This window comes from Nerophis lumbriciformis, linkage group LG14, assembly GCF_033978685.3.
Source record: "Nerophis lumbriciformis linkage group LG14, RoL_Nlum_v2.1, whole genome shotgun sequence".
Taxonomy (NCBI): domain Eukaryota; kingdom Metazoa; phylum Chordata; class Actinopteri; order Syngnathiformes; family Syngnathidae; genus Nerophis; species Nerophis lumbriciformis.
In genome coordinates, this window is record NC_084561.2 from 24,230,416 (window position 1) to 24,302,504 (window position 72,089).

At 38.8% G+C, this 72,089-nt stretch overlaps 2 protein-coding genes across 3 annotated transcripts; both read left to right on the top strand.

Annotated features, from left to right (window-relative positions):
• The first annotated feature begins 6,990 nt into the window (after positions 1-6,990).
• pars2 (prolyl-tRNA synthetase 2, mitochondrial) lies at positions 6,991-25,670 on the top strand. 2 transcript variants are annotated; one of them, XM_061975755.2, is made up of 4 exons: positions 6,991-7,134; positions 14,065-14,392; positions 19,403-19,648; positions 23,362-25,670. In XM_061975755.2, exons 1-4 carry the CDS (start codon positions 7,061-7,063, stop codon positions 24,241-24,243), a joined length of 1,530 nt encoding a protein of 509 aa, XP_061831739.1. In that variant the 5' UTR covers positions 6,991-7,060; the 3' UTR covers positions 24,244-25,670. The 2 variants fall into 2 exon arrangements, with proteins under 2 accessions (XP_061831739.1, XP_061831740.1); XM_061975756.2 differs by lacking the exon at positions 6,991-7,134 and adding an exon at positions 8,442-8,567.
• A 4,399-nt stretch (positions 25,671-30,069) lies between these two features.
• ttc4 (tetratricopeptide repeat domain 4) lies at positions 30,070-47,475 on the top strand. Its single transcript, XM_061975754.2, has 10 exons — positions 30,070-30,392; positions 32,926-33,043; positions 33,270-33,431; positions 33,580-33,657; positions 34,995-35,119; positions 36,952-37,038; positions 37,147-37,379; positions 38,306-38,390; positions 44,612-44,694; positions 45,045-47,475. Exons 1-10 carry the CDS (start codon positions 30,288-30,290, stop codon positions 45,142-45,144), a joined length of 1,176 nt encoding a protein of 391 aa, XP_061831738.2. The 5' UTR covers positions 30,070-30,287; the 3' UTR covers positions 45,145-47,475.
• Positions 47,476-72,089: the final 24,614 nt, after the last annotated feature.

Consider the following 72,089-nt stretch of genomic DNA (forward strand, 5'->3'; position numbering starts at 1 on the left):
GGTTTCCCATTGACCTCTGTGTTTTTGTGCTCTGCCATTGTTAATTAGTGTTATTGTTTTTTTGTTGTATTTCATTCATTTAAGGTAAAAAAAAAAAACACACAAAAAACAACAGACAAAACATGTAAAATAAATAATGAACGAAAAGGAGCAGAAAGAAGTAAAACTTATAATATCTGCCGCCTGTTCATACAGTTACAACATTGAGACTAGTTTATTCTAATGTTGTCCCGATACCAATATTTTGGTACCGATACCGCTACCAAAATGTATTTCGATAGTTTTCGTTACTTTTTGAAACCTTTCTAAATAAAGGGGACCTCAAAAAATGGCATTATTGACTTTATTTTAACAAAAAATCTTAGGGTACATTAAACATATGTTTCTTATTGCAAGTTTGTCCTTAAATAAAATAGTGAACATGCAAGACAACTTGTCTTTTAGTAGTAAGTAAGCAAACAAAGACTCCTAATTTAGTCTGCTGACATATACAGTAACATATCGTGTCATTTATCATTCTATTATTTTGTCAACATTATGAGGGACAAGCTGTAAAAATTGATTATTAATCCACTTGTTTATCTACTGTTAATATCTGCTTACTTTCTCTTTTAACATGTTCTATCTACACTTCTGTTTGTCAGGACTTGGTCTTTGGGTTTTGTTTTTCCGGAAGGCAACGGAAAGTTGGCTCGGGCAAGACGGGAATGTGAGTACATGATTTATTAAACACTATCAAAAAAGAACAAACAAAAGGCGCACACAAGGGCGGAGGTAAAAAACTTGGCTAATGAAAACAAAAGACTATGAACAGGAAACAAAAACTTCCTTGGCATTGAACTGTGAACATGGCATGAAGAAGAGTGATCATAAAGTGTGATGTCACCAGGCAGACTAACTGAAAACAATGGACTTAAATACTACAGACATGATTGACAACAGGTGTGTGAGACCGAACATGAAAACAGGTGCAACTAATCGGTCGTCATGGTGACAAAACAAGAGTGCACAAATAGTCCAAAAACAAAACCGAACATAACTAAAACAAAACATGATTACACAGACATGACACTGTTAAAATGGAAAAATCACGTATTCTTCTGTTGTTTGATACTTTACATTAGTTTTGGATGATACCACACATTTGGGTATCGATCCGATACCAAGTATTTACAGGATCATACATTGGTCATATTCAAAGTCCTCATGTGTCCAGGGACATATTTCCTGAGTTTATAAACATAATATAATTTTTTTTTAAACAAAAGAAGATGTTGTGATGCTAAAAAATATTGATGTAATCATAGTAGTATCGACTAGATACGCTCCTGTACTTGGTATCAGTACAGTGGATTTTAGGGGTAGATCCACCAATGGCGTTTGTTTACATTCAGGAACGGCGTCATTAGCGGTGACTTTTTAGAGGCGGTATAGTACCGAATATGATTCATCAGTATCGCGGTACTATACTGATACCGGTATACCGTACAACCCTAGTTTATTCATAACATACGTATTTCATAACATACAACAAAATAACTAAACATGGAAACAATAATTTATTTAGTTCCACCTGGTTCCGTCAGTCCGTGCTGGTTATTTTCCCCCTGCCTGGTTCCTAATCAAACAACCATCTGCCTGCATGACGCTTTCTTTTTCTGCATCTTGGGATCACGACAACAGCTGACATGCAGCATCGTCACATCATCCTTGCAATTGCAGTACTTAATGCTTGAAATTATAGTTTGTTTGTTTTTTAGAAATTATTAGAAATTATTGTTATGCTAAAGGTGTTACAAAAATGATCAATTAGAATAATACATAATGTTGGATATAGAGAACATGCAAAGCCTTTATTTACTAAATCACAATTATTGAGATTCAATGATTTGGTGCATTTGCAAACAGCTAAAATGATGTATAAAGCAAACTATAACCTGCTACCCAAGAATGTACAACAATTCTTCTCAACAAAAGAAGAGAAATATAACCTTAGAGGAAAATCTAATTTAAAACAGTGTATGCTCATACAACACTTAAAGCCTTTAGTATATCAGTATTTGGAATTAAATTATGGAATGGATTAAGCAAAGAAATCAAACAAAGCACCAATATGATTCAGTTAAAGAGACTGTTCAAACTACAAGTGTTCACAAAGTACACAGAACAAGAATCATGATGAACATCCTGAAACCTTTTTTATTTCTTTTTTTTTTTTTAATTGAGACAAATATTATTTATGTATTTAATATTTGTTAACTTACTATGGTATATTTGTTTATTTGTTTGTTCCCTGTTATTTTACAGAGAACAAGGAAATAGGATAAAATTGCTATGGTGTGAAAAGGGGTAGGATTAAATAAGCTCTGCTTCTTCCTACTCCTTTTCGGGTGTGCTGTAATGAAAAAACTGGAAATATGTGATGAATTACATTGTATCGTATGCATGTTCCAAATAAACTGAAACTGAACTGAAGTTGTTTTTTCATTGCTGTCTGTTTTTGTTTGACGTATTTATGATGCATTTTGGGGAAATATGTTACTCAATTTAACGGAAGTGAGTTGCAGATTGAATTCATGCTTAAGGGATGGTTTATTTTTATTTCATTTTATTTATCCCCTGAGACAATTGGTCGCCTGTTTCTCTGAGAACTAAGAATGGAACAAGTCATAAGTCACGACTCAGCCATTAATATATGTTTGTGTTTTATCTATATCTGGAGCCTGAAGATGCCATCTGCAATGTCTGGCTGAGAGAAAGGAGCATGGGAAACCTTCGCCATCAGGTGCCATCAGGCATAAGTGCAATAAAGCCAGAGATGGTGCGTTACAGATGGAGTGCAGCTTTACGGCAACATAACGCAAAGATCTTTTCGTGTTGTACGTTGTTGCGTTTGGACCAGATGTTCCTCCCAGGGAATTTAAGTTGCTGGTCACTCCCAAGTTCTTTTTATGACACATAAGCTGAGTTCAATTTGACCACCAGACAGAATGGGTATTTTGTGATTTATTTTCAAAGCTTTGAAAATAAACGTGAGACCAATCCAGTACAGAAAGCGTTCACTAGCGCAGCTAAAATGGTCTAATCTAAAATACGGAAACCTTCTCATCTATAAAGTGTCTCTCACTCCCACCCTCCTTGTCTCTTCCTCCAGCCCGAACACATACCCATTCCTCCTCAGCTGGGAACAGGAACAGATAAAAGAAAGGAGTTATGTCTACTCCCTTCATACCACAAAATTAAGGTTGACACATACAGTACTTGCAGACAACCAAAAGAGAACATCAGGAAGAACACTAGGTGTCTTGTAATATGACTATGAAAGTAAAGAAGTAACACTTAAATATGGATATATGTAAATATCTGCCTCCGACAACGTTCAATAAAACGCATCATATACTTTCTTTAAAGTACTTTCTTCTTGTGTGTCTGTGTTGTGATAATATTATTAAACTTTCAAAAACATTTTAAAATTTACATGTGACCATATATATATATATATATATATATATATATATATTAAGTCATCACCTATTACAGTCGGACTGGATGTGTCATGATCCGTGGCCCGGATCATGTTTTTGTTATGTTCTGTTATTTTTGGACTCCCTTAGTTCCTGTTTTGTGCACCTCTGGGTTTGTTTTGGTTTCTATGGGGATTAATTTGGTTCACCTGCCTCTGGTTAGTGGTCGGTACGCTCACCTGCAGTCAACCACTAATCAGAGAGCTATTTATTCACCTCTCTCGCCACACTCGTCCTGGCTTCTTTGTTCGCTTCATGCTCTCGTCACGTAAGTTTTGCTTGTCTCCTAGCCTATGCTAAATTAGATTTGAGGGGGAACGAAACTCGCAGCAAGCTGCAACTCCGCCGTGACAGGATGTGACACACAGCAGTATTAGGAAGGTTGGACGTGTGTGTGACTGGTGGGAAAAAGAGAGCTAATGATGGTGGGCATGTTGGACTGTTGACAATAAAGTTATTCTCAAGTTCCTGCCTTCCTACGATTCTGTCGAGCTTCAAGCGCTTAAATACTCACATATTTATAAACCGTCTACTTCACCTATACATTATGACAGGCAGCAATTTAGTTTTAATAATGCAGCTAGTTTTTGTCATTTTGAGCACAGAATTTTAGACGACAAATAATTGAGAAAAAATGAAAAATATAACTTTTTGAATACTTTTTATGAACCGTTTGGCGGGCTTCAGGCAAGTGCCCGTGTTTGCCATACGGTAAGTACTTCCCTGATCCCACCTACAGTCCACATAATTGTATTCAATGAAGGGGAAAAGATTGGAAAGCACCGTTGTTTACACCAGGCTGAAGGAAGCATGTGTACATTGTGTGATGGACGGGACGTCTCATTGGACAAATCAGACGTAAGAGCTAAGTAAATACAGCTCTGAAAGGTCATGTTTTCGTCGTTAAATGACTCATTTAAAGTGATTTCAGTGCCCTCTCCTATTCTAATGTTAATGTTTTTATGTTCATGTTCAGACTGAGACAGGAGAAATTAATTAAATTGCATGTTTGGTTATATGTCATTTTTGCCACTTTCTTTAATAATACGCAACACAGTGGTATCTCGATTTTGGTTAGTAGGGTGTTTGAAAAGGTCAGACCAAAATGGAATACATTTTTCAGATCAAAAATATTGTAAATGCAATTAATGCGTTAAAGACGCCCAAAAATATGAACCAATTTTATAGGGGCTGAAAACACATATAAATGACCATTTAAATGGATAAATAAACATTTTTGTAGGAAGAAACACATGTAGTATGTCAATTAATGAAAGACAGGGCGCTTCATATAAAATATTACCATAAACATATTCCAAACCCCATGCTGCAATAAAAAAAAAAAAAAACTTAAGTAATTATTATAAAACATTCATCAAATTAATTCAAGTTTGATTAAAAAGTGTTACAAAAGTTTCACATAAAAAAACAACAACTGTATAATTGTGTGTGCGCGTGTGTGTGGAGGGGGCTCCAAATAAAATCCTGCTGAGAGCCACAGTTTAGCCTGGGGCAGATCAATAAGGACCATTAGTGTTTCTCACCTTCTTTGTCAAAGTATGTTACTCGCAACTTTCTTTAGCACCACTCTGAGTTATTTAGCAGTCACACTCGACATAAATAACCCAACACTTGATTGATTGATTGAAACTTTTATTAGTGGATTACACAGTGCAGTACATATTTCGTACAATTGACCACTAAATGGTAACACCCGAATAAGTTTTTCAACTTGTTTAAAGGGGAACATTATCACCAGACCTATGTAAGCGTCAATATATACCTTGATGTTGCAGAAAAAAGACCATATATTTTTTTAACCGATTTCCGAACTCTAAATGGGTGAATTTTGGCGAATTAAACGCCTTTCTATTATTCGCTCTCGGAGCGATGACGTCACGTTGTGACGTCACACCGGGAAGCAATCTGCCATTTTCTCAAACACATTACAAACACCGAGTCAAATCAGCTCTGTTATTTTCCGTTTTTTCGACTGTTTTCCGTACTTTGGAGACATCATGCCTTGTCGGTGTGTTGTCGGAGGGTGTAACAACACGAACAGGGACGGATTCAAGTTGCACCAGTGGCCCAAAGATGCGAAAGTGGCAAAAAATTGGACGTTTGTTCCGCACACTTTACCGACGAAAGCTATGCTACGACAGAGATGGCAAGAATGTGTGGATATCCTGCGACACTCAAAGCAGATGCATTTCCAACTGGACTGGACAGATCAGCTTTCAGGAAAAGAGAGCGGATGAGGGTATGTCTACAGAATATATTAATTAATGAAAACTGGGCTGTCTGCACTCTCAAAGTGCATGTTGTTGCCAAATGTATTTCATATGCTGTAAACCTAGTTCATAGTTGTTAGTTTCCTTTAATGCCAAACAAAAACATACCAATCGTTGCTTAGAAAGCGATCGCCGAATTCGTCCTCGCTTTCTCCCGTGTCGCTGGCTGTCGTGTCGTTTTCGTCGGTTTCGCTTGCATACGGTTCAAACCGACATGGCTCAATAGCTTCAGTTTCTTCTTCAATTTCGTTTTCGCTACCTGCCTCCACACTACAACCATCCGTTTCAATACATGCGTAATCTGTTGAATCGCTTAAACCGCTGAAATCCGAGTCTGAATCCGAGCTAATGTCGCTATAGTTTGCTGTTCTATGCGCCATGTTTGTTTGTATTGGCATCACTATGTGACGTCACAGGAAAATGGACGGGTGTATATAACGATGGTTAAAATCAGGCACTTTGAAGCTTTTTTTAGGGATATTGCGTGATGGGTAAAATTTTGAAAAAAAACTTCAAAAAATAAAATAAGCCACTGGGAACTGATTTTTAATGGTTTTAACCCTTCTGAAATTGTGATAATGTTCTCCTTTCATTCATCAATTCAATAGGAGATTCTTGTTTTGTTTTGTTAAGGTACTCATTTTCGCGGAATTATACTGTCATCCAATCCACTTTATTTATATAGCACATTTAAACAACAAAAATGTTTCCAAAGTGCTGCACAACAATATTAAAAACAATATTCAAATATTATCCTTAGCTCCACCAATGACTGAATAAAAACAAAAAATAAATAAATATGAAACCAATATAAAAAGAAATTTGATTAAAAACTATTTTAAAGGGTAAAACCAATTAAAACAGTAAATAGAAATCTAAATTTATTAAAAAAATAAAAAAAACATCATCATCATCGTCATGTGCAATTATTGGTCGTATAATAATCGAAAATCCATCCATCCATCCATTTCCTACCGCTTTTTCACTTAGGGGTTGCGGGGGGCGCTGGAGCCTATCTCAGCTACAATCGGGCGGAAGGCGGGGTACACCCTGGACAAGTCGCCACCTCATCGCAGATAATCGAAAATGACAAGGGAAAATAATTGACAAGGGGCTTAACAATTTCCATTCATTACTCCTCCAGGCGGGTAGGCGGCACTATGGAGCGACTAACCGGAAGTCCCAAAAAAGGAAAACCGGTTGTCTGCCTAACTTGACACATGCCTACCACTGCTGAGACCTTCAATGTTCGCAAGGATTATTCCACAAAGTAACACTCTTTTTTTCCGTGTAACAACAAACTTGCACATACACTCAGGGTGAGTTTTGCTCGAATTATCTTTGCTTAATGTTGTCGTGCGCTCATTTCGAATGCTTTTTACGGCTAACCCATGCTAAGTGAGCCAGCATAGGAAACGATGTCAGTTACTGCTATCATTGATAAAAAATTATATTTAACGTCACACTGTTGGACTTGCCCAGGGTGTACCCCGCCTTCCGCCCGAATGCAGCTGAGATAGGCTCCAGCACCTCCCGCGACCCCAAAAAGGGACAAGCGGTAAAAAAATGGATGGATGGACGTCACACTGTTTTAAACCTGGGAGTTTGACCACACCATCGATTCAGTACTCCATGCCGCTGTTGCATGATAGGAAGAGACACATTATTAAAATGACAAATGTATACAATAAAACATTAACCGCAGCACATGCTGTGTATTGTATATTCAGTTTTACCTTTTACATCGCGGTATGTGGGAAAAGCTACTATGGCTAAACAGCGCCACCACCTGGCTGTAAAGAGGCACGTGAGTCAAAGCCAGTGTTTTTCAACCTTTTTTGAGCCAAGGCACATTTTTTTTCATTGAAAAAATCCCGAGGCACACCACTGGCAGAAAACATAAAACAATTTGACCCCAGCACCTCCAAAACCCTCAAATCTAGACTCCAAACATCCCAGAACAAGCTAGTCAGGTTACTTCTAAACCTCCACCCCAGATCACACCTCACTCCTACCCACTTCTCCAAAGTGGGCTGGCTCAGGGTGGAGGACAGAGTAAAACAACTTGCACTGAGGCTAGTCTATAAAATTTGCTACACCTCCCTGATACCGAAGTACATGTCAAACTACTTCCAGAACGTAAATGACCGCCATAACCACAACACCAGGGGGAGCTCCACTAACCACGTTAAACCCAGATTCCGTTAACTCATTCTCTTTCTATGCCACATCAATATGGAATGCACTCCCAACAGGTGTAAAAGAAAGTGCATCTCTATCCTCCTTCAAAACCTCACTAAAAAAACACCTCCAGGCAACTACAACCCTAAACTAACACCCTCCCCCCACCACATCCCACCTCCCCGTATTGTAAATAATCAAATGTAAATAATCAAATGTATATACTTGTTCTTATGCTTTCTGAGCTCACTATGTTCACTGCTCGCTGTACATATCCTACCAAGTCAGACCTACACTGTTCCAATGTCCATTTCTCAGATGATATAATTGTTGATGACTGAAGTGCTGATAGCAACCAAACCTAACCCCCCCGCCCCGACCCCCTCCGCAACCCCCCCCCCCCGGATTGTAAATAATGTAAATAATTCAATGTATATACTCTGATGATTGTCTGTCTATCTGTGTTGGCCCTGCGATGAGGTGGCGACTTGTCCAGGGTGTACCCCGCCTTCCGCCCGATTGTAGCTGAGATAGGCTCCAGCGCCCCCCGCGACCCCAAAGGGAATAAGCGGTAGGAAATGGATGGATGGATTAACTTGTGTGATGACTGTATTATGCTGATAGTATATATTTGTACCATGAATTGATTAACGTGGACCCCGACTTAAACAAGTTGAAAAACTTATTCGGGTGTTACCATTTAGTGGTCAATTGTACGGAATATGTACTGTACTGTGCAATCTACAAACCCTGTTTCCATATGAGTTTGGAAATTGTGTTAGATGTAAATACAAACGGAATACAATGATTTGCAAATCATTTTCAACCCATATTCAGTTGAATATGCTACAAAGACAACATATTTGATGTTCAAACTGATAAACATTTTTTTTTTTGCAAATAATCATTAACTTTAGAATTTGATGCCAGCAACACGTGACAAAGAAGTTGGTAAAGGTGGCAATAAATACTGATAAAGTTGAGGAATGCTCATCAAACACTTATTTGGAACATCCCACAGGTTAACAGGCAAATTGGGAACAGGTGGGTGCTATGATTGGGTATAAAAGTAGATTCCATGAAATGCTCAGTCATTCACAAACACGGATGGGGTGAGGGTCACCACTTTGTCAACAAATGTGTGAGCAAATTGTTGAACAGTTTAAGAAAAACCTTTCTCAGCCAGCTATTGCAAAGAATTTAGGGATTTCACCATCTACGGTCCGTAATATCATCAAAGGGTTCAGAGAATCTGGAGAAATCACTGCATGTAAGCAGCTAAGCCCGTGACCTTCGATCCCTCAGGCTGTACTGCATCAACAAGCGACATCAGTGTGTAAAGGATATCACCACATGGGCTCAGGAACACTTCAGAAACCCACTGTCAGTAACTACAGTTGGTCGCTACATCTGTAAGTGCAAGTTAAAACTCTCCTAAGCAAGGCGAAAACCGTTTATCAACAACACCCAGAAACGCCGTCTGCTTCGCTGGGCCTAAGCTCATGTAAGATGGACTGATACAAAGTGGAAAAGTGTTCTGTGGTCTGACGAGTGCGCATTTCAAATTGTTTTTGGAAACTGTGGACGTTGTGTCCTCAGGACCAAAGAGGAAAAGAACCATCCGGATTGTTATAGGCGCAAAGTTGAAAAGCCAGCATCTGTGATGGTATGGGGGAGTATTAGTGCCGAAGACATAGGTAACTTACACATCTGTGAAGGCACCATTAATGCTGAAAGGTACATACAGGTTTTGGAGCAACATATGTTGCCATCCAAGCAACGTTACCATGGACGCCCCTGCTTATTTCAGCAAGACAATGCCAAGCCACGTGTTACATCAACGTGGCTTCATAGTAAAAGAGTGCGGGTACTAGACTGGCCTGCCTGTAGTCCAGACCTGTCTCCTATTGAAAATGTGTGGCGCATTATGAAACCTAAAATACCACAACGGAGACCCCCAGACTGTTGAACAACTTAAGCTGTACATCAAGCAAGAATGGGAAAGAATTCCACCTGAGAAGCTTAAAAAATGTGTCTCCTCAGTTCCCAAACGTTTACTGAGTGTTGTTAAAAGGAAAGGCCATGTAACACAGTGGTGAACATGCCCTTTCCCAACTACTTTGGCACGTGTTGCAGCCATGAAATTCTAAGTTAATTATTATTTGCAAAAAAAAATAAAGTTTATGAGTTTGAACATCAAATATCTTGTCTTTGTAGTGCATTCAACTGAATATGGGTTGAAAAGGATTTGCAAATCATTGTATTCCGTTTATATTTACATTTAACACAATTTCCCAACTCATATGGGGTTTGTACTAATAAAAGTTTCAATCAATATTGACAGTAAAAAAGTTGTTCTCGCAATTGTTGTATATAAATTCAAACCATAATGCATCACTATAGCTCTTGTCTCAAAGTAGGTGTACTGTCACGACCTGTCACATCACGCCGTGAGTTTTTTGGTGTTTTCCTGTGTGTAATGTTTTGGTTCTTGTGTTGTGCGTCTATTTTGGTGTTGATTGTCATGTCGTGTACGGATGTACTTTGTGGACGCCGTCTGCTGCTCCACACCCTGTAAGTCTTTGCTGTCGTCCAGCATTCTGTTTTTGTTTACTTTACAGCCAGTTCAGTTTTAGTTTCGTTTTGAATAGCCATCCCTAAGCTTCAATGCCTTTTCTTAGCGGCACTCGCCTTTTGTTTATTTTTGGTTCAAGCATTAGATATCTTTTTTACCTGCACCCTGCCTCTCGCTGTCGTCTGCATATTGTGATCACGACAAACCATGTTTCCGACATCCACAAAGCAATTAGCTACCTGCTGCCACCTACTGATAGGGAAGAGTATTACACGGTTACTCTGCCGCGCTCAAGACAGCACAGACACTCAACAACGGCACATTTTTTGCGGATTGTAATTACTGGTTTGCAAAAATATATTTTTAACCCAATTAGGTGAAATGACATCATCTCCCACGGCGCACCAGACTGTATCTCACGGCACACGAGTGTGCCGCGGCACAGTGTTTGAAAAACACTGTTCCACGGAACTTACATTATGGTATTATGGTATTTTTTTTAAATGATTGATCATACAGAGAACAAAATACAATATTGATAGATAATTATCATATGTCTTGCAACACTGATCCAGTCAGTAACTTTACAATAAAAAAGCAAACTTGTAGCTTAAGCAGTAATGTCATCGTTCCAGTCTTCAAAATGCAGCACTACCTCAACTTGCCAGCTTAATGGATTATTTACACGTAGATCTTAACTCAAAACATTTGTGTCTCAAAAAAATGTTGATCATTAAAAATGATCCATCCATCCATTTTCTACCGCTTGTCCCTTGTCGCGGGGGTGCTGGAGCCTATCTCAACTGCATTTGGCTGGAAGGCGGCGTACACCTCATCGCAGGGCCAACACATATAGACAGACAACATTCACACTCACATTCACACACTAGGGCCAATTTAGTGTTGCCAATCAACCTATCCCCAGGTGCATGTTTTTGGAGGTGGGTGGAAGCCGGAGTACCCGGAGGGAACCCACGCAGTCACGGGGAGAACATGCAAACTCCACACAGAAAGATCCCGAGCCCGGGATTGAACTTAATTAAAATCAATTTAGTCTTTCTTTGCCCCCCAAAAACAGCACAATAGTACCACGTAACATGCCTTTTAAAAAAAGAAAGAAAAACCTTTATAAAATAACTATTGTGACGCATTCACTTCAGGTGCCGCTGCTGCACATAAACAACTAAACAATAGAATGTATTACAGACCACAGTAGTTTTATGAAGTAATGAAATAATAATGTACAGCATTTACCTTGGAGAGCGAACTTCTACGGCATCTTCTTCCAGTGGCTTTTCCGTCAAACACACCATCAGCAGCTTTTCCATATTTTCATGGTTAATGTCAGTCGCTTAGATATTATATCAACGTTCTTAGGCTCCTCCTGCAACAGTATGGTGCAGGCTAGCAGTGCTATACTTGTACTACTTTGTAAAGTTGACGACACACAGTCATGCTTTTGATGATTTCTTCTTTTAATTCAATGAATATTGTCCGCTTCGTCTTCTCAGTATGATCCTTCGCATTCAATTTCTTTGTTCCCATGCTGGGGAAATTAAGTTATGTCCATCTTAGGGATGTCCCGATCCAGGTTTTTGCACTTCCGATCCGATACCGATATTGTTTTTGCACTTCCGATCCGATACCGATACTGACTGATAATGGCCTATCCGAGCATGTATTAAAGTTTAAAGTTATTTAGCCTACTTAGTTGTCAGAATCATGTTGAAAAGGGTTTTAGTACTCTTGATAACAACTCGCCAGCTGAATTAGGTGAGTTTGAATAATACACAATGGTTGGTAACAAGAAACTGACCTGTTTATTCAAGGATAAACACAAAATAGACAAAATTATACATGACAAACAGAAATGGCATCATTGAAACTAGGGCTGGGCAATATGGCCTTTTTTTAATATTGCGATATTTTAAGGCCATATTGCGATACACGATATATATCTCGATATTTTGCCTCAGCCTTGAATGAACACTTGATGCATATAATCACAGCAGTATGATGATTCTATGTGTTTTGATTGATTGATTGAGACTTTTATTAGTAGGTTGCACAGTGAAGTACATATTCCGTACAATTGACCACTAAATGGTAACACCCGAATAAGTTTTTCAACTTGTTTAAGTCGGGGTCCACTTAAATTGATTCATGATACAGATATATATTATCAGATATATACTATCATCATAATACAGTCATCACACAAGATAATCACATTGAATTATTTACATTATTTATAATCCAGGGTGTGGAGGGGAGCGCCGGATGTAAGTGTCAAAAAGACAGCTAAAAGAGTTTGATATGAGAATAAATCTAAAGTTAAAATATAGGGTAGAAATGCACCCATTTGCAGGAAATGTCTTGATTTTCAAAATGTTCTTTCAAGGCTTGCATGTCTACATTAAAACATTCTTCTTCATACTGCATTAATATATGCTCCTTTTAAGCTTTCATGCAGAGAAGGAAATCACAACTAAAAAAATCACTATTTTTTTCATACGGTGTTGATGTGGAAATTTTTGCCTCTGCATTTTGATGGTGTGGGGGTGTGGCACCGAATGGAGATAAGCGTCTCGACAGACGTTACAATATTTGAACAATGATGACGAAAACTGTTTTCTCTGTCGTGTCCGTGTGTCGAAAATTGTTATGCGCTTATTTTTTTATTTGATTTTGTGCGTGGCATATAATTGCTATGCGCAGAGGACGTTTGAGCAGTGCGCAATTGCACAAGCGCGCACCTTAGAGAGAACGTTGGTCACACGGCTGCGCTAGCATCACAGCTAACGTTAGCCATGCTGCTACCTCTCTGCTGGGAGAGGGCATATACGTATGTGACGTATGACGTGACAGTATGTGACGTATGTCGTGACAGAATGTGACGTGTGTAAGAAGGTGCGCTTGCTGTCTGTGAGAGGGAGACACAGAAAAGAGTGAGAAGAGCCTGTCGTGTAATGCCAGCAGCTAAAAGCAACTGCGTGAGAATCCACAGACCCGTGGATGTGTTGAAGGTGTGCTGGAAAATGCGGAACGGAAATTAGGGAGCAGCAGAAAAGTGGAATGTATTATTTAAATAGGTGCGTTGGAAAACACGGAGCGGAGTTTTTTTTAACTGGATCTGGATCGGCATTTTCCCATGCCTTGCCGATACGCATTTTTTTTGCAAATATCGGCGGCCGATCCGATCCAAATATCGGATCGGGACATCCCTAGTCCATCTCCAGCTGTTAGCTAATGCTAACGAGTAAGACAAGATATTTTGGGCGGATTTTACAAAGTTTACTGTGACGCTTGCAACTTAAAAGCACAACAATTAGCCGAGAGACAGCTTTCATCTCAACACACTCTTAAGTTGAGGTACCACCATGCATTGTTGTCTCGTTCGTTGTATTGTTCAATTTGTGAATTCAAATTAGGTCCCTAAACTACTGGAGAATTTGAAAGCCACTGATGACGTCTCTTTTCATGTGTGAATCAGATCCACAATGGAGCCTGTAGTGCACCAGGTCCGGCATAAAGTCTTCCAGGGCCTCCACGGAATTTCTCTGCTTTCCCGAAGGAACCACTCTGTCTGTGCCGAGCGTTTGCATACACCTGCCTCCTCGCAGCCTAGGCAGATAAAACCGCTCCTGGTGTCTCGTCTTTACCAGCCTTCAAACCTGCGCGACGTGGGTCCTGACAGCCGAATGCAAGGAGAAGTGACTTGTAAGAGCCAGAGACTCATGCAGCAAGCTGGACTTATTTATCCTTCCAATCCAGGCTGCTACCACTACCTTCCTGCGACTGTGCGAGCGATGGAGAAACTGGTGAGATTTCCTTTTGTTGAAGGGACTGCAGCATAACTATTGTAAAGCAAACATTTTGAAAGAATGATCTGTGACCCTGCATCACTGGAGGAGATTCTGTCAAAAAGAAAAAGGTTCAGTTATAGTTTATAACCTTTATTTTATGCGGTTTTTGTTGATATTCAGTCCCTCTTAAAATAAACCCACCTGCAAAATTGTGGGCTTGACAAGTCTTTTGTAAAATTTAAAAAATCCGGTCAAATAATTATTTCCCCAATTTATAAAGAATCTATATAATTGTATAGGGTTGTGCGATCTCGACCAGGGGTTCTTAACCTTCTTGACCTCAGGGCCAAACTTTTCCACTTCAGAGGGCCACGATGCCCACTCAAATATTAACACCAAATTAGTAATCTTACTCTTTATTTTAATCATATACATAATCTAACCTACACACAGTTAAAAACATTGTCAAATGATATGAAACAATGTGTTAATAAAAAAGATTATTATTCATTTAACACATAAACTTTAGTCTTAGGTCAGGCTGACAGAAAAATAAGTACTAACCAAATATACTGCATAAGAAAGGACTCATAAATACCTGAAGAAAAACAAATCTACCGGTACATACAATTACTAAAATACATTAACTAAATTGATAATGGATAAGTTCCTTAACTAAAATGACAATACAATTAAAGTGCATTTAAAAATGCAGCTTCAGAACTTAAGTAATCATTTTTACGCTTAAGAAACTTCTCCAGGACTTTAGCTCCAGATTTCTTTTGTTTGATGTTGTCATTACTGCCACAAGTAGTGGAAAAGTGTATTACAACTGAGTACCACTGCGGCCCATACGGACCACAGCTGAGAAACAGATATTTTTTGGCGGACCAAAAATGGGACCTGGCCCTATGGTATGTGTGTGTGTATATGTATATATATGTGTGTATATATATATATATATATATATATATATATATATATATAAAAGTGTGATGGGTCAAATGTAGAGAATGATTTCGCCACACCTAGTGTGTGTGTGACAATCATTGGTACTTTAAATATATACAGTATATATATATATATATATATATATATATATATTAGGGCTGCAACTAACGATTAATTTGATAATCGATTAATCTGTCGATTATTACTTAGATTAATCGATCAATAATCGGATAAAAGAGACAAACTACATTTCTATCCTTTCCAGTATTTTATTGAAAAAAAACAGCATACTTGCGCCATGTTCTTTCAACTTGCCAAATAAAACAAGGAAAATGTTACAAAAATGCACACTTTTGACACCCCTGCTATAGATAATAAAAAATTAAATCTGATAAATGTATCGATAAAAAGCAGAGCCTGGCAACGCATGCGCATTTATCATAACTCTCTCGCTCTCTCTGTCTCTCCCCCTCCCTCACGAATGCTGCTGCGCGCACAATTTGTTGTGTTTTTAACCTTCTTAACCCTGAACGTACATTGAAAATACACGCAACCCTAACTCAAAATGCCGGACATTTGAGGCATTTAAGAAACACCGCCCGACAGCCCCGCAAAAGAGGTCATGTCCGGTGAAAAGAGGACGTATGGTCAGGACCTAGCCCGGCCGCTGCTATAGCCTGACCATACGTCCTCTTTTCACCGGACATGTCCTCTATTGCGGAGCTGTCAGGGCGAAGTTTCATAAATGCCTCAAATGTCCGGCATTTCGAGTATTGTTTACACAACGTGCAGTACACTACTTAATATGTCCGTGTGGAAACTCGTTCGGTACACTTCCGCACCGAAACGAAACCCCCGTACCGAAACGGTTCGATACAAATACACGTACCGTTACACCCCTATTATTTTGATTATTGTTTCTCAGCTGTTTGTAAATGTTGCAGTTTATAAATAAAGGTTAAAAAACAAAACAAAACAAAAAACACGTAGCCTCTGCGCATGCGCATAGCATGGATCCAACGAATCAATGACTAAATTAATCGCCAAGTATTTTTATAATAGATTTTAATCGATTTAATCGATTAGTTGTTGCAGCCCTAATATATATATATATATATATATATATATATATATATATATATATATATATATATATATATATGTATATATATATATATATATATATGTTTTTTGTTAACATGTTGAAGGCGTTTGATCAAATTTAACACATAGATTCCCTTCTTATATAAGTTGGTTAATTACTTTATTCTGATGAGTTGTATTGATTGGAATCCGACAGGATTTACTGTAGTGCTGATTAGTTCCACAACTTCAAATTTACATTGTGGAGGGGAAATAAAGTCCGCCTCTCTTTCCAATAACACATGAAAATTATTTTTTCAAGCTTTCATACTAATTTACACCCTTTACAAGAAATACATTGGAGGCAAAATCCGTAGCTTGCCAGCTTGTGTGCGCTAGTTTTCTGAGACCCTTATTTTGTTAGCGCAGGCAGGATGGAACAACACTTTTATTGCGAAGACAGAAACTGTCTTTTGACAGCAGGTACAGCGAGAGAGACTGTTAAAATAAAAAGTGCTTGTTTTGTTCCTGACAGTCGTTTTTTACTTCATACTGAGCTCGCAGCAGCCAGCGTCATCGCACAAGATCCTCGAGTGATGAGTATATCAATCACGTGACGAAAGTGACGTAACAGTGAAGATTGATGATCGCTAATTTTTAGGTCTATTTTTAATGCCTGTCTGGCGATCGACTAACTCCTCTGCAATGGACCGGGAGCTTGTGATTGACCTAATGGGCACCCTGATCTAGACTATATAAATACATTATATAAATGTGGCCAACGTTAGAGCTTTTATCCATTCATCCATCCATGCAATTTTTACCGATTGTCGCTCTCAGGGTCGCGGGAGTAAGTGGAGCCTATCTTATTACTATTGTTATATTGTGATGATGCATGTTGATGTCACATTCAATCTGTGTTCCACAAATTTGACAGCAACACGCTAACAAACGCATCTTTATTGCACTAAAGCATTCTCGTGAGCAGCTAAAGTCCTTCCACAGTGCAAAGTCACTTTTAAAGGCTGGAATATACTCTCGTATCACGTAGCTTGCGTCCCCTCTGACGGCGTCTTGATTCGTTTATAGCTCTTCCACATGGCCTGCTGCGTGACGTGAAATTCTCTTCCAAAACACTTAGGAGCAGTGTCTCCTGAAGGAGCAACCGCAGCTGTCGTTGACTAGATATTTACTTTCTTGTGAAGAGAGAGCAATGTCAACTGTCCTTGTTGGCACTGGAATTTATTATTTAGAAACATCAGTTTACTTTTGATGGACATTTTACTCAAAAACCAGAGGAAAATACGTTTGTGAAGATTGACTGAGCATCCCCTGAACGAGTCATGGCTGAGGACGGGCACATTTGCAACACTATTTGGTCGTTCGGGACATGGTACAAAAGAGAACTTTTCTTCTGGAATATAAACAAAACTGTTAAATAACTATAGTAACGACATGCTGGTGTTTATTGTTTATGTTTATGTGTTATTGAGTTATATTGAGAGTTCACATGCTCGTAAACATACTGTGCCTGAAAGATGATTGACGGAGAATGAGGAAGTGCTGTGTGTGAGGGAAATGACTGTGACAGACATGTGTGCACCAGCGAGAATATGTGTCGAAATCGAACTGATTGTTAGCACAAGATTGGCAATTAAAGTTAAAAAGAGTACTTTTGTATTTTGTGTGACTTCTTCTGGACGAAGCAACACCAAGCAGAAAAACGACACGTTTAGTAATTTAGAGTGCGCCGATATATTAGGTACACATAGTCAGTTCGCATGCAAATGTTCAATTACTGTCGCTTTATCTCAAACAATAATTTGTGCATTTCAAGGACAACGTTTGCTCTCCTGTGCTCAGGGACGCTCCTCGGCAAAATCAAAATCACAGCTCTGTGGTCTGCGTCGCAGCTGATCCGAAGCTAGATTTTTTTTGTCTGTAGGGGGAGAAGCAATTAGGCTATGTGACGATGGAGTATGTTTTGGCCTAAAGTAAGCAATCCTCACCTCCCTGGCAGTAAATAAACTACGTTATCATCTCTGTAGGATGAGGACTAGCTAAACATGCTTCACAACACATCTTTGGAGGAAATGCTAACCGATAAGCTAGAGCTTTTGAATGTAAACAGCGGTGGACGTTTCGATTCAAATATTGGCAGTAGAAATACCAAGTATATTATCAGTATACGGTCAATACTAGGTTCATTTATTTTCAGTATTAGAAAATCTTTTGGCATTTTTGTTATTGTTTATAAACTCAGGAAATAAGCCCCTGGACACAGGAGTGTTTAAAGGGCAAAAACCAAAGGAATTCAATCAGAACCAATACTAGGAAATAATTTAAATATTTAGTTAATACTGTTACACCGCCATCCGGTGTTTTTGTCTGATTATAATTGTGATCAAAAATGAAAATATTCAATGAAAATGAAAATGCTCAGTATCAGTATTGTTATGGCCAATGGGGGGTTCCCGATCGGATATTTATATTGGATATTGGTCCAATCTCAGCAAAAAAAACAGGTGACAAGGCTTGCATCTTAAAATCTCTGATATAAGCTCCACTACAAGCAGTCCTGCAGTGCATTTAATTGTACAAAGCTGGACACCCAGTTTATATCAAAACAAAAGTGTAGATGGAGTCATGTTACAACAGAAAGTAACCAGCTAATAACAGTAAATTAGCAAGTAGATTAATAATAGTTTTAACAAATAATACAACTGGAAATGACGCAATATGTTGCTACATATGTTAGAAGCTAAATCAAGGACCTTTGTAACATGTTTAAAGTGGTTGTATTGTGATTCTCATACCAAATTGTATATCGCTAGAGGCTGAAATATACATCTCAATTTAGATTTTAGACCATATCGCCCATTCCTAGGATTGTAATATATCCAGTATTTACATTTAGATTGCTTTATTTATTAAAAAAAAAAAAAAAAAAAAAAGAGTAATGTCAAGTTACACCTGCCTTCTATCCACCAGGTAAGAGTGATTGACCAGGAGATGCAGCAGATCGGCGGGCAGAAGATAGACATGCCCAGTTTGTGCTCAGCGGATCTCTGGAGAACCAGTGAGCGTTGGGACCTAATGGGAAAGGAGCTGTTCCGTCTGAAAGATCGCCATGATGTTGACTACTGTTTGGGTCCCACGCATGAGGAGGCCGTGACCACTCTGGTGGCTCACCAGACCACCCAGTCCTACAGACAACTCCCTCTGCTGCTGTACCAGGTTAACATTCCACCTGTTGTAACCATTATTTAGTAGGACTAGTGATGGGTATTCAGTAGAATAAATAAATAATTAAATTAGGAAAATATCTTCCTTTTTTATCTTTAAAGAGGAACTGCATTTTTGGGGGGAATTTTTCCCATCATTCACAATCCTACCTTGTAAGACAAGAACACGTGTTTTTCTGTTTTTTATGCATTTTAATTTGTAATAGTAGTAATACAGGGGGGCGGTATTGCTTGGTTGGTAGAGCGGCCGTGCCAGCAACTTGAGGGTTCCAGGTTCGATCCCCGCTTCCGCCATCCTAGTCACTGCCGTTGTGTCCTTGGGCAAGACACTTTACCCACCTGCTCCCAGTGCCACCCACACTGGTTTAATAGTAACTTAGATATTGGGTTTCACTATGTAAAGCGCTTTGAGTCGCTAGAGAAAAGCGCTATATAAATATAATTCACTTCACTTCACACTTCACTAATATTTGGCTTTTACTACACGGCGATTAATGCAGCTACCGTAATCAGATTAATCTATCCTGCCCATAAAGCCCTTTAAAATAACATTCCAAAAACTGCCAATGGTACTCCATTTACCAAGTATTAGCAGCATTGTTATTGTAAAAGCTAATGCCGAGGAACTACTTTTAAAAGCTCCTTGATTAAGTAGAGGTAACTAGCTTATGCAATGATTGACGCACTGAGCCAATGAGCTTCTGCATCGCCTTTGAGTTGGTACAAGTTAATTCTAGATTATAAATCATGCTTCTCACCTGTGTAGTAAGAGGTTGTGGCCATAAATTGAGTAGTTGGTCAACTTGGACATTGAATTTAGCCCCGGAGAGGATCGACACAAAAACGCTAGATTGCATCTTGGGGCTTAATTTGCATAATATGCTATGACGATATGATTTTCTTTAAAAAGGCTGCAAAAATATATACGTACATTTAAAAATAAATCTGTTACTATTAATTAGTATTAACATATCTTTTAATATCATTTGTACAGTAAACAGCGACAATTGCCAATATTGCAAATGTACTTTGTCAAACTTTTAATGGCTTTTTTATTTAAAACAACTAGCAACAAATCAAGCAGCTTTTTCTGGTGTTGTTATAGAATGTTCAACATATTCGTGTTCACTTCTGTCCCTCAATTTTACCGACGAAAAGGGAGCTGCATCGAGCATGACATCACACTTGCTTGGCGCTACTGCGCCAGTTGAACTTTCTCACCTTGAAAGCCGCCACTGTCCTCTTTATACCGTACTTGCAAATTTTGTAGATTGCTGTCTGCGGGTATATTAAAGTAACATGCACATCGCAGACATGCTGACTACGCTCCAGACAATCGTGTGTGTCTTGTTTACATCCAGTTTCGGCAGCGCTGCTTACGGTGATCCAAGTCTTTTTTCGGTGGCCGATTTTTCGGTGCATCACTAGACCATAGTGCACACACAATAGGCATTATATAAATTCATACTGTAAGGATCTGCTAGTGGTAATGTTTTATGTTTGTGTGGTTTTGATTTGATATAAGTTTTCCCATGATCACAAACACACCGTCCGTGCCTGAAAACACAGCGAATTGGCGGAGAATGTTCCCTCTAATTTTTCATGTGTGTGAGCAAACGCACAAACTCCCTGAGCATTCAGTGGAGCACATGTGAGCAACATCAGACGTGCACACTGTGGTCACACCAGCGTCACACCTGTCCCAAACCTGACATCATAACAATTTAAATGTTTTATTAAAATTATTTTCTGATATAAGTGATTTTGCCCCCTTACAATGACAATAACAAAAAAACATGTTTTTCATGACCTATGTGCTAGTATTGTATGTCTGGCTGCGGGTCCTGCTTTTAAAAGAAATGTTACCCCTTTCAGAGATTACATTTAGTTCCTGTAACTTTCTGTCTGTAAAATACATCTTTTTATTAGCATTTATGAAATCTAGTGACAACATTTCATGAATAATATCCTTAGATTAACATCCTTAATAAATGGCAGTAAAATAAGCACACATCTGATTGAGGAGTCAGAGTGTTACACCCTGGCATTTACACATTGTGTGGCGTTGGGGTTGTCCGACTTTTTGTGTGGCCATAAACGCAGCACTAGCTAAGTGCCATGAGTGCGTGTGTTGGTGCAGGTGAGAGAGCGAGCGGGTTCTGTTGATATGACGGATGACAAAGTTGGTTTAAGCCTGGTTTGTATGGCAGAAAATTACCAGTTTTTATAGATAAAAGTTTTTTTACTCATGTTTTTGGTGTGGTTTTTGCTCAATAAAGTGATTTATGGACTTCCTGTCCGCTGTCCGGTAAGTGTCTCGACAGACGATAATTGAACGGTGTTGACAAAGATTGTTTTATTCATTGGGGCCACTCTTGTTGTCACCTGTCACTCAGAGTTGCATTGCAAAATCATACAGAATAAATTGTAATGTGTTTATTTCGTTTAGAGTTCAGATGGGATTTTTGATTTTCTACGCGGCATTAATTTGCTGTGCGCAGAGAGCGCGTGAGCAGTGCGCAATTGCGCAGGCGCGCACCTTAGAGGGAACGTTGGTCTTGTGTGTCTGGGAAAGCACTGAAACGCAAACATTTGCAAGGGAGGTCAAACTTGTTGGAATTGTGACGTTTGTTAACATAATATTGTCAATAAAATTTAAAAATAGCGTCGGACTTCTGGAGGCTACCATACATTATATTACTTTTTACCTTTTTTTTAAGATGTGGTGGCCATGCAATTGCCGCGGTGGTGCGCCACATTCCGTTACATTAAGGGGAAACCCTGAATTCAATAGTATTTCTCACTGTCCTTATCAAAGTACTGGCACTTTCAGCGTTCAGTGGCCCCATGGTGGATTATTTTGCAGCCATGCTCAATAAAAAAAGAGAGACCAAGTCATCCATGCATGCGATTTTTTTGGTTTGGTACTCAATTATGCAGAATGATACATGGACAAACAGACTAATTTGTTACGCTCGATGTTTGGCTGTACGATAACTAAGACGATATAAACCATACCAACTTTATTGATAAAGCCCTTTAAAAACAACCACAGTGAAAGAAAGGTTACTGGTTCAATTCATTATAAAGGCAACATAACATATCCATCCATCCATGGGGACGGCATGGCGAAGTTGGTAGAGTGGCCGTGCCAGCAATCGGAGGGTTGCTGGTTACTGGGGTTCAATCCCCATCTTCTACCATCCTAGGCACGTCCGTTGTGTCCTTGGGCAAGACACTTCACCCCTTGCTGCTGGTTAGCGCCTTGCATGGCAGCTCCCGCCATCAGTGTGTGAATGTGTGTGTGAATGTGGAAATACTGTCAAAGCGCTTTGAGTACCTTGAAGGTAGAAAAGCGCTATACAAGTATAACCCATTTATCATGATCCATAATGAATAAGTCATGTCCATTAATAGCTGGCAAATCCGTGTATCATTCGTTCATTCATTTTTCAATGTAAAAGAAAAACCCAAATAACTTGTTTTTTCAGTATTGGTTTCTAAACCTAAAACGAAAATGGATAGTAAAATCTGAAAAACTTTGTTTTCCCTTTTAATATTTTGGGTCTAGAAACAAATATGGAAAAAAGTAACTGGTATTTAATTTGTTTAGTTTTGGTTTTATTGAGAAAAACAAATCAACAAAAATATACAAATTCTGACTCCAAACTTTGGTAATTGACTTGTTCTTTTTGCCTCAAACAGATCACTCGTAAATTCCGAGACGAGCCAAAGCCAAGGTTTGGTCTTCTACGTGGACGGGAGTTCTACATGAAGGACATGTACTCTTTTGATGTGAATGAGGACGCTGCTTATGAAACGTACGAGTCCGTGTGCCACGGGTACACTCAGGTCTTCGCAAGACTGGGCCTGCGGTGCGTTCAAGTACAGGCCGACACTGGGAACATAGGTGGAAAACTCTCCCATGAGTTCCAGTTGCCTGCGGACATTGGCGAGGACAGGCTTCTGGTGTGTGGCAGCTGCTCCTTCTCAGCTAACGTAGAGACCATGGTGTCGGACAGAACTGACTGTCCCCGGTGCAAAAAGAATACACTCATTGAGTCCAAGGGCATTGAGGTGGGCCACACTTTTTACCTGGGCAAAAAGTACTCTAATGCGTTCAACGCCACCTTCATCAATGCCCAGAACAAAGCGAGTGTTGCGGAAATGGGCTGCTACGGCCTCGGAGTGACACGTATTCTCGCTGCGGCCATTGAGGTGATGTCGACTGATGAATGTATTCGCTGGCCAGGTCTTCTCGCACCCTACCAGGTGTGTGTTTTACCCCCCAAGAAGGGCAGCAAGGCGGATGAGGCGGCGGCCGTGACTGAGGAGCTCCTTCACACTTTAGGAGAGACTTTGCCTCATTTGAGAGGTGAGGTCGTTCTTGATGACCGCACCCAGATGACCATTGGGAAGAGGCAAAAGGACGCCAGCCGACAGGGTTACCCTTATGTCATTGTGGTCGGGCAGGGGGCGCTAGATCACGTTCCCAAGTTCGAGGTCATCTGTCAGCAAACAGATGAGACAATGTTTCTTAGTAAGGAGGAAGTCCTACAACTTTTGGGGAAACTGGAAACCATTTAAGTAAAAATAAGGTGTAAATTGTATTTAATGTTCAATTTAGGGCTACACAATTATAGCCAGAATATTAATCACAATTTTTTAATGAGTATTGAAATAATGATTATTAAGCAAGAATACCGTATTTTCTGGGCTATATAGTGTACCGGTATTGAAGCCGCACCCACCACATTTTAGAAGAAATAAATATGTTTACATATATTAGTCCCACCGGACTATAAGCCGCAGATATACAACGGTACGAAAGATTTTGTAAATGTTTATTTACATACCTTAATTGTTGCCAAACAGTGCCAGTCACACAGCCAGAACGTGACAGAAGTCATTGTCATGGACCCACTAGCTGCGTAAGCCAGCTCTCTAATCCGCTAAACAGACTGACATTTTGGTGAATTTACAAAACTGAAACAATACAAAAATAATTCCATTGTAAGTTAATAATAGTAACACAAACACTTGTAAAGGTGTTAGCGTAATCGCTAATGCTAACAGCGCTAGCTTGATTACATTATGATAGCATGTACAAATATGCATGAAAAGTATATATTTGTTTTAGTTGTATTGTAAAACTTACAAAACGTTGCCTGAAATTATAAATGAAGAATCCTTTCGAGCAGAAAACTATGGACGAAAACTTCAGGTTCAAGAACTAAAACAGGAAGTACAATTTCAATAGGTAGCACCTGCAGTGAGCAAACTCGTCCAAAAGATGGCGCCATTGCACAAACCATAACACACCTTTTCAGTGTCTCTGTCGGTTTTCTACGAATACTGTTGAATACAAAACATTATAAAATTAACAAAAATCCATAAATTTGCTGCCATGTTTTAAAAGCTGCAGGGTTCAATGCGTGGGAAAAAGTAGTCCGGAAAATACTGTAGTCATTGCGTTAGGTAAAACCTACTTTTTCACACAGGTCAGCAATTGACTTGCAGAATTGATGTCCCGGTGGTGGGAGGTGTGTGAATGTATGTATGATCATGATAGTGGAAAGTAATAACCTGCTCAAACATTGCATAAACGTACGCAACAACAGCCAATCATGAGTAGACATTTTCCCGCTCACTTCCGGTTGCAATTTGCTGCAGAAATAAGTAGGAATGAGCGAAGTTGCAGCCATTTGCGCAGCTGAGAATCAGAATCAGAATAGTTTTTATTGCCACTGTTTGAGAACGGGTTCACAAACTAGGAATTTTACTTGGTGCAAGCGTGCAACATAAAACACATATAACATGAGCTGTAACTGAGCTATCAGATCTTGTTGTTGTTCATGGGGCAGCGAAATGAATGCCAGCCATGACTTGGAGATGTACTCAGAAGACGAGGCTATTGTTCAGAAAAAGAGCAAACTCTTTTCCAGTTGTGTGTCGCCAAAGTGATATGGAGAAAATCAGGCAAATGCACATAGTATGCACAACACAACCGGCAACACAACGGAAATTGTGAGCGGATTCTGTCCAACTTCTTCCTGCAAACAGCACATGTAGCAGATTAGCAGTTTAGCTGCTACTAGCAATGTGACCAGTGTTTTAACTTGAAACTACTGGTATTGCTATTATTATTAAAGATGATCATTTGAAAGTAGCAATGGTGTTGGACGGGGCAATTTGTTTATTTTGAGTCTTGTATCAATGCGTAAACACTCAAAACTTAAATATATTTTTTACATTTGTCTTACTGTTAAGTCAACATTTAAATATTGTTCTATGTTCATCGTATTTCATTTGCTTTATTTACTCAGTATGTTAATAAACAAATGTCTAACGTTTGTTTATTTAATTTTTAGTACAGATAGTTTAAAACTGACTGGTTGACAACAATATAAAAAATTGCGGTATTAATCAATTTTGGATGAACAAATAAATTGTGATAATTTTTCTACTATATCGTCTAACCCTAAGTGAATGGACATCATGTAATTTGTAATGAAATAGTATTAACATTTAATCTATTTTCTTATTACATAATGCTTTGTTCTATTTAACCATTCTATTTTTCAGAGCCATTAAAAAAACAGGTGAGTTCTGTTGGGTAATCCGTACGTCATCATTTAGACACCCAATGCATAACCTTATTATACCTTTTGATTGTAGTGTAAATCATGTATATAACATGTACAAACACAAAGCATTATTTAGCATAATGATTGTACTCGCGTGAAAGAGTCCTTCAATACACAATTATGTTTGTGCATTTCCTAGATTCATACACATGCACAGATGCAGGGGGTGCATGAATTCCAATGTGGAGCAATGTCTCGCCAGAACCCAGGTTGTCACCGCGGTCATGGTGCTCTGCATACATGAGAGGATGCTGTTGTCTCTCTATCTTAATTTTGATAATAGCAACATGGGTTTTAGTAAACGCAGACATACTGAAATACCACTTACCGTGTTCAGTTTTTCTGAGAAAGCTGGATCTTATTCTCGTCTGGCTGTTATGGTTGGATCCTTTGCTGAATCTGATGGACTACCAATTGTAAATACTGTACTGAACAGATCATTTCACACAGTAAATACAGGTGTACATGTTGCATACACACATTGGTTTTGGGCCTTATAAAGTTAGACCAAAATAATTGTCATTTTCTCTATTAAGTATCTTAATAAGACACAATATTAAATTCTTTAAAAAGATCAAGGCCAGGACACTCTGTCCAAACATTCACAAAGGCTTCAGGAGACAATTTCTTTATTTTTCATTTTGTATAAGAGGCTGAAAGCAATCTAACGTGCTAAGAAGCTTTATATATTCACGGAAAATGTTTCCTGTGGGACAGATTAGTTGTATCACCTTTTTCTCATGTTACACCTTTTTGGGCTTTATTCACATTTGTGTTTGTATTCTTAGTATTTGCCCAGGCCAATAAAAATTACCTGCAGGGTGCAAATATTTGCCCTAACACAATTGTGAACAGTATGTGATACAACAATGTTAGAATAATACAATTGTGTTCATTACATACAAATGAGCAAAACAAAATGATCAAAAGCAAACAATATTATTGGCAGTTATTCAATTCTATTGTATTGCAGGTAAAGCCCTCCCTTGTCCAATAACTTCTTTTCTAACTTTGTAATATAATAACCCTAGAGCAGGTCAGCAGCAGGAAGCATGAAGTGCTCTAAAACTTGCTGGTAGACGGCTTCGTTGACCCTGGATCTCAGGAAACAGAGTGGACCGACACCAGCAGATGACATGGCACCCCAAACCATCACCCAACCATGCAAATTTTGCATTTCCTTTGGAAATCGAGGTCCCAGAGTCTGGAGGAAGACAGGAGAGGCACAGGATCCATGTTGCCTGAAGTCTAGTGTAAAGTTTCCACCATCAGTGATGGTTTGGGGTGCCATGTCATCTGCTGGTGTCGGTCCACTCTGTTTCCTGAGATCCAGGGTCAACGCAGCCGTCTACCAGCAAGTTTTAGAGCACTTCATGCTTCCTGCTGCTGACCTGCTCTATGGAGATGGAGATTTCAAGTTCCAACAGGACTTGGCGCCTGCACACAGCGCAAAATCTACCCGTGCCTGGTTTACGGACCATGGTATTTCTGTTCTAAATTGGCCCGCCAACTCCCCTGACCTTAGCCCCATAGAAAATCTGTGGGGTATTGTGAAAAGGAAGATGCAGAATGCCAGACCCAAAAACGCAGAAGAGTTGAAGGCCACTATCAGAGCAACCTGGGCTCTCATAACACCTGAGCAGTGCCAGAAACTCATCGACTCCATGCCACGCCGCATTAACGCAGTAATTGAGGCAAAAGGAGCTCCAACCAAGTATTGAGTATTGGACATGCTCATATTTTTCATTTTCATACTTTTCAGTTGGCCAACATTTCTAAAAATCCCTTTTTTGTATTAGCCTTAAGTAATATTCTAATTTTGTGACACACGGAATTTTGGATTTTCATTTGTTGCCACTTCAAATCATCAAAATTAAATGAAATAAACATTTGAATGCATCAGTCTGTGTGCAATGAATAAATATAATGTACAAGTTACACCTTTTGAATGCAATTACTGAAATAAATCAAGTGTTTCAAAATATTCTAATTTACTGGCTTTTACCTGTATATTACCCCCAACACCCCCCACACACACACACACAATCTGGACTGTGGTCCTAACTTTTACCCCTGTTGGCTTTTACAATCTTTATCTTCATCATTTATTTAAACTTTGTTATTCAAGTATGACATTTTAAAATTTAATTAATTTTATTGACAAGCAATTCTATTATGGTCATACTCTTGTTTGCTAGTGGCTACGATTTCAGTACTATTGAAGATCTTTGCTCCTTCTCAACTCTGTGGTAATATTCTTTTCACAAAATACAAGCAATAGTACAACTTGCACTGAGCCTAGTCTATAAAATCCGCTACACCTCCCTGATACCGAAGTACATGTCAAACTACTTCCTTAACGTAAATGACCGCCATAACCACAACACCAGGGGGAGCTCCACTAACCACGTTAAACCCAGATTCCAATCTAACAAAGGTCTTAACTCATTCTCTTTCTATGCCACATCAATGTGGAATGCGCTCCCAACAGGTATAAAAGAAAAGGCATCTCTATCCTCCTTCAAAACTGCAATAAAAGTACACCTCCGGGCAACTTCAACCCTAAACTAACACCCTCCCCGGATTGTTAATAATCAAATGTAAACAATCACATGTAGATACTTTTTCTTATGCTTTCTGATCTCTCGCTCTCTCTCTCTATGTCCACTACTTGCTGTACATATCCTACCAAGTCAGACCTACACTGTTTCAATATCCATTTCTCTGTTCTCAATTGTGGATGACTGATGATAACAAACAAACTTACCCCCCCCCCACCCCTCCCTCCACACCCCGGATTGTAAATAATGTAAATAATTCAATGTATATACCCTGATGATTATCTTGTGTGATGACTGTATTATTATGATAGTATATATGATAGTATATATCTGAATCATGAATCAATTTAAGTGGACCCCGACTTAAACAAGTTGAAAAACGTATTCGGGTGTTACCATTTAGTGGTGAATTGTACGGAATATGTACTTCACTGTGCAACCTACTAATAAAAGTCTCAATCAATCAATCAATCAAAAAGTACGCTAATGTTAAACCTTAATTGTGAAAATTAATCCCCCGCTTCCTATTTTCAACAGTCCGCTCATTTGAGCAGGAAAACGCTGAACACCAGCCTGGCATTTTTGTTTTCTACCTGTCAACTGTCAGTTTAGGCTGCTCGCCTGCTCCTCATCACCACTTCAAGATGGCGGCCAAATTTCTCGCGTCACAGCAGCCAATGCTGCATCTACTTATAAGCTGTCTATGCCGCAGACGGCCCTGGTGGAAAAAACAGGGTGGCGTTATTGATGTATCCTACGTTTTTATATAAAATTGTCATTATTATTACTATCATCTGGTATTACTGACGCAGGTTACAACACCATATGTTTTTTCCTCCAGGTCAGTCCGCGACTCAACGAGATACTTCAAATAGCAACTTTCGGTTCCGGTGTCGGGATAGTAAAAAAAACATCTGTTTGGGTCCGTTTTTTCGTTTCTGATGACTGGAATTTTTTTTATTTTGGCTGTATAAAATACAAACATACAACCAAACCGTTTTTTTAGATCTTGTTATTGCTCCTTGGCACAGAAATTGAAGAAGTATGCGTTGTTTTTACAATTCTATTTTAATTTAAAAATGAAATTAAAATACACCAATAACTTTTTTTTTTACAATTCCTATTTATGAAAATACTATCCAACGACCAAGACATAGCGACTGACCTTTTTACCACCGCTCGGACGGGGATGGAACAGACTCCTACTCTACCGTGTTTCCACACGGATTATTTGCTCCGTCGTGCCACATATACACGTGCAATTATTTTTTGTTGTTTATTGAAAATTGATCACGTATCAGTCGCAGTATTAACAACAAAATAATCTTACGGCATACGTCTGGCATTTTCATTACGGATATCCTATGCCTATGTTAAGAATAAATACTGACAGTGGTTGTTGATTTGACAGATTTGACCACTCATGGCGTCCTCCGCTCTCCAGAATGACTCCGACGACGAGGACTTCGGAGAAGCGTTCAAGCGCTATAAATACAAAAATGCCTTCAACGAGGACAAATGGGAACAGGTTCGAACGTAACATATATTAATGGTGTTTTTATATGTACGAATTATGTTATATTTGCATACTATTGTGGTTAGCCAGTAAGCTAGTCCATCCATACACCCATTTCCTACCGCTTGTCCCTTTCGGGGACGCTGGAGCCTATCTCAGCTGGTTTATTTCGTGAGTTGAGTTTGAGTTTATTTCGAACATGCATGCATACAACATGATACAACACACACGCATGCACACAACATGATACATCACAATTTCCAGTTTCTCTATTCAACATGTTCGAAGAGGAGTATAAGAAGCAGAGTTTATTGAATCCTACCCCTTACCATGAATTGATTAACGTGGACCCCGACTTAAACAAGTTGAAAAACGTATTCGGGTGTTACCATTTAGTGGTCAATTGTACAGAATATGTACTGTACTGTGCAATCTACTAATAAAAGTTTCAATCAATCAATCAATTCCTGTACATAGCAGTTGCTAAAACGTTTGTTCACTCCCTGTTCTCAATTTATTCACAATAAACTCCATTAGTAATTACAATAAATAAATAAATAATAATTGGTGAAGTAAGTTATATTTCATATGGTGAGATGAGTAAGATTATCTTGAAAATGAATGGTTGGATGAAATAAATTCAGAATGTTAATCATGGTTCTTCTTCTTTGTACTTTGTAAACACTTAAAGTTTGAAGAGTTTCTTGAAGTGGATCATATTAGTACATTGTTTGATTTCTTTGCTTAATCCATTCCATAATTTAATTCCACATACTGATATACTGAAGGTCTTAAGTGTTGTACGTCCGTACAAATGTTTTAAATTATATTTGTCTCTAAGATTATATTTCTCTCCTTTTGTTGAGAAGAATTGTTGTATATTGTTGGGTAGCAGGTTATAGTTTGCTTTGTGTTTAATTTTAGCTGTTTGCAAATTCACTATGTCGTGGAATTTCAGTATTTTTGATTCAATGAATAAAGGGTTTGTATGTTCTCTATATCCAACATTATGTATTATTCTAACTGATCTTTTTTGTAACACCGTTAATGAATGAAGTGTACTTTTGTAGTTATTTCCCCATATTTCTACACAATAACTCAGATATGGTAACACAAGCGAGCAGTACAGAATATGGAATGATTTTTGATCTAGAACATGTTTGGTTTTATTCATTATTGACGTGTTTCTTGCTACTTTATGTTGTATTTTTTTACATGAGATTTCCAGTTCAATTTATCATCTATCACTATACCTAGAAATTTGGTTTCATTTACTCTTTCAATTTCTTTTCCGTCGATTTGTATTTGTGTTTGACTTTCTCTTCTAGTGTACTTGTATTATGATTGTGTTTTCCAGATAACGTAATTTGCAACTACTAAATGTAAATATGATATGAGTAACACAATACGTCTTCAACTAGGAAAACGTAAACAAATCAGACATTTATATCTGCTGCTATACACCTGTTCAGTGCATGTATTTTGACAATAGTTACGTTACGTATTATGTGATCGCTACCTGTGTCAGTTTTCACAAATGTGATGATGAATGAAGAATCTGCTGCATGACTTTGAAAATGTGTCAACATTGGGTTCAATTTGGGCAGTGTTCATTTTGACAGCAGTTTTAATTTAGTTCGAGTCATAGTCTCTTGACGAAAATGTATTTTAGTTTTAGTCTAATTTTAGTAATCTATATTGATTTAGTATTAGTGTAGTTTTAATCATTGAAATTACAGTAAATTTATTTGACTAAAATATAAAGAATATGGCCTCTTTTAGGTTTATTTGAAAGCACATTTACTTAGACTACCTGCAAAGCATTTGTTTAACCCAAAAGTAGCATGATTTATGGTCAGTAATAATTCTTACAATAGCCAATGCCAATACATATCTTTCAGGCACTTTTTTGTGTTTTTTATGTTACGTCTCTGTCAAAGCAGGTATGTATGTGTGTTGTGAAACGGAGTTACTTCATTATAATTTGTCTATGAATGCGGGAGAACCAGGAGCAGCAAATAGCTTTAAGTTACAGTTGTGTAGATGTTACAATGACTCGCCTGCTGATGACATCATATAGCATCAAAAATAAAATGTGTCCTCTTCACTTTCTCCCACGTGTACACATTTACAATGTGGAACATATTAAATCCGCACAATATTCTTTTATAGTGAGAAATTCAACTTCCTCATCTAACAAGGAACAGAATCTGATTGGCTCTCCTTCGTAACTAACTGCTGGCCCCTCCCTCATGTGTACGCTGTTAAAGCGCTGTGATTAGAAATATTCCATACTAGTCCCACCCATCTAAACGACGAAATTAAAAATGATTTAATTTAGTTTCTGTCACATTTTCGTCTTGTATTCATTCGTCGTCGACAAAAATGTCAGTTTTATTATTGTCATAGTCATCATGCATTTTTTTGATTCGCTATTGTTTTATTTTCATCAGGGGAAAATAATGTTTTAATGAAAACTAAGACGAAAATTATTGGTCAAGGAAATTAACATTGAATATGAGCCATTTTCTCTGTTGTCATGCAGGAATTTGACAAAATTCCCATGTTCATGAAAACAGCCCCAGAAGAGATTGACCCCAACGAATATCCAGAGTTAGCTTGCCTCCAGGCTATTATCCATGATGAAGACAGAAGTCCAGAAGGTAGGCGTTCCACAAAAATGTAGGTTTTTGTGGTTTCTTAATTCTAAAAATGATGTTTTTCTTGCCCTGATGTGGGATCTGAGCCAAGGATGTCGATGTGGCTTGTGCAGCCATTTGAGACATCTGTAATTAAGGGCTATATAAGTAAACTTTGATTGAGTGAGTGATGTTGCTGATGTGTCAAACTCAGAAAGAGATGGTAACACTTGTTAATGTTCTCTTCCAGAACAAACGAAGAGTTTAAAGGATGAAGGAAATGCTTTTTTCAAAGAGAAGAACTACCTAAAGTCTATCGTGGCATACACGGCTGCTTTAAAGAGGAATTGTGGTGACCAAGAGCTGGATACGGTTCTTCTCACCAACCGAGCGGCGGCACACTTTCATATCGGTACAGTGTGCCCCTTTAAACATTACAGTGAAAATCTCTATTTAGAAAATGGATGGATAAAATGACACGGAAATGTCTCATAGACCAGTGCCGCAGATGATGTGAGTTTTAATAATTTTATGTACTGTATATACGTTTTTATATACAGGCAACATGCGCTCTGCACTGAATGACGCTACAGCTGCAAAGAAGATCAAACCAAAGCATCTTAAGGCCTTGATTAGAGGTATGTTGTACATTAAATGGGTATAAAATACATTGCAGAGATTTATAGTATTAAATGTTGTGCCCAAAGCAGCCCCTCAATTTGCACTTTCTTTGCACCCTTTTGGTTGATTGGTTGCAATTGGTGCACCCTTTGAATCATCGTGATTAGGGTTGTGTGATATAGACAATATATAATATAAGTGATATAAATTTGGCCGACGATAGAGCTTTTAATACGATCGTCATATTGTGGTAATGCATTTGTCCGCGGCAATTGACAACCACGTCCTCAACGCAAAGAAACTAATGTCCCTCCACTGTGCGAAGCCGCTCCTAAGACACTAATTCTTGCCTCTGTGGCAGAAAATAAACTAATATCACTTGAGGATGAAGAATGGCTAAACATGTTACACTATGCTCTGTAGGAGGATACAAGAAGCCAACTAACTAGCCAGCTAACCCCTAAGCTGGAACTCTTGTACGTAAACAGGGGTATTAGGATTGTTACAATGAACCAAATATAGTAACAATATGCAGTCTATACTAGAATAATTAAATCAATATTTTTTTATGAAAATAAAATATTTTTTGTCATTGTTATTTAAAAACTCAGAAAACAGACTGGTTGATTTTGCTTATATAATTTTGTACTGTTGACTTTATTTTACTCAGAACATTGTATATGAAAAAAGGGCATTAAAAATAAATGTATTTTGAATAAATATGTACCGGTATTTGATTTTGAGCCCTCATCCTGTTTTTTTTAAATTTATAATTGTAATAACCAATTGAATCATTCAATGATCTTTAAATTTGAGTAGGTCGGATGTGGCGCCCAAATTACTATGCCCCCCCCCCAAAATAAAAGTACATACCGTAATTGTCATCATGTCTCTATTTCAAAGAGTCTTAAATCTACGGTTTTGTATTCATTCTGTCTCTATGTTGGCCCTGTGGTGAGGTGGTGACTTGTCCAGGGTGTACCCTGCCTTCTGCCCGAGTGCAGCTGGGATAGGCTCCAGCACCCCTGCAACCCCGAGAGGGACACGCGGTAGAAAATGAATGGATGGATGGATGATTTTTCATTGTCATTTGAATCTCTATTTTTGTCATTATTAACTTCAGGTTATAATGTCCATCTTAATTTGGGGTATTATGCCTGTATCATGCCTTTTCTACTGCTGTAAGTTGTTTGTACACAGTTAACAGGTCACTATTGTTATTGGACCATGTTCCAGTTGTGTGGTCTGAACATGGACCAGAAATGGCAACATATACTGTACACATACAGTATCATATATAATTGGAGACTATTTGATGTTTCATTTGTAGTTTTATTTTCAACTGTGTTTGCAGGTGCTCAGTGTTGCATTGAACTGCGTAACTTTGTGGCAGCCATTCAGTGGTGTGAAGATGGGCTTAATGCTCATCCTTCAGACAAGAAGTTGCAGGAGCTAAGAGCTGATGCAGACAAACAAAAGGTAGCGGTACTCACAAATCGAAATACCTTATAATCATTGCAGGCCTTTCAAGTTCTTATTCGGTGTTAAGGATTTGTGTCAGTCAAACAGTTCCTGTTTGCCCAAATCACTACTTTTGGAGAATTAAACAAATCGCGCGCCACTGACTTTTGTTATATGTAAAAAGAACACAATGGTCAATATTTTACCTTTAATATTCATGAAGACAGAAGTCCAGAGAACTCCTCCAGCCCAAGCCCCCTTCGGCTGCAACATTAGAATGTTTTTATGAGCAAGGGTGTAACAGGTGGCACAAAATCTAATAGTGTTGGTCAGAATGTATTTGTGGTAAACACTCATGCCTTTTTATTATTTATTTATTTTTGGTAGGATGAGCCAATAGTTATTGGGTTGATATTAGGAATTTTGTTATAACACGATAAGCTGAAAACTTAAAAAATAGCTCCGATAACCGATTAAATAAAAATGAGGCAAGATTACCAATATTGTGCTGTAAGTGGTTTGGGGTGTTCAAATCAAGCACCCCTACCTTGTAGGAGATCCCAACTTCCCTTACGGTCACAAGACTTCACGGTGTAAACAAACATGGCATCAGCCGTGCGGTACTTCTTTACTTCGTAAGAGGAAGACCTCTCACGTGCTGCGCGGACCAAATGCATGCAAACACTCCGCGAGGAAGGAAAAAAAACACCTGGCTTGGACAAATACCTAACTTGCCACCCTGAAACGCCGCAAGCAGCAATGCCTTAAAAGCCCAGGAAGACGCCCGCGCCAGCAAAGAAGCTTCCCAATGCCAGCCTCCAAAAAAAAAAAAAAAAAAAAGCCGTTGGCTGTTCTCACCGCCACTGCGTCGGAAAAGTGCAAAAAGCCCACCAGAGACGACTCTACGGCCAAATAAATCTGCTATTTCCTCATGGAACTGAAATGATTGGGAAAAGAGTTAAACAGAGATAGCCTCGGTGTTCCTCGCTCGCCTGCTCAGGTGAGCATATAGTGGGACTTTCTCATTTGTGTTCCACAGTCAAGCATGCTAAACTGTCAATCATGCCCAGAGATAAGACTATACACGAATCATTGATACACTTGGCAGCTGCGATATCAGTGATGCAGAAGACCCTGAGGGGTACAGTTGCTGTAGACTGTACCCCATCAGCTAACAGAACATTTGGAGCCACATTTTGTACTTCTGAGCAGCTGATATTTTCCAGATGTATGTTTGCTAGTAAAATACTAAGTGATCCCCACACTCCTGCACACACTGCGAGAGGGAAATGAGGACATACCGTATTTTTCGGAGTATAAGTCGCACCGGAACATAAGTCGCACCGGCCGAAAATGCATAGTAAAGAAGGGAAAAAACATAAATAAGTCGCACTGGGGTATAAGTTGCATTTTTTGGGGAAATTTATTTGATAAAACCCAACACCAAGAATAGACATTTGAAAGGCAATTTTAAATAAATAAAGAATAGTGAACAACAGGCTGAATAAGTGTATGTTATATGAGGCATAAATAACCAACTGAGAACGTGCCTGGTATGTTAACGTAACATATTATGGTAAGAGTCATTCAAATAACTATAACATATAGAACATGCTATACGTTTACCAAACAATCTGTCACTCCTAATCGCTAAATCCGATGAAATCTTATACGTCTAGTCTCTTACGTGAATGAGCTAATAAATAAGTCGCAACTCCGGCCAAACTATGAAAAAAACTGCGACTTATAGTGCGAAAAATACGGTAAGCTTAAATGCTGATTTAAGCCTTGTCATTGTTGAATATTCTGTTTCTAACCATACATTTTGTCATGCTTGTTTTCCATCACAGAGAGCAGCAGATAGAGATTCCAGAAAGACCAAGCTCAAAGAAAAGAAGTTACATAATGAGAAAGAGGCTCTTATGGCTGCTATAAAGGTGATTAAATTAAATATTACACCATCTTTAAAGCAATACTCATTCCTTGATGAGGAGGAAATCTGTAATAGGGTGCCTCTCAGACAAGTGTGTCACATTTTCTTGCAGGAACGGGGCATCAAACTCCGACAATCTGCAAAGCCTCGTCAGTCTGATTCGGATGAAGACGAGGAAACTTCAGACACGTTAGCCAACTTGAGTCTGGACGGTCTCAACTCACATGAGGCAACAGGAGCTCAAGTCTTCCTGGATGAGCACAGTTCCCTGCACTGGCCTGTACTGTTTCTGTATCCTGAACATCAGCAGAGTGATTTCATCTCTGCTTTCAGTGAAAGCAGCAGGTAAACCATTAGATTTAAGCATGGTTGAACACATTACATTTTGGAGGCTGGTACTATTTAAAATATGCATTATCCCTTAGAAAATAAACAGATGTGACAAAAAAAAATCATTGTTACGCTTAGTTTAATAATCTGATGCAGACCCATGGTTTGCCTACTTTATTTTATTTTACAGGGTGTCCCAAGCCGATATCAATACCGGATATCAGCAAAAAAAATGGATGACATCGACATGCATCTAAAATCTCCGATATTAGCACCGACGCAACCAGTCCTGCAGCACATTTACTTGCGCAAAGTTGGATAGCCAGTTAACAGCTAAATGTCCTCCAATAAACGTGAAGTCATTTACAAAAATTAATCATAGGGTACTAGGAGCTAGCACCTACACCACCGCTAAGCACATGATAGCACACAAGCTTGAACATACATAGTAAGTGTCCTTAATTGAACAATATTGCAGTCTAACACAACAATTTGTCAATATAAAGAAGTGTCAAAAAATTATAGTTGCATATAGTTACACATACAAAGTCTCCAAGGCAGAAATGTGTTAAAGTATCCATTAACAAACACGTCTGCATCATTCAACGTTTTGCAACATGATCCTAGCTTAATTATTGTGGCCACTTGGTGTTGACAAAAAAGCAAATAACACTCGACGACAAAAGCATATATTTGTCTTAAGGTTACGGTTTGTCATACCTACCATTGTTTCAATGAGTACAATATAAAATGATAAAAGTATGATTCATGCTGATATCATAGCGGCTTCATATTGGTATCAGCCTATACTCAAGCCTCCAATATTCATATCGTATTGTTTTAAAAAAAAATAAAAAAAAATTTAAATATGATATCGGGAAACCCGTATTTACTTAAAAAAATGTTTTTACAAAATCAATGATGTCCTTTTCTTGTGTTAGTTTTTCAGAGCACTTTGCTGTCATGTTTGGAGAAGAACTTCCACCTTGGGATGTTGACAGGAAATATCACCTGCAGAATTTGCAGGTTTGTGTCCTCTAATTCTTAACAGATTGATTAATAGCAGGGGTCTGCAACCCACAGCTCTTTTGCCTCCTTGTGGCTCCCTCAGATTTTTTTTAACCCCAGAATGAGAAAAGTTAGCATTTTTAAAAAGAGTTCTATAATTTCTGATTGACTGTGAGGCCGTGAAGGCTCACAGGCTGAGTTCTGTGGTGCAGAGAAGGCAAGTAAAAGAGACTGGAAGCCTGTGCGTTCAGTTCAGCTTCAGTTTAGTTAGCTAACCATTAATATTTTCAAAAAGAAAAACAAGTTTAATTTCACATTGGTTCTACTGTAAAAAAAATAATTAATATATAAGCTGTGTTACGTTTTGCAGCACTATACTATTTTTCTTTGGTGAAAAAGGCGGTAAAATGACTCCTTTTGATAGCAGAAGTTGCAGACACTTGATTTATAGTAACCTGGAAGTATGAAAGCACTGCCCGTTAATTTTACTCTCCTTGAGTTCCATCAAAGCTCAACTCATTCTTTGGTGTAACAGACATTTATTTTGAACATGTCTTCACATTTTTCAATGATGCAGTCAGGACTGTGGAAATGAAACACAATCCATAAAATGATACATATTTAAATAGACCAAACTTTATTTATATAGCACTTTTCATGCACAGGCAAATTTCAACACAGTGCTGAGATAGGCTACAGTGACCCCGAAAGGGACAAGCGGAAGGAAATGGATGGATGGATGGATGATTTACAGCAGTTTAAAGAATGAAAACAAAACTCAAAGCACTATTGACAATATTAAGACATGGTATGGCAATGAGAATGGGGAAAATCTGAGGCGTTAACAATGAAGAATAACTCAACATTTTTGTCATCTATAAAATAGTTTTGAATAAAAATGGATGGATGGGATGGATCCATCTATTTTCTATTGCCTGTCCCTCTTAGGGTACGGGGGGGCTGCAGCCAAATATTGAATATATGTAAAGAACAAAATATAAATTGATGAATGAAAACTAAACATTGAAAATAGTAGTAGTAGTATTAATACGTAATATGGAAAATAACAGAATACAAATTAAGAACCTAAGAGTTTAAAATGATCAGTAAAAGCCTGATTAAAAACCTTTTAACCTTTTATCAAAAATGTCAACAGTCTCTGCATTCCTAAGGCTTTCTGGTAGGCTTTTTTTTACAGGTTTGATTGATTGATTGAATTATTTATTTCAAACCTGCACAGTACAACAACACACACTTTTTTTTTTTAAACATTTTGGCAGGGACATTTATGCAAGGCTTGAAAAGGGGTTGGATGAAGCAGATGCTTATAATATCCCAACCCCTCTCACTCATTCCACATTTAACATAAACAATATACCGTAATACAAGAACAATACTATACAAACAAAAACAAGAAAAGCTCCTGTACACTAACAATACAATAGTACCACTGTTACTATAAAACAAGACAAGACGAGACAAAACACACACACACACACACACACACACACACACACACACACACACACACACACACACACACACACACACACACACACACACACACACCCACACACACACACAGGCCCAAACACTCTCTGACCATACACCTCTCTCCCATCGCTCTGTGCTGAGGGCATCACTCTCTTTCCTCCTCGTACTTCTTCAGTACTTCTTTTTTAAACAGTCTTTTAAATGTAATCATGTTAGAACAGGTTTTTAACTCGTCCCCTAAGTTGTTCCACAGACTGACTCCACGCACTGAAATGCACATTGATTTTAAAGTTGTTCTAAATTTAGGCAAATATAATTTGTTGTTTCCTCTTAGGCTGTAACTATGATGAGCATCTCTATCCTGGAATAGGTTTTGTATATTGGATGGTAGAGAGTTTTGGGATTTTGCGATTAATCGTTTATTGAGTTTAACTAGTCAGAAAAAAGTTTCTGCACGATTGCTACGATAGAGGGCACATGAGAGCTGTGGTGTGTAGGTGCCGTGATCTGTGTGATGGAAAACAGAGGACAGTTGCTTTTTTTTTGTAATGCACATGTGTTAAAACTGCAATTTCAATGATGATGGCGTGTATTTATTAGATGTGTATGTAGGGCTGGGCGATATGGTCTTTTATTAATATCTCAATATTTTTTGGCCATGTCACAATACACAATATATATCTCGATATTTTGCCTTAGCCTTGAATTAACACTTGATTCATATAATCACACCAGTATGACGATTCTATGTGTTTACATTAAAACATTCTTGTTCATACTGCATTAATATATGCTAATTTTAAATTTTCATGCAGAGAGGGAAATCACAACTAAGTCAATTTGCGTGGAGAAACCAACGTTTAAACTGCACCGTATAATAATCATCAAAAACGCACGCAAGACAAGAACTTCGTTTATGCGGTCACACCACACAGCACATAGGGCTGTGAGCGCACCTGTTTTTATTAGCACACACAAATTGGCCCAATCAACCACGGACGCATTTCAGCTGTGCGTGTCAACCTTCAATAATGAAAACAGGTGCTTAGGAAATAAAAGACAATTAGGCCAAACACAATAATTGAGGGCTTAACATGTATAATTCAACCTTAATTAAGCAAAGATATGATTTATTCGATTACTCGATTAATCGATCAGGATATTCGATAGAATACTCGATTACTAAAATATTCAATAGCTGCAGCTCTAGATGATTCTAATGTTCATTTTAACGTACTTCCTTGTGGTCTACATAATATGTATCAGATATGCTTAAGAGTAAATTCTGCGTAAATTTTACTCCGCAGTCACATTTTAACCTACTTTCTGAGTTTGTAAACGATTCGTGTGTGTAAGTGTCCCTTTCGATTGCAATTGAAACCCTTTATGGCCCACCCTTTCCAAAAGTACCAGAATTTGTATTTTGAAAATGTGAAGAGGAACATTACCACTATTTTCTTTTTCAAACACAATCGAAAATAAACCGTATATCAATTCACCAGTCTCAACTTTAGGCACACCTGCGCATTCTTGGATCAATACAAAGGTATCCATCCATCCATTTTCTTCCGCTTGTCCCTTTCGGGGTCACGGGGGGTGCTGGTGCTGCATTCGGGAGGAAGCCGGAGTACCCGGAGGGAACCCACGCAGTCACGGGGAGAACATGCAAACTCCACACAGAAAGATCACAAGCCCGGTGATCGAACCCAGGACCTTTGTATTGTGAGGCACATGCACTACCGTGCTGCCCTCACACACCACAAGTGGTCTACTTATACCTGACATTAGTGATCATTTGCGAGTTTTGTCAATATACAGGTAAAAGCCAGTAAATTAGAATATTTTGAAAAAGTTGATTTATTTCAGTAATTGCATTCAAAAGGTGTAACTTGTACATTATATTTATTCATTGCACACAGACTGATGCATTCAAATGTTTATTTCATTTAATTTTGATGATTTGAAGTGGCAACAAATGAAAATCCAAAATTCCGTGTGTCACAAAATTAGAATATTACTTAAGGCTAATACAAAAAAGGGATTTTTAGAAATGTTGGCCAACTGAAAAGTATGAAAATGAAAAATATGAGCATGTACAATACTCAATACTTGGTTGGAGCTCCTTTTGCCTCAATTACTGCGTTAATGCGGCGTGGCATGGAGTCGATGAGTTTCTGGCACTGCTCAGGTGTTATGAGAGCCCAGGTTGCTCTGATAGTGGCCTTCAACTCTTCTGCGTTTTTGGGTCTGGCATTCTGCATCTTCCTTTTCACAATACCCCACAGATTTTCTATGGGGCTAAGGTCAGGGGAGTTGGCGGGCCAATTTAGAACAGAAATACCATGGTCCGTAAACCAGGCACGGGTAGATTTTGCGCTGTGTGCAGGCGCCAAGTCCTGTTGGAACTTGAAATCTCCATCTCCATAGAGCAGGTCAGCAGCAGGAAGCATGAAGTGCTCTAAAACTTGCTGGTAGACGGCTGCGTTGACCCTGGATCTCAGGAAACAGAGTGGACCGACACCAGCAGATGACATGGCACCCCAAACCATCACCCAACCATGCAAATTTTGCATTTCCTTTGGAAATCGAGGTCCCAGAGTCTGGAGGAAGACAGGAGAGGCACAGGATCCACGTTGCCTGAAGTCTAGTGTAAAGTTTCCACCATCAGTGATGGTTTGGGGTGCCATGTTATCTGCTGGTGTCGGTCCACTCTGTTTCCTGAGATCCAGGGTCAACGCAGCCGTCTACCAGCAAGTTTTAGAGCACTTCATGCTTCCTGCTGCTGACCTGCTCTATGGAGATGGAGATTTCAAGTTCCAACAGGACTTGGCGCCTGCACACAGCGCAAAATCTACCCGTGCCTGGTTTACGGACCATGGTATTTCTGTTCTAAATTGGCCCGCCAACTCCCCTGACCATAGCCCCATAGAAAATCTGTGGGGTATTGTGAAAAGGAAGATGCAAAATGCCAGACCCAAAAACGCAGAAGAGTTGAAGGCCACTATCAGAGCAACCTGGGCTCTCATAACACCTAGGCAGTGCCAGAAACTCATCGACTCCATGCCACGCCGCATTAACGAAGTAATTGAGGCAAAAGGAGCTCCAACCAAGTATTGAGTATTGTACATGCTCATATTTTTCATTTTCATACTTTTCAGTTGGCCAACATTTCTAAAAATCCCTTTTTTGTATTAGCCTTAAGTAATATTCTAATTTTGTGACACACGGAATTTTGGATTTTCATTTGTTGCCACTTCAAATCATCAAAATTAAATGAAATAAACATTTGAATGCATCAGTCTGTGTGCAATGAATAAATATAATGTACAAGTTACACCTTTTGAATGCAATTACTGAAATAAATCAAGTTTTTCAAAATATTCTAATTTACTGGCTTTTACCTGTATGATGGAAACTACCGTATTTTTCGGAGTATTAGTCGCACCGGAGTATAAGTCGCACCTGCGGAAAATGCATAATAAAGAAGGAAAAAAATATATATAAGTCGCACTGGAGTATAAGTCGCATTTTTGGGGGAAATGTATTTGATAAAACCCAACACCAAGAATAGACATTTGAAAGGCAATTTAAAATAAATAAAGAATAGTGAACAACAGACTGAATAATTGTACGTTATATGAGGCATAAATAACCAACTGAGAACGTGCCTGGTATGTTAACGTAACATATTATGGTAAGAGTCATTCAAATAACTATAACATATAGAACATGCTATACGTTTACCAAACAATCTGTCACTCCTAATCGCTAAATCCCATGAAATCTTATACGTCTAGTCTCTTACGTGAATGAGCTAAATAATAATATTTGATATTTTACGCTAATGTGTTAATAATTTCACACATAAGTCGCTCCTGAGTATAAGTCGCACCCCCAGCCAAACTATGAAAAAAAACTGCGACTTATAGTCCGAAAAATACAGTACAAGGAGAGGAACATGGATGACAAAAAGACATTTCAAAAACTATATTATTTAAAAAGCTGAAACATTCACATATCAGTGTTATTGCCACGATTAAATAAAAATAATACTTAATCCTACATTCTCTTTGGTTTTCTCAAAGCAAATGGTGGTGTCTTTTTCGTTGGAGGTTAGCGGCTAATCCAACTCTGTAGTGGCTAATGTTGACAAAACTGTCCCATTTAAGATGTTGTAGACGAACAAAAAAATATAAATTTTTTTAGACATCGGAGCAGTTGGCAGGACAAGAGATGAGAAGGTATGTCACACAAGGCTGCAGGCATACAGCATGTACTAGGAGGTCCACATAAGTATGCCACAAATGGACCACTGTTTGAAAAAAGACTGCGAAACTCAGCGTTCGGAGGCATCATAAACTGCGTGATTTCACACTTTGGCATTGTTTAACACGAGTATCCAACATTGTAACAACATTTAAATCAGAAAAGAGAAAAATCGTTACTTACAAAAAAATCGTAAGAACAGTCGGACAGTATTGCTATTGTGTTTTTCTTGCTGACTGCAATGAGATTGTATGCTTTAGTGACCACTGTTGCTGTTTTTAGTAAGTTAGGTAGTCCTTACAAAGAAGGGTCCAGCTGTGGCCTGGATGTTTTAGTCAGAACGGCCAATCAGCATTTTTAAATATGGAAAACCTCACCAGCACGAGTACACTCATTTGTGGCCACAGTCGGATACTCTTGTCAACAGTGGCAATTTAACCATATTTGATTTGATTACTATTCATCTTTTTACCTCGTAGGTGTTCTTTGAGGATGAGGAGACAGAGGTGCTCTACAAACTTAACCCAGAAACAACACTTTTGTGTGTGTTACAACATAAAAGGTAAACATGTCCAAAATGTACCTCTCCGTAAGTATTCAGACACACTTAATTATAAATTCTCAAACTACTGATTTTACTAATGACTTATGAACATATCTTTATGAAATTACCTATTCACATTAAACAATGTCTATATTAGTGCTTTGTATCTATTACTGTGTATGCTATCTATCCTATCTGAAATGTTTTTTTTCATAATTTTGTCTCACCTTGCATGAGGGAAACATTCCTTGCAGCAGTCACAGTATAACCATAGAATACATTGTCTTGCCAAAATTCAGCCTAATAATAAATGGAATAATTACTTACCGGTACTTGACATTATTCATGAAACACTGTTTCTGTTGCAGGTTTTTTGTCAAGGCGGGTACACCCAACTTCATCATTTTGGTGAATGGCTCATCATTCTACAAGCAATATTTAACAGGGAGGAAAATACGCACTTTGTGAATTTAACCGTTTTATTATGGCTGTCATATGATGAACATTTTTATTCAGACCAGTCACAGTTTTTAAATGAATTATGTATCATGATTATTCATTCATCATCATCATTCATTATGCATTTGTTTTTTAATAGCTCCAAATAACATAATAATTAAAATCAAGCTGAAACATACTACTCAGCATAATATACATTTTGGACTTAAAGTCTTGTTTTCCGTTGTGTATAATGTCTTATCAAGCTCTTATTTTGTATTTACCATTTTCTCTTTTAGATCATTGGCAGCAATTTAGCTTTGCACTGGTGGTCACTGGTCACACATCTGCATGGAATTAGTCATCAGCGCTATTTAAATTGAGCTGCGGCGTTTGCTCATTACAAGGGATGTGTACTAGAAAACTAGGTTGGAAAATGCCACCGGTGGCAGCGTGCACACACGGTAGTAACCGGACCGAAAAATAAAACAACTATCGATGCTAAAACCAAGACACAAAGTCTGATGCTTTTTTAAAATGTTATTGTCCCTCTTAACAACAGCGGTCATCAGATCCACCACCGCACCACACATTACACCACAGCGCTCATCACAACACATTTCCTTATGTACCAATCACGGTTAAGGTGAACGAGTTGAATTACAAACATCGTGATTGTTGACTTTAACATCTTTAACAAGTGTGATGAGGGTTTAGTTAGACAGTGATGAGCAGACTCAATGTGACGAAAGGACGGCAGGCAGGAAGTCGACCGTTTTATCTGAACATAGCCTCGTCTCTCTTCAAAACATAAAGCGGTCTATAGACCCACAGCACACTCCCGGCCTTCACAATAAAATCCTGTCTGACAAAAGGGTCTCGGTGAAACAGCTTACATATGCATTTTTTTGCACATTCACTGTGATAATCATTACAATATGCGGCTTTTTGTATTCTATTTGTTGAATTTATTAACATTATTTAAGTATTAAAATTACAATTCAGTTCAACATGCATGCCACGAAATATTTAAAAATAAAAATCTATGATTACATTTGTTATTGGTATCAGTTCTGGCTTCATTTCTGAAGTACTGATTTGGTTCTAATATCGGTATTAATGTAAACGATACCCATCCGTACTGATCGCTGGATAGTTGTGTGTCTTTGCTATGCTACGTAAACCATGTTGACATTTCTGTTCTAGATTGTTTTTAACTCTTTTGGTGGATGCCTCCTGTTGCATCCTCCTATGTTTTCTTCATGCTTGACACCTCATTATGCACATTAATTTAAGTTTCCACTGGGCGTTAATCCTGCTTCCATGTTTTTGTTCATACTTTAATGTTTGTAGTGAGCTTCCTTTTAGATTTTGTAAAGATTCTTTGACTGCACCTGCAAAGATGTAATCGCATTCTGGCGCAATGCCAAATGCCCGGATATACCACGCTAACCTGATACCTTTTGTTTCGGTGAAACTGAACGTCTTTGCATATCATTTTTTGTTTGACTGATTTGTCATTGCTCTGTTTGTAATGAAATTCATCTATATCCGTTGTACATGTATCATGCTATACTTTGGCCAATCATCATAACAGGTGTGGTGTGGCTTGTCATAATGTGCATGCGATAAAATGTCCAAAAATATAATGTTTAAATTTACTGCTTTTTTTTTTTTGATAGTCTTCATTTTTTATAAACATTTGAATAACCTAAAAAAAAACATGTGACAGAAATGTGGCTTTATTATGAAGATGAACAGTATAAATGCTATTTATTCACACAATTAGTTTTAAAGGGGGACCTATGATGAATGCCCTCTTTTTAGACTGGTAAATGTTGTCACAATGTTGGATACTCGTGTTAAACAAAGCAAAAGCATCAAATCGTAAGATTCATCACATTTGTGGATGCCTCTCTGAACGCTGTTTAGTCTTTTTTTTTTTCTTAAAAACAGTGGTCACACTGTAATGTCAAAGTGTACCCGACGTACCCATTTAATGCCTTCCCGCCTGCTCTGATGTCTATGAAATAAATACTTGTTTATTTATCCACTAAATTTTACTAGGACTTTTTTTGTCAACTTTGGCCATTGTAAAGTTGGATGAGCCACTAAACTCTGACAAAAAAGGCATAACTTCTACGTTTTTATTAAAGTTTTTTGTCATTTTTCCCATTTTGAATGTAGGATAACGTATTATTTATATCCAATCAAACCATGTGCACACGTTTCACAGACGTGCAATGGGCACTGTGATAAAAGCTGGTAAAGCAGATGTTTTTATGCTGCTCTGCTCTTCTGTAGTTTGTGATTGTTGATAAACCTAAACTGAAACTTGTTCATAAGCATAATTGAGTTGAGTTTATTTCAAACATACACAAAAGGCTACACTGGATGACATTTACACAATTCAGCATGTACAAAAGAGTTAAAAAGAAAGAGGTTTTTTTAATCCTACCCCACCAGTAAAGGTGTTGAGTTCCTGTGTTTAATGTCAGTGTTGGGTTAGTTACTGAAAACCAGTAACTAGTTACGGTTACTAGTTACTTTATTTCAAAAGTAACTCAGTTACTAACTCAGTTACGTAAACCAAAAAGTAATGCGGTACTGTGAAAAGTAACTATTTAGTTACTTATACAGGTAAAAGCCAGTAAATTAGAATATTTTGAAAAACTTGATTTATTTCAGTAATTGCATTCAAAAGGTGTAACTTGTACATTATATTTATTCATTGCACACAGACTGATGCATTCAAATGTTTATTTCATTTAATTTTGATGATTTGAAGTGGCAACAAATGAAAATCCAAAATTCCGTGTGTCACAAAATTAGAATATTACTTAAGGCTAATACAAAAAAGGGATTTTTAGAAATGTTGGCCAACTGAAAAGTATGAAAATGAAAAATATGAGCATGTACAATACTCAATACTTGGTTGGAGCTCCTTTTGCCTCAATTACTGCGTTAATGCGGCGTGGCATGGAGTCGATGAGTTTCTGGCACTGCTCAGGTGTTATGAGAGCCCAGGTTGCTCTGATAGTGGCCTTCAACTCTTCTGCGTTTTTGGGTCTGGCATTCTGCATCTTCCTTTTCACAATACCCCACAGATTTTCTATGGGGCTAAGGTCAGGGGAGTTGGCGGGCCAATTTAGAACAGAAATACCATGGTCCGTAAACCATGCACGGGTAGATTTTGCGCTGTGTGCAGGCGCCAAGTCCTGTTGGAACTTGAAATCTCCATCTCCATAGAGCAGGTCAGCAGCAGGAAGCATGAAGTGCTCTAAAACTTGCTGGTAGACGGCTGCGTTGACCCTGGATCTCAGGAAACAGAGTGGACCGACACCAGCAGATGACATGGCACCCCAAACCATCACTGATGGTGGAAACTTTACACTAGACTTCAGGCAACGTGGATCCTGTGCCTCTCCTGTCTTCCTCCGGACTCTGGGACCTCGATTTCCAAAGGAAATGCAAAATTTGCATGGTTGGGTGATGGTTTGGGGTGCCATGTCATCTGCTGGTGTCGGTCCACTCTGTTTCCTGAGATCCAGGGTCAACGCAGCCGTCTACCAGCAAGTTTTAGAGCACTTCATGCTTCCTGCTGCTGACCTGCTCTATGGAGATGGAGATTTCAAGTTCCAACAGGACTTGGCGCCTGCACACAGCGCAAAATCTACCCGTGCCTGGTTTACGGACCATGGTATTTCTGTTCTAAATTGGCCCGCCAACTCCCCTGACCTTAGCCCCATAGAAAATCTGTGGGGTATTGTGAAAAGGAAGATGCAGAATGCCAGACCCAAAAACGCAGAAGAGTTGAAGGCCACTATCAGAGCAACCTGGGCTCTCATAACACCTGAGCAGTGCCAGAAACTCATCGACTCCATGCCACGCCGCATTAACGCAGTAATTGAGGCAAAAGGAGCTCCAACCAAGTATTGAGTATTGTACATGCTCATATTTTTCATTTTCATACTTTTCAGTTGGCCAACATTTCTAAAAATCCCTTTTTTGTATTAGCCTTAAGTAATATTCTAATTTTGTGACACACGGAATTTTGGATTTTCATTTGTTGCCACTTCAAATCATCAAAATTAAATGAAATAAACATTTGAATGCATCAGTCTGTGTGCAATGAATAAATATAATGTACAAGTTACACCTTTTGAATGCAATTACTGAAATAAATCAACTTTTTCAAAATATTCTAATTTACTGGCTTTTACCTGTGTATATATATATATATATATTTTTTTTTTTTAAGGCCCCATTTAATGCCCTTTTAGCTTTCATTTCAGTACTGTTATTGCACTGGACAATAATACAATCTGTTGATCAACTTGACATGCATTTGCATCACTGAACTCTGCTAAGCAATGTGGTCTACATACAACACACAAAGACAAAGATATGTTTCAAAGGGCCGATTTGTTTCAGGCCAGAACAAATTTACAAAACTATTTTAAATAGCTGCAACATAACATACATAAGTAACAAACAGCATAATAACAACATAGCTGTAAAGGAAGGCACACACTACATACACAAAGCCTAACCAGGTGTTTTTTTTATCTCAAGGCATTCTGAAATAAAATAATGTCTGAAGCCTAGAACACTCTACACATTTCCCCAGTTTTAGTTTAGAGAAAAGGAAAGATTGGCCTGGCCCACTAGCATCCCTCTTTATTTGTGAACTTTATAGTCTATACATTTAGAGTGATGTGATAATCAAACTCTCTAGAAGTCTAGAATGAAAGAGTATATAAGAGAATTGACATAGTGTGTACCTTCAGTGTGCAGTGCCTCGTTAAAATCCAGCCGCTGTTGGAGGTGGAGGTGAAGTGTGTGTCTCTTTACGAGCTTCGTCGAAGCATGTTGCTTTTGTAGCGGTTTCAGCAGATTTGAATTGCTAGGATAGGATCTTTGATCCAAGACACAACTTACATTCAACTAAAATGTTATGTTCTTTGTGGTCGACAAAAGAAAAGTATTGAGAATATCTCCATTTTAAGAAACTCGGCTTCGGGCTTCGCCATGACGTCTTGTTAGTAAACACAGACACGCCCCCTCCCACACACACATACACACAGACAGAGCACGGCGTGTCTCTTTCTTGTCGCCTCTTCCGCAGCGCTGCAATAAAACACTCAGATATTCTCAGTTTCTAGCCGAAACTACGTAAAAAATAACGCAGTAACGCATCATGTAGTAATGGTAACTGAGTTACTGAATATAAAAAATAACGCGTTAGATTACTATTTCCCGCCGAAAGTAACGGCGTTACAGTAACGCGTTAGTCCCAACACTGTTTAATGTACGCACATTATTAGTGGTGTCCTGATACAACTTCTTCACTAATATTGCAGCCTTGCGTATTGGCTGTTACCGATATCAATCCTATACAGTATCATCACAAATCATGCATACTTTTTTCTTCTGTAGTAGTCAGGGTCTCAGCAGCTTTCAACAAGTCCAAGACCTTTTAAGACTTAACACCAAAATGAATAACATTTAAGAGCCTTTTTAGATTCATACTGGCTACAATGTACAAGAACATGAAGGAAAACAGTGTATTTCCGATACAACAAGTGGAATAAATGCAAATTCTAAGTTGGGGGCCAATTTGATTCTGTGCATTAAGAAGAGGCCATATGTATCGTAATTTGGTTGCTATCAGACCAATCTCAATATTGGGTAGGGAAACCCCTAGTAATCATTACTTTAGTGCACAAGGGGCACTAAAAAGCCTGGAAATAATATGTGGCAATGCAATTTAACAGAAAAATTTCATGTTTTGAATTGTCTTTTAGACTTTAATATTTGATCATGCAACATACTTTTTATTAACATGTATTTCCAAACATTTTATATTGTTAAAAAAAACTTAAATCTCTCCTTGTCAGTCTCATTTCAAAGCTATTTTTGTAAGAAATGTATAATGCATAGGAAATTATGATACAAGGTGATTGATTATACATGAAAATTCATATACAGTACTGGCCAAAAGTTTGGACACACCTTCTCATTCAATGTGTTTTCTTTATTTTCATGACTATTTACATTGTAGATAGACTGAAGGCATCAAAACTATGAATAAACACATGTGGAGTTATGTACTTAACAAAAAAAAGTGAAATAACTGAAATCATGTTTTATATTCTAGTTTCTTCAAAATAGCCACCCTTTGCTCTGATTACTGCTTTGCGCACTCTTAGCATTCTCTCGATGAGCTTCAAGAGGTTGTCACCTGAAATAGTTTTCACTTCACAGGTGTCATAGTTTTAAAAGTTAAAGTTAAAGTACCAATGATTGTCACACACACTAGGTGTGGCGAAATGATTCTCTGCATTTGACCCATCACCCTTGATCACCCCCTGGGAGGTGAGGGGAGCAGTGGGCAGCAGCGGTGGCCGCGCCCGAGAATAATTTTTGGTGATTTAACCCCCAATTCCAACCCTTGATGTTGAGTGCCAAGCAGGGAGGTCCCATTTTTATAGTCTGGTATGACTCGGCCAGGGTTTGAACTCACAACCTACCGATCTCAGGGAGGACACTCTAACCCAGTGGTTCTTAACCCAGGTTCGATCGAACCCTAGGGGTTCAGTGAGTCGGCCTCAGGGGTTCGGCAGAGCCTCCGCCGCGGAGGTCAAGACACACCCAACTCATCGTGTAAATAAAAACTTCTCCCTGTCGGCGTATTATGGATACCCCCAAACAATGTTCTCTCTAATTTTACATATGTGTGAGCAAATGCAAAAACTCCTTGAGCATTCAGTGGAGCACATGTGAGCGACTTCAGACGTGCACATGCACTGTGGTCACACCTGCAGCACACCTGTCCCAAACCTGACGAAATAACAAGTTCAATGTTTTATTATTATAATCAAATGACAGCAGTCATTTCCATGATATTATGTTGTAATATCAGTGTTTTGGCCCACTTAAAATGACTAACATATTGTATTTCATGAGCTGTGTACTAATATTATATGTCTGGGTGGGTGGTCCTGCTTTGGAAATAATGTGTACCCCTTTCAGATATCACATTTAGTTCCCACTAAAACATTCACATGTTGCACAATGAGATGTGTACATTCCTGTAACTTTCTGTTTGTAAAATATACCATTATTAGTATTTCTTTAATATAATAACTAGGGTTGTCCGATAATGGCTTTTTGCCAAAATTCCGATATTGTTCAACTTTTTAATTACCGATACCGATATCAACCGATATATACAGTCGTGGAATTAACACATTATTATGCCTAATTTGGACAACCAGGTATGGTGAAGATAGGGTACTTTTAAAAAAAAATAAAATAAGATAAATAAATTAAAAACATTTTCTTGAATAAAAAAGAAAGTAAAACAATATAAAAACAGTTACATTGAAACTAGTAATTAATGAAAATGAGTAAAATTAACTGTTAAAGTTAGTACTATTAGTGGACCAGCAGCACGCACAATCATGTGTGCTTACGGACTGTATCCCTTGCAGACTGTATTGATATATATTGATATATAATGTAGGAACCAGAATATTAATAACAGAAAGAAACAACCCTTTTGATTGAATGAGTGTAAATGGGGGAGGAAGGTTTTTTGGGTTGGTGCACTAATTGTAAGTGTATCTTGTGTTTTTTATGTTGATTTAATAAATAAATAAAAAAACGATACCGATAATTTCCGATATTACATTTTAACGCATTTATCGGCCGAAAATATCAGCAGGCCGATATCGGACATCTCTAATAATAACAACATAATTTTATGATTACGGTTCGGGTTCAGTGAATGTGCATATTAAACTGGTGGGGTTCGGTACCTCCAACAAGGTTAAGAACAACCACTTGATGCCTTCAGTGACAATCTACAATGTAAATAGTCATGAAAATAAAGAAAACGCATTGAAATGAGAAGGTGTGTCCAAACTTTTGGCCTGTACTGTTTATTCACTGTTTCAAAGAGCAGCCACAACAGCATTAGTGATCAGACTGATGTGTAGAAATATAACCTGGGTTATCTTAAGTCAATGTAAATATTGGCAAATATTCATAAAAGTTTACATTTGCAGTATCTTAATGGTGAGCAGCATAAACAGGGGGTTGTGTTTGCATCATCATCATCATAGGAGCAGGCTGCTGGATGATCGTTTGATTAATGACGTTGACGACAGCCGTCGTTTTGTTTTGGTGTTTCAGCTCACGGTGCAACTGACACCAGCTGCACCACACGCAGAAACAGGAAACAAGAATGTCCTTACAGAGCGACCCCTGTGGGGAGTGGGGGGTGAGTCGTCAATGCCTTTTTAAAAAACAATAATATGGATGATGCATCCTACCTTGATATTGTATGTTTTACGAATGGATGTCCTCATGGACAATCCTGCAGGAGGCACACAGGCTGGTATCCCAACAGCTGCACACACACCAGGGCTGAGGATGTCACACAGTGGTAGGCATGTGTTCTCTCCATGTCGCCCTGAAACTGTGCAGGCCAGGCAGGGGCAGCACCAGAAACCATAGCAGCCTGAACGGCAGATAAACATTTTTGATCAGCAGTGTGAAACCGGTCTAATGACGCTTTTATTATCTCTTACATGTGCTTGCGTTTTCAAAGCAATCGCAGACACCACTGTGCCAGGCTGCGAGAGGTCGGGAGTTCATTTTCTGGTCAGACAACATGAACAAGGAAGAAAAAACTATTACAGTTTTACTACTACAGAAATCAATAATTGAGGAGAGGCAGGATGCATGTGTAATAAGTTTTCATTGTCAGTGCAGTTTTGAATGAAAACATTGTGAGAAATGTGAGGCAGTTGTGACGACAGAATGCTCTATAACAGGGGTGTCCAAATTTATGCCGCCGAGGGCCGCATACAAAAAAATGAAAGAATGCACTTTGTACATTAACCCAGTGGCGGGCCATGCGTTTCCCACCTAGGCCTTCAGTGATGTCCGACTTCAAAGATTACCTCTCAAAATACCATCATTGATGTAACCACATGACCATTGCTGGAGAAATACTACCGGTATACAGGAACACATTTACCCCCTACTGCGCATTGAAACACATCAACAGTGTACAGGTTATTTTCTGGCGCCTTTAAAAATCAATTAAAACGCATCAGCGATTAAAACATATCTTATGTGGTACTGTCAAAATTAAAAGTGAAAAATTTAAATATTTGAACTCCAAATTTGTAGCACCTATTCGACGCCGTACAAGCCAGTGGTGCCGTTCGTAGTCGGCTTTTTCGAGTGGAAATTGCAAGCATTTCATCGCCAGAACAGCTGAGCTAACTTGTGGGGTTGGCCGACGTCATCTTACAAGTATAATTGCCAACCTTGAGACCTTAGAATTTGGGAGATTGGGTGGGGGGTGTATATTGTAGCCCGGAAGAGTTAGGGATGCAAGGGATTCTGGGTATTTGTTCTGTTGTGTTACGGTGCGGATGTTCTCCCGAAATGTGTTTGTCATTCTTGTTTGGTGTGGGTTCACAGCGTGGCGCATATTTGTAACAGTGTTAAAGTTGTTTGTACGGCCACCCTCAGTGTGACCTGTATGGCTGTTGATCAAGTATGTCTTGCAGTCACTTCCGTGTGTATGCAGAAGCCGCATACAACATGCGACTTGGCTGTTACACTGTTTGTATTGTGAAAAAGCGGACGCGTCGACAGGTTGTAGAGGACGCTAAAGGCAGTGCCATCACGGCACGCCCTTAATATTATTGTCCGGGTGAAAATCGGGAGTAATTCGGGTAGAATGGTTGCCCCGGGAGATTTTCTGTAGGGGCACTGAAATTCGGGAGTCTCCCGGAAAAATCGGGAGGGTTGGCAAGTATTCTCACAAGATGTAGTTTTTCTTTAAATATCCTTCTTGAAAATGGCCTTGCAAATATCTATCTGCCTCCTAATCAACATTTTGGTACTTTAATTTGAACTTTGCCCGATTACATTTGTAAAGTAATTACACAGAGAAGTACGGACTCTTATGCACTGCAATCCAACAATCAGCTGTTGCTCTCTGTCCCTTTTGCATGCACTGAGCTTATGGCGTCACATTAGTGCGCGCGCAAAAAGGCGCCACGCGCGCGCAAAAGGGTGTCGCGCGCGCACTAAGTGGAGAATCAACGCGCGATAACAGTTTTTATGCGCTCGGATTTTTGGCACTAATGTGACGCCATAACACACTGGCGGGTATTCAACAATACCTCAAGGCCAACAGGACATAAAGTCCTTTATTTATTTTCCTTTTTTTTTTTTTTTTTTTTTTTGCTCAAATCTCAAACTTCAGCCATAAACACCAATACCAAATAATGTTTTATCAACCCTTCGAAGGTTTTTGATGAAATAATGTCACAGTTGCCAATGGGTTTAAATTAACAAATTTAAACCGGTGATATTAACTAACATCAAAAGGGTCATAGTGTTTGATATTTTTGTTTAGGACTAAAGTTTATTCCAAAATTTGCGGGAAAAAAACTGTAATCAAAATGTTTGTACGCTATCAAAAAAACGTCAGGACTTTTATGTTGTGTTTGGTTTTGAATATATTTAATAAATAGCCCATAATTATTTTTATTTACGCAATATAACATATACCAGCATAATATATCGTATTATATGAAACACGCTGTTATAGTGTAGCTCAGTGGTTAAAGACACTACCTTGTGCAGCATAGGCACAAGAGTTTGAGTCTTGCTAAAAGCCAACATTTTTTTTTTAATTTAAAGCTGATTTGTGTTGAAAATTAAAAATCTTTATTTTTACCCATTTTTTAAACATTAATAACATAGTTCCAATAATTAATGCCAGATGATAACTAGTTAGCCTTGCAGATGTGCTATCAATAATTGTGTTAGCTTTAGGGTTGTCCTAATGCAACCTTTTCTCTTCCGATACGATACCAGCAGGAATCACATATACTTTTATTTTGTAGATTGACATTTTAAGAAAATGTTTGATCAAGTGAAATTAGACAAACCGAAAACCTGGGTAGGCATGAAAAACATTAATATATTTATCATTTACCACCTGGAATGGACTTGAAAAGCCATATTGGAACAAAAATACAAAAAAAAAATCTGTCTGGAGCCGCAAAAAATGTAAAGCCTTATATAAGTGTTATAATGAAGGCAACACGTGATAAAAGTGTCTATATTGGCTATATTAGCCTACTATCAAAATGACTATGTGTTGCAGCCTGATGCAAATCTTCGTTGACAGAAATGTTGAAATGTAATATTTATTCTACACATTTTTACAACATTGGAAAACATTACTAAAATGGAGGCTTTTAAGAGGGTGTGATAACTCCTGGAAATTACTGGCTTAGAATGGCCAAAGGTAAAGATGTGTGTGTCCAAGTTGAAGAAAACGGAAAATACGCATAAAATGAGCTCAAATATACCTAAAATAGGGGGCATAATGATGCATTATGTACATACAGCGAGCATAAATAGCATGTTAGCATCAATTAGCTTGCAGTCATGCAATGACCAAATTGATTAGCTCTACGCAAAAGTCAAAAACATCAACAAAACTGTGTGGATTCACGCACAGCATAAAACGTTTGATGGACAAAATGAGACAAAAAAGGAGTGGCGTAAAACACGTCTTTCTGTGGCAGCATTAAGGAAACTTGTACATGTAAACAAACTACGGTGCGTTCAAGGACTTACAAAATTAGGACAAAATGGCACGCGCCAAATACTCTCATCAGAAAAGCATGTTTAATGTAAACAGTGGGATTTTTAACAATTTGGAAGGTTGGTGTCATGTTTGTCCAACAGACACCATAAGAAAACCAAAATATATTTTTTCCTCATCTTTTTCCATTTTCATCCATTTTTGAAAAAGCTCCAGGGAGCCACTAGGGCGGCGCTAATGAGCCGCTTGCGGCTCGAAAGCCGCGTGTTGCCGACCCCCGACTTAGGCTGTCTTTAGGTTGAAGTGGAGTAATAACGTTTTTTGTGGTTACCTAGTGGGCAAATAATGCTGCAAACACATTTGTTACTGGAAACTTTCTAATACACTTTTGTGTTCGAGACTTTATATACATTAGTAACATGTAAATAGAATTATTTCATACTTGTTTATACTGAACATTGATTTCAGACTACAGTATTGTTCAATTAAGGACACATGTTTTAAGCTTGTGTGCATAGCTGCAAACTTCTAGTAACCTACAATCAGGCCCGGCCCTAACCAATCTGGCGCCCTAGGCAAGATTTTAGGTGGCGCCCCCCCACATCGGCAGTGAAGTGTATATACTCACAAGAACCCGAATAGCTTTGTCTTTGACCTTTTTTTTTTACTTACAACTATACCTAATATATAAAGGGGTGGAAAAGTGACGATTACCTGCAGGGCAAACATTAGCTAACCAGAAAGCAATAACAATGTAAACAAAAAACACCTGCTTAAAAGATCTAATACAAACATTTATATGCACGTACAACACTTAGAACTTTTAGCATATCAGTATGTGGAATTAAATTATGGAATGGATTAAGTAAAGAAGTTAAAAATTGTACTGATATGATCCAGAGGTTGTTCAAAATAATAGTGCTTACAGAGTACAAAGAAGAAGAATTATGAGAAATACTTTCAACCTTATTGAAAATAAGATATTCTTCATCTCAGTATATTAATAATGACTGAATTAATTACATATTACAAAACTGTTGTATACTAATTCATAGATGTTATTTTATTATATAAAAAGGTCAGTAAATGATTCTATATATTTGTAAACGCTTTGAAGTGGGAAAGGGGTAGGTTTAAATAAGCTTTGCTTCTTCCTACTCCTTTTCGGGCATGATGTAAAATGAAATGATATGAAATTGTGTGATGTATTATGATGTAAGTGTGTTCATGTTCCAAATAAACTAAAGAAAGAAAGAAATGTCCCTGAGGAATGTAAGGTGGGAGTACTGTAATTACCTAACGTTACATTATTATTTTCCATAACAATTTAGCCCCCTCCACAATATTAACCCGACGTTAAAACAGAACTAGCTATTTATTGATTAGCAATTGCCGAATCATGTAACATTAGCTTAATGCTAAAAAGCCAGGTTACTATCACATTCTGTAACAGACAAATAATTTCATGTAGGCTAACGTTACCTACCTGCTACCTCTGTCTTTTCTCGTTTCTCCTCCTCTTCTTTTCTCTTTTTTCTTCCCTGGGCACCTGACAGTTTTGGCATCTTGTGTTGATTTTTTGATGTGGTGACGTCCAAAAAGAGTCATGATACGGGAAGGGAGGGGGCGCACCGTGCGGGGGGGGGGTGTAATGTTGTAACAAATAATATTTCTATTAAATAGGCTTTACTTTGCATTTTAATTAACGTGGGATTATTTTTAGTATTTAGAAATAATAGTACCAACTTCTTTTTTTTTTTTTTTCTCCCAACATTTGTGGCACTGGCGTGGCGCCCCCTGATGGACGGCGCTCTTAGCATTTGCCTATACGGCCTATGCCACGGGCCGGCCCTGCCTACAATGTTTACCTTTTGTAAATGACTTCACTAAAATACAAGAAAAGACCGACCTTATGCAACCTGTCCAGCTTTGTTCAAGAAAATGCGCTACAGAACTGCTTGTGTTGGAGCTAAAATCACAAGGTTTTGATGCAAGCCGATACTTGTATTTTGTTGTTGATGTTGGACTCATGTCTGATATCATTTGTGGTTTGGGACACCCCTAGTGAATTTAAAAGAAGGTCAGTATGGATATAAATCTTATTTTGGAGAGCCACCCTTTGGTCAAACCAAAAGACTCAATTTGCCAAATTTGGCCCCCAGGTCCCAATTTGGGCACCCCTGATTTAGAGAGAAGCTGAAAATGATCTTCCCCAACTTTAAAGACCAGCACTGTTATTAATTATTGTGTTTTTTTACAATGTTAGCAATTACAGCCCAGGGTTTAAAAACGCATTAAATATATATCATGCCTTATTGTGTGGATGAAGAACAAACAAAGATGACTACACTAATTGTCATGTTTTTCCAGGCTCTATTTGAAATGGACAGATTTGTTGAATTGTATAGTCTTACCTGATGCAGGTGGGTCCGGTCGTGTTCCCGGTGAAATGGAAATAAACAATGGAATGAATGCACAGTTAGTTGGACTACAAAGGAAGAAAAAAAATGCTGCCAAACCGGAATTCATGTGGATTTGGAAATGAAAGTAAGCTAGGATAAGGTAAACTAAAGGTCACTGTTAATATGAACTAATAAGTCAAAGTCTGACCATTTTTAGGAGAGGATTTTTCAATTTATAGTCAAAATGTGATCAAATAAAAAGTGACCGAAAATGCCCACCAAGTATTGTTAAGTTAGTATGACAGTGCATTATCTTCCTTTCGTTACGCCTTCTTTTATGAATCATGCACATCTACGACCCACCAAACTGGAAAAACACTGGTTCCCTTAAATAATTATATTTTAATATCTCGGTTTATGGCCACATCCTTCTACAAAACACAAAACCAGTGAAGTTGGCACGTTGTGTAAATCGTGAATAAAAACAGAATACAATGATTTGAAAATCCTTTTCAACCTATATTTAATTGAATAAACTGCAAAGACAAGATACTTAACGTTTGAACTGGTACCTTTTATCTTTTGCAAATATTAGCTCATTTGGAATTTGATGTCTGCAACATGTTTCAAAAAAAGCTGGCACAAGTGGCAAAAAAGAGTGAGAAAGTTGAGGAATGCTCATCAAACACTTATTTGAAACATCCTCCTTCTCACCCAGTGCCGGCCCAAGCCTCCATGGGGCCCTAAGCAAAATTAGATTTTGGGGCCCTCTATTTCTGCCAATAATATTGATTGATCATTCACACACCTACTATAAACTCATTGCGGCTCTGGCAGTGTTGTTTACATTATCCTATTGTCAGCCTGGCATGTCTTTACAAATGACATGTCATTTATAAAGATATGGGGGTGGCCCAGTTTATAACATAAATAATACCAATGAATGAACGAATGATGTCCAGAGTGCCACATATGGTTCCTAATCTTAAAATGTAGAAAACATTCAGCTACAAGAATGGCCTGGGGTTGAACAGTCCAAGTGATAAAGCTTTGCATTTACGGTAAAAGTGTCATCTTGTCTCATCAGTCTTGTACATATTAGTCTTTAATTACTAGTTTATATTTTTAGTTAATTGTTCATATTTAATGTTTACTTTGTACAAAGAGAGCGCAGTCTACTGAAGTTAAATTCTCAATAGTTTTCCCCTTTGAAAGACGCAAGGGAAATTCCTTCCATTTCACTATGTTGCTACAATGATCTTCACTGTTTTCATGCTGTTTCAGCAGTGCACCTATGTTGACCCAATCCAGCTGTCCCTCGGCTGCCAGTTTTTAGGACTTTTTGGAAAATAATTTGCAGCAAAAGCAATAGACTGCATCTTTACTTCTTGAATAAGTCAGCCAGCTACGCTTGACTTTTTCTCCATTGACTAGCTGTCTGTAGGTATAATGATAATGAAAACTTCGGCCATCATGCCGTTTGGGGAATGAAAAGTTCTCCTTAATAGACAGTGGTCCTCTGATCACCTGCTCAGTCCTGTCTGAATCTGAGAGGAAAGAAGGCCACTCAGCTGGGTCAACTGGCGGAGCTGATGATGGTCCATGGTGTGAAGGGGACGTTGTGGTGGAAGTTGCTGAGGAAGTGACCAAAGAAAAACAATGACTAAAAAAGAAGGACCTATAAGGTCATTAAATTGCACTGTTGGACATAATTATTAATCTCAGAATGTTCTGCAGTACAATGAGCAATTATAAAGGGTGTTCTGCAGTTAACTTACTAGATAAATCAGCTGTGGTTTCAGACATGGAGGGGACAGTGGGCACAGAGGGTGGAGGTGTGTGAGAGAGCACTGTAGAGGATGGAGATGGACCTAAGATGAAATACATACATACATATAGGCACACATATTAATGAGATACTTTGACTATATTAATTTCCCTTCAAGTGTAATGTTTATACTAAGAAATTAAATGTATACTGTATGGTGACAGTCTTTTCCTCACCTGATTCATCACTCACAGTTGAGCCTGAGGATGTGGACTGGCTCTGGGCTGATTCTGTGCCTCCAAAGTATTTTAACAATGCTCCTGGGGAAGTTTCACATAACTTATGAGTTGATGTAAAAAATAATGTTTATTTTACTCAAATAAATTACCGTGCTCTGCTGCAAACAATTTGTGCAAACAACATATCTCACTAGTAACCTGATGCTAAAAACATATTGCTAGCACCTGATGCTAAAAACATATTGCTAGCTAGCTAACGTCACCTAGCTAAAGCTAATTACAGCTACAAATCTCTTTGATAAACTTTTTATTACCAAGTCATGCAAACATACTAGAGATGCGCGGATAGGCAATTTATTTCATCCGCAACCGCGTCAGAAAGTCGTCAACCATCCGCCATCCACCCGATGTAACGTTTGATCAGAACTGCACCCGCCCGCCATCCGCCCGTTGTTATATATCTAATATTAATTAAAAAAAAAAAAAAGGGTGAAAACTACGCGAATTGCACCTTGTGCAGACAAGATTTTTCGATCGGACACGGAGGAATTAGCGATGTAAAAGACCACGTTGGGACAAAAAAACACAAGTCTAATGCCGTTGCTAGCGATACAAGTGGAAAACTTTCAACGTTTTTCGTCGCCCAAACAGATTCTTTGGATGTGATAAATGCCGAAGTTTTATTTACGGAGGCAATAATTGAGCATGGACTTCCAATCGCACTGGCTGATCACATGGGACAGTTAATAATGTAATGCAACCTTTAAAAATCATTACGCGGTGATCGCGATCCCAAAAATAAACTTTTCTTGCATGATAATGTCCAGAAAAATTCGCTTTATATTACTATAGAGTCCTTTTAACGAATGAGTTTGATGGTTTATCACAAACCTTAAATGAAAGAAGTCCTTTGTTCTCCTGCACCATGGCCTTGCTTCGTGTTTGGTGCGCGTGTCGGCTGTATTTCACAGCACGACATACTGTTAAAAGTGTTTATACTATTTATACTTTCAATTAACAAATTGAAGTCTTGTGAAAGGTTGACAGGATAACTGGCATTAACTGTCAAAATAATTTCAAACTATTGAAGTTAGCTTACAGAATAAACATGTCAATCAACCCATATGATTTTTGCTGTAATATTTTTGTTTTGAAAAGTCACTGTGACTGATAGAAAAGTGATGGTTTTAGCAACATTTTAACCTGTCTGAATGCTAATAATCATTTTGCGTCGGGGGGCGAAGCCCTGAACCCTCCACCAGGACTTTGTCCTGGACCTACCGGGGCCTGCGGCCCTTGGACCCTGGCTGCTAGGTTTTTCTGATTTAAAAGTTGGCAGGTATGGTGAGGTTATAAAGCTTTTGCCTGTTAAAGAAAGGAGACTGATCCAATGGAGCACAGACTTGCGCGTGCCACGCTGTCACGACCCAGACGCACAACAGTGCGCAATCATATGGGAGCCGCGCTGAGCGCACCTCCAAGCGCGTCTCGCTGCCGGCGACGGCCGGGTATGGGCCCACGCTCCAGCGCCATCCATTTTCAGGGCTAGTTGATTTGGTAGGTGGGTTGTTACACACTCCTTAGCGGGTTCCGACTTCTATGGCCACCGTCCTGCTCTCTATATCAACCAGGGTGAGCCCCACCCCTTTCGTGAGCGCACTGCGCGCGGAGTGACCCCTGTTACGCGCCCCGGCAACAGGGGTGGCGGACAGGTAAGCTGCGCGGGCGGAGCGCGCGGAGTGACCCATGTTACGAGCCCCCGGCCACGGGGGTGGCGGGCAGGTAAGCTGCTTACCTGCTGCGCGTGACGCCGGCCGCGGCGAAAGCGGACGAGGCGGGGTGTCGGTGCGGTGGGCGCGGTAGTGACCCTGGACGTGCGTCGGGCCCTTCTCGCAGATCGCCTCAGCTACGGCTCCCGGTGGGGCCCTCTCGGGGGAAGGGGCCTCGGTCCCGGACCCCGGCGAGGCGTCCCTTCTCCGCTCCGTAAAAGTGTCCATCTCTTTTCTTTTCTTTTTCTTCTGTTGTGGCATATGCAGCAGGTGCCTGCTCGTTTTTCGTATGTGGGTAACAACATTTAACTATGTATATATATTTCCGAATTGGTTTAACTGCCACCCGCAAAAAAAAAAAAAAAAAAATTAATAATTAATCCGTCCGACCCGACCCGCGAGCGGATAAAATCTTATTTTTTTTTATTTCATCCGCCCGATCCGCGGATAATCCGCGGACTCCGCGGTTGTGTCCGCAAACCGCGCATCTCTAAAACATACCTTTATCATGGCATTTTTTCTCCTCTTCCACTTTCTTCTTCTTCCTTTTTTCTGCACCTGAAGGATATGTCCTTTTTTGTGACATTGTTTTGCCTCTATCTGCGCTTTTGATGCCCAGTGCGCACTGGCATTGCACGGCGGGCGGCAAACGTCACAGGTGCAGCAGAGGCAGTTTTACATTTAAAGAGAGGCAGGAAGAATCACTAGGCCTAGATCAGCAGCAGCACTCTGTTGACCTAAAATTGTGTTTTTGTACAATAATATATCTTTGATCATTTAGAAATCATCAGTCAGACTCGTACATGCAAAAAATAAAAAATAAGAAATTTTTGTTAATTGCTTTTGGGGGCCCCCTGGTGGCCGCGGGGCCCTAATCAAGCGCTTAGTACGCTTATGCCTTGGGCCGGCTCTGTTTTCACCCACAAAGCCCTCCACAACCAGGCCCCCTGCTACCTCACCAACCTGCTTCACCTCCGCTCCTCCGACGCCAACCTCCTCTCCCCACCACTCAGAACCAAGCTCCGCACCTGGGGTGATAGAGCCTTCTCCATCGCTGCTCCCACCCTCTGGAACTCTCTATGTATTATTATTATTATTATTATTATTATCCCACAGGTGAACAGGCTAATTGGGAACAGGTGGGTGCCATGATTGGGTATAAAAGCAGCTTCCATGAAATGCTCAGTCATTCACAAACAAAGATGGGGCGAGGGTCACCACTTTATGAAGAAATGCATGAGCAAATTGTCGGACAGTTTAAAAACATTTCTCAACAAGCTATTGCAAGGAATTTAAAGATTTCCCCATCTACGATCCCTAATATCATCGAAAGGTTCAGAGAATCTGGAGAAATCACTGCACGTAAGCAGCAATGCCGGTGACCTTCGATTCCCTCAGGCGGTACTGCATCAAAAAGCGACATCCGTGTGTAAAGGATATCACCACATTGGCTCAGGAACACTTCAGAAAACCACTGTCAGTAACTACAGTTTGTCGCTACATCTGTAAGTGCAAGTTAAAACTCTACTATGCAAAGCGAAAGCCATTTATCAACAACACCCAGAATCGCCGCCGGCTTCGCTGGGCCCGAGCTCATCTAAGATGGACTGATACAAAGTGGAAAAGTGTTCCGTGGTCTGACGAGTCCACATTTCAAATTGTTTTTGGAAAATGTGGACGTCGTGTCCTCCAGATCAAAGAGGAAAATAAACATCCGGATTGTTATAGGCGCAAAGTTCAAAAGCCAGCATCTGTGATGGTATGGGGGTGTATTAGTGCCCAAGACATGGGTAACTTACACACCTGTGAAGGCACCATTAATGCTGAAAGGTACATACAGGTTTTGGAGCAACATATGTTGCCATCCAAGCAGAGTCTTTATCATGGACGCCCCTGCTTATTTCAGCAAGACAATGCCAAGCTTCATAGTAAAAGAGTGCGGGTACTAGACTGGCCTGCCCGTAGTCCAGACTTGTCTCCCATTGAAAATGTGTGGTGCATTATGAAGTGTAAAATACCACAACGGAGACCCCCGGACTGTTGAACAACTTAAGCTGTACATCAAGCAAGAATGGGAAAGAATTCCACCTGAGAAGCTTAAAAAATGTGTCTCCTCAGTTCCCAAACGTTTACTGAGTGTTGTTAAAAGGAAAGGCCATGTAACACAGTGGTAAAAATGCCCCCGTGACGAGTTTTTTGCGATGTGTTGCTGCCATTAAATTCTAAGTTAATGATTATTTGCAAACAATAAATACGTTTCTCAGTTCGAACATTAAATATCTTGTCTTTGCAGTCTATTCAATTGAATATAAGTTGAAAAGGATTTGAAAATCATTGTATTCTGTTTTTATTTACGATTTACACAACGTGCCAACTTCACTGGTTTTGGGTTTTGTACTATCCAGGTGACATTAGTAGTAATAATAGCGCTTACACTTGGTTAATGTTCAGGTCAGGAGATGTAAATGGCGTATTGTTGGTAGATTTTTTAGTGGATTTTATAGGCACAAAAAAGTATTCCCATGAGCTGCATTGTTAGTCACCTCATACTTGCCGTATATTACAAACTAGAATGCATAAAAAAAGAAAAACATATGTGCTCTTGTCTTACACAGAGATTCTGAATAATAGGCAAAGTTCCAAAAAAAGTGCAGTTCCCCTTTAAAAGATCTACAGTATATAAGGGTTGGGCGAGTAACAGGATCAACTACTTGTTGACAAAATCACTCAGTCAACAGATTGAATTGTTGTCTCCACCTTAAAACACACGTTATCTTAAAAACACAATGTGTGTGTCAGTGCGTGGCCCCTTAACTGACAAGTGGCCGCCCAAATTGGTCATCCCTAGACCCAGTGTGAAATATTTCAAGATTGTATTTCTCAATAGTTTTTATGATTATAGTTTACAGCTAACCAAAAAAAACTAATTCAGTATATCATACAAGTAGAATCATTTCAGAGTTCAATATTGTCAGAGGTGGGTAGTAACGCACTACATGTATTATCTTCACAGATGTGTAAGTTACCCATGCCTTGGACACTAATACACACCCATACCATCACAGATGCTGGCTTTTCAACTTTGCGCCTATAACAATCCGTATGGTTCTTTTCCTCTTTGGTCCAGAGGACACGACGTCCACAGTTTCCTAAAACAATTTGAAATGTGGACTCGTCAGAACACTTTTCCACTTTGCATCAGTCCATCTTAGATGAGCCCAGCAAATCGGAAGTGTTTCTGGGCGTTGTTGATAAATGGCGTTCGCTTTGCATAAGAGAGTTTTAACTTGCACTAACAGATGTAGCGACGATCTGTAGTTACTGACAGTGGTTTTTTTAAGTGTTCCTGAGCCCATGTGGTGATATCCTTTGCACACTGATGTCTCTTTTTCATGCGGTACCGCCTGAGGGATCGAAGGTCCGGAATATCATCGCTTACATGCAGTGATTTCTCCAGATACTCTGAACCTTTGGATGATATTACGGACCATAGATGGTGAAATCCCTAAATTCCTTGCAATAGCTCATTAAGAAATGTTGTTCTTGAACTGTTCGACAATTTTCTCACGCATTTGTTCACAAAGTGGTGACCCTCGCCCCATCCTTGTTTGTGAATAACTGAGCATTTCATGGAAGCTGCTTTTATACCCAATCATGGCACCCACCTGTTCCCAATTAGCCTTTTCACCTGTGGGATGTTCCAAATAAGTCATGAGCATTCCTCAACTTTCTCAGTCTTTTTTGCCACTTGTGCCAGCTTTTTTGAAACATGTTGCAGGCATCAAATTCCAAATGAGCTGATATTTGCAAAAAATAACTACGTTTTCCAGTTCGACCTTTAATAATCTTGTCTTTGCAGTCTATTCAATTGAATACAAGTTGAAAATGATTTGGAAATCATTGTATTTTGTTTTTATTTACGATTTACACAACGTGCCAACTTCACTGGTTTTGGGACTAGAGAGGCTTTTTGCTGTGTGCACTGTCACATGACTGTTGTACCAATCCAACTTAAGCACTAGTGATGTTTGACTCCATTTCCCCAATCAAACAGAGTCTGGCAGTCACATAACCACAGTCAAACCACGTACTGTAGAAAGTAACATGATAATAGCACAACTTTTCAATGTTTAGTTACACACGAGAAAAAAGAACATTTATATCAAGCGCTGTCATCTGTGTCAGTAGAAATTTTCTAATTTCGGCCGACAAGAATTCCACTTCCAGCTCGAGAAAGCATGTTGCAATAAGTTGTAGATGTTTTTTTTTAATGTTTTGGCTAACATTATGCGAACTAGGGCTGCAACAACTAATTGATTAAAATCGATTATAAAAATAGTTGGCAATTAATTTAGTCATTGATTTGTTGGATCTATGCTATGCGCATGCGCAGAGGCAATTTTTTTATTTATTTATTTTTATTTTATTTTTTTATAAACCTTTATTTATAAACTGCAACATGTATAAACAGCTGAGAAACAATAATCAAAATAAGTATGGTGACAATATGCTGTTTTTTTCAATAAAATACTGGAAAGGATAGAAATCTAGTTTGTCTCTTTTATCCGATTATTAATCGATTAATCGAAGTAATAATGGACAGATTAATCGATTATCAAATTAATCGTTAGTTGCAGCCCCAATGCGAACATTAGTCGTTAAAATGTCATAAGTGAATGTGCATCAGGAGGATGAGTTAAAAAAAAAAAAGAAGTTGATCCCAGACTAGGCTCTTATGGGAGGGAAGGGACTCAGTTTGGGTCCAGGAAAAAAAAAACTTGCTAGCCATGATAAGAACATATACACATGTTACGACATGGAAATCGCAATTAAGATTTACAAGACAGAGGCAAGCAGGGCAGATACGGAGAGGGAGGGAATGCGACCGCCTTTGCCTTGAGCCAAGAAAAATATAAATATATAGTCTTACTCAAGTAATTTAGAGGACTTCTTTTTCTGTCAGTAGAAATTTTCACATTTCACCCTACAAGAATTCCACTTCCAATAAGAGAAAAATATGTTTTTTTTAAATGGTTTAATATGCTAACATTAGCCCATCCATATTACATCGTTTTTGCATTAAATTCTAATCTGGCTGTGAGCAGGCTACGGTATAAACACATTGTATTGTAAGCTACATAAGTTATATTTACATCGGGGGTCATCAGAGTCACCCACTTCTTCTAAAGTTTTCCGTATCATTGCAGCAACTATCTTTTCAAACGGGGTGCAGGGTGTCAGTTTTGGCCACGCACATCTATCTTCTTCTTCACCTCCTTCCTGACCCGACCATTTCTTTTTTATTTCAGCCTGTGTTCAGTTCTCGGAGACACGGCAATGTCAGGCTGACAATCGCTCTGCCGTTTGCTCGAAGCACCTCCTACTCATTTGTGACTGGGAAAAGCTTAAGGACACGGTTACTTTTAATATGAGTTGCGTATATGTAAGGGGGCGTGGTCCAAGTACGCTCCTGCGATCATTTCCAAGATGTTTGCGATGTGCCTTCGACACGGTGGATCACAGGATCCTACTGTCACGACTGAAGCAGTACGTGGGCATCTCAGGTGTAGCCCTAAGCTGGTTTCAGTCCTACCTAACTGACCGGAGTTTCTCTGTGCAGCTAGGAGACTTTCTCTCCTCGGTGGACCCCCTTACCTGTGGTGTTCCTCAAGGGTCAATCCTAGGTCCCATACTCTTCCTACTGTACATACTACCTTTAGGTGAAATCCTGGTCAAGCACAATGTCTCATTCCATTGTCATGCCGATGATGTTCAGATCTACTTACCTCTTAAGGCCACAGGACAGGTCGCACTTCAGCCACTGCTTGACTGTCTGATTGACATTAAAGCATAGGTGAGTGCTAACTTCCTCAACCTTAATGAGAGCAAGACCGAGATCATCATCTTCGGCGAAACATCTCCAGTCTCGTTTGTCAGTGCTCTAGGTCCTCTGGGTGTAAACATCCGGTCCTCCGTGAGAAATCTCGGAGTGATCTTTGATAGTGCCTTCAAATTCACCAAACAGGTCAGCTCAGTGGTTAGTACCAGCTTTTACCATCTCAGAACCCTAGCAAAGACCAAGGCCTATCTCTCCAGGAGCGACCTGGAGACTGCTATCCACGCATACCTGCCAACTACTCCGGTGTTCCCGTAATTAGTACGGTTTTCATCAACCTATTCCGGGTTACGGTTGCAGTGATAAAAAATACGGTTTTTCATTAATTTAAAAAAAATAATTTGTTTTTAAAGTTTTATTCACGAAATCGCGTAACAACAATGACAATCGACACTGCTTTCCGTAACTTCCTATCGAGCCATTCCGAATGCCATGCGCGAGGCTATTTATAGCACCGCTGCCAAGCACGAGGCACCTGTTGCCATTGTTTCCAAACGAGCGAACGATAATGGAATCAGCCGGAGAAAAATCGCAAACGAGTCTTAAACCGAAAAGAAAACTGCAGTCATTCCGTGAAGAATATTCAAAAGCCTATCCGGGAATAATTATCCGTTCCAAAAAGGGTGAAAACTATGCGAATTGCACCTTGTGCAGACAAGATTTTTCGATCGGACACGGAGGAATTAGCGATGTAAAAGACCACGTTGGGACAAAAAAACACAAGTCTAATGCCGTTGCTAGCGATACAAGTGGAAAACTTTCAACGTTTTTCGGATTTTAGCCACAAAAAGGTAATGACACCAATGTTATCTATTGGAATTGTTTAGTACTGTTATACTGTTAAAAGTGTTTATACTATTTATGCTTTCAAGTCCAAGTTGAAGAAATCTTGTTAAATGTTGACAGCATAACTACCAAAATACAGAAGTATGTCCTTAATATTTTTGCAGTGCTATTTCTGTTGAAAAGTTAAAATGATTACATTAGAGATGTGATGTGCCACTTTTCAAGTGTCTGATGACATAAATTAATTTTCATTAACTTTTCATATTTTGAATTCTTTTGAAAGGCTTACAAAAAAACTACATTTGAATTGTAATTCCATGCTATTGACAGGACTATTAATTTTAATGAAGTTAGCTTACCATGTTTACAGTATGATAATTGTGATAGAAATGTGAATTTTAGGCACAGAATATTTTTTACAATTGAACAAGGCAGTAGATTATACAAGCTTGGACAGAAAGTTAATAATGACACCAATTTTTTTTTTAATGGAATTGTTTAGTACTGTTTTACCATTTGTTTACTGTAAAAAGTGTTTATACTGTTTATACTTTCAATGAACAAATTGAAGTCTTGTGAAAGGTTGACAGGATAACTGGCATTAACTGTCAAAATAATTTCAAACTATTGAAGTTAGCTTACAGAATAAACATGTCAATCAACCCATATGATTTTTGCTGTAATATTTTTGTTTTGAAAAGTCACTGTGACTGATAGAAAAGTGATGGTTTTAGCAACATTTTAACCTGTCTGAATGCTAATAATCATTTTGCGTCGGGGGGCGAACCTGAACCGCCCACCAGGACTTTGTCCTGGACCTACCGGGGCCTGCGGCTCCTGGACCCTGGCTACTAGGTTTTTCTGATTTCAAAAGTTGGCAGGTATGTCCACGCCATCATCACACACCGGCTAGACAACAACAACTCACTGAACGCTGGTGTTGATCAGGCATCACTCCGCCATTTGCAGCTTGTGCAAAACGCGGCTGCCCGTCTCCTCACCAGTACCAAAAAACGCGAGCACATCACCCCAGTCCTGACCTCACTCCACTGTCTCCCTGTCCGTCACCGCATTGATTTTAAATTACTTTTAATTGTTTTTAAATCCCTACATGGTCTGGCCCCACAATACCTGACCGAGCTGCTGCATCATCATACCTCGTCTAGAGCCTTAAGGTCAGCTGACCAAATGCTTTTGGCGGTCCCCAGATCCAGGCTAAAGACCAGAGGGGACAGAGCCTTTTCCGTTCTGGAACAGCCTTCCCCTCCACATTAGGTCAGCCCAGAGCCTGGGGGTCTTCAAGACCCTCCTTAAGACCTATCTCTTCTCGCTGGCCTTTGTCCTGAGCTGGGGGGTCTTCAAGACCCTCCTTAAGACCTATCTCTTCTTGCTGGCCTTTGTCCTGAGCTGAGTCCGCCCACTAGGCCACCATTTTCTAGTTCCCCCCTCCCACCCCTTCGCTTTAGTTTTATTTTTCAATTTGTCGCACTTTTATTATTATTATTTTTATTCTGCAAATGTTTACTTTTTATTCGACCCCTTTTACCGTATTGCATTTGCACTATCTTGTTCAGCACATTCATTGTTTATGTTCTTTGTTTGTTTTTTTCTGTTTTGTTTAGTTTTTTGCTCTATGCTTTTTAACCTGTAAAGCACTTTGGTTCAATTTAGAAGTTGTTGAAAACGTACTATATAAATAAAGTTGACTTGACTTGACTTGACTAAAAAAAGTAATTTACTTGGATTTGTGCACGTGAACAAACATCTGAATTTTTTTCTTGCGTACGTAGTTTTACGGATTTGAACGTACGTCCATTTTTAGTAGGAAATCCACCCAACCCTTGTTCCATGAGGCCCCTGGCTTTTCTCCCTTTACAAAAACCTTTTCAATTACTTTTGTTTTTTTACTCGTTTTCGTTAGCTTTTGGGCTTGTTTATTCCCCCAACGTATCTGATTGCCATTAGTTACAGTGGATTTGCATTTCTATTAATTTATATTTCTATTCTAAAAGTTATGTATTCATATTATGTGCAAAATTTCATACATAAATACACTTGTTGTATAATACGCTTTTTTGGTACAACTCTCAATGCATACACACATCTGTTAATGTTAGCTACTTGTACAATAAGGCTTTGTGCACTTTAACTTACTAGGCCAAAGGAGATGTGACTTTTCTTCCTTCAGCACACTTCTTATATGCAACAATTTATTCTACATCTGTCCTACACTGAGGTCAAGCAGCAACCAACTGTTTTATATGGGTCTTCATTTTATTTTATTGTATTTTAATTATTATTTCCGAGTGTGTGTATTTTTGTCCGGTTTAAGCACCGAACTATCTATTAAACAGAACAAGAAGCAAGGAATCAAGCAGAGACAGAGTTCAATTTTGCTCATGAGGAGAACGCATGGGGCTGCACACTCCGTTACATTCTCACCCTACGCTCTCAGGAACAGCCCA

Excerpts from the sequence above, each read along its gene's own strand:
- pars2 (XM_061975755.2), top strand. The coding sequence starts at position 7,061 with ATGTTCGCAAGGATTATTCCACAAAGTAACACTCTTTTTTTCCGTGTA. Across the intron at positions 7,135-14,064 it reads AACTTGCACATACACTCAGG|ATCCACAATGGAGCCTGTAG; the intron begins GTGAGTTTTGCT and ends TGTGTGAATCAG. Across the intron at positions 14,393-19,402 it reads TGCGAGCGATGGAGAAACTG|GTAAGAGTGATTGACCAGGA; the intron begins GTGAGATTTCCT and ends TCTATCCACCAG.
- ttc4 (XM_061975754.2), top strand. The coding sequence starts at position 30,288 with ATGGCGTCCTCCGCTCTCCAGAATGACTCCGACGACGAGGACTTCGGA. Across the intron at positions 30,393-32,925 it reads ACGAGGACAAATGGGAACAG|GAATTTGACAAAATTCCCAT; the intron begins GTTCGAACGTAA and ends GTTGTCATGCAG. Across the intron at positions 33,658-34,994 it reads TCTTAAGGCCTTGATTAGAG|GTGCTCAGTGTTGCATTGAA; the intron begins GTATGTTGTACA and ends CTGTGTTTGCAG.